The following is a 60,948-nucleotide window of genomic DNA, read 5'->3' on the forward strand; positions in this document are numbered from 1 at the left end:
TCATTTTATTTATCACAACAGCTCTGTGACATAATTATTCTAGGTATTCATTTCCCCATTTTACAGATGAAAAAACAACTTCAAAGAAGTTAAGGGACTTGCACGTGGTCACACTGATAGTATGTATCAGAAATGAGAACCAAAGTCCTGTACTCTTTCCACACTTGACCACACCACCTTTGAAGACCTGCAGGGGAGAGGATGCAATTTTAATCATCGCCTTTCCAGATTAAAGGCTGAATTTGGGAATACACACACAAAAGAGGAGTTCCTAGAATCATAGGATGTTAGAGCTGGAAAGGACCTTAAAACACAGAACGTCTTAGAGATCATATTCCTTAGAATTCATAATCCAACCCCCTAAGTTTTAGCCAGTGGAAACCTGATGCTCAGAGAGGAAAAGCACCTGCCCAAGGTCACAGCAACCAGGCCAGTGTTGTTAGGGACCACTGAAGACACCATTGCTCAGGAAGCCATGTGATTTACTGCACACAGAAGTAAAGTCTCCAGTTACCACAGTATTATGGGTATTATCCATTCCCACCTTCTTCTCCTGGCCTATATCCTGTTTTGTTTGTTTGTTTGTTTTGTTTTGTTTTGTTTTTTAGTGAGGCAATTGGGGTTAAGGGACTTGCCCAGGGTCACACAGCTAGTTAGTGTTAAGTGCCTGAGGCCGGATTTGAACTCAGGTACTCCTGAATCCAGAGCCGGTGCTCTATCCACTGCGCCATCTAGCTGCCCCTATAGTTTTGTTTTTTGGTTTTTTTTTTAAAGTTGTTTGTTTTTAGTGAGGCAATTGGGGTTAAGTGACTTGCCTAAGGTCACACAGCTAGTAAGTGTTAAGTGTCTGATGTCAGATTTGAACTCAGGTCCTCCTGACTCCAGAGCCGCTGCTCTATCCACTGTGCCACCTAGCTGCCCCTATATCCTGCTACCCAGAGCAGTTTTTCCCAGGTGGAAGCCGGTTGCCTCCAATAAGACATCTCCAGAGCAATGTCCATCACCAATCCATTAGGGGAAACTATATCTGGGGAATATTCCACCTATAGGGTGACTGCCCCTTCCCTGACCTCTGAGTCAGAGCTAAAGAGGTCATCCTAAGAACAGCACAATTTCACTGGAGTCAGCCTTTCAAGAGCCTGGCTTTTGGAAACATGTCAGGAACAGATACAGTCTAATGCAAGAGGCACATCTCTGAGAAAATGCTGCATTTGGAGCTGATTTCCCAGCTGATCCTACTGAAGATGGCAGCCCATGATGCCAAATACCACAGAAGAAACAGATGACAAAGCTGGGTTACTCTCCCTAGTTTGGGCATGGAGGGGTTTGGTGTGTTAGAACATGGGCAGGGACTCAAAGCAGCAACAAAGGGATGGTGAAGGAGATGGTTTCAGCTACCTCCAACAAAATCGTGAGGCACATGAAGCATCCCATGATCACTAAGGCAAAGTGGGTTGAACTGGTTCTTGCCCTTTTCTCAGGTTGTTTTTCATTGTTTCCTTTTTTCCCTTTACGGATGCTCTTAATATTGGTTTTTACCTGATTTTACCTGAGTATAAGATGTGGGAAGGCAAGGGCCACACCTTGTGAATTTCTCTAGGTTCAGTGTGATTAGGTTCACCACAGACCCTACTCTCCCTAAGTGTGATGTCCCTGGGCCCTTTATCCCCATGAAGAGACACTTTGGATTTTTCCATCCACTCAAGACAGCCTGGCTTGTTTCAAGGTTTCAATACAACAAAGGAAATCCATGGTTTTGCAGCAGGTAGAGAGAACTATAGGAAGAGAGACAAAGTAAACTGGATTAAGAAGGAGAAAATTCCTAAAACTGGTACATTCCCTTCTTGTGCTATAAATTGCCACAGAGATGGCTTGGATAGCACCATTTTAAAATGATGCACTTTTCTTTTCTTTTCTTTTTTAACATCATTTTCATTTCCCAATGATTCTTCTCTCCAGTAGAACAGTCAAGCAAAGCAAATGAACATATTAACTCTGTATGAAAATATGGTTCATTCTATACCTATTATCAACTAACTTTTCGCCAATAGGTGGGAGGTATGCTTCACCATCAAGTCCTCTGAAGTCACTGAAGTTTTCCAATGTTTATTTCTTTTATATCTTTGTGATCACTATTTCTCCTGGTTCTGTTTCCATTTCTCTGTATCAGTTCATATAAATCTTCCCAAGTTTCTCTGAATTCTTCATATTTGGAATGTTTATAGTGGGATAACATTTCATTACATTCGTATTCAACAGTTTATTTTTTCTATTTCCTAGCTGATAGGCATTCCACTTTCTTTTTTTATATCCTTTGTTTTTATATCACCTTCATTTCCTTCTACTACCCAGCAAGAAATCTCTTATAGCAAAAAATAAAAAAGAAAGAAAGCCATTGTGTCAAAGTCTGACAGAATATAAGATGTTCCTCATCTGTAACCTCTACAAAGAAGAGAAGGAAATACTTTTTTTCAACTCCTCTCTGAGAATAAGTTTGGTCATTATTATTATGCTGTATTCGGTTGCTTTTTTTGTTTTTTGTTTTTTTCCATTTACATTGTTGTTGCTGTTGTTCAGTTGTTTAAGTTGTGTCCAACTCCTCATGACCCCATTTGGGGTTTTCTTGGCAAAGATATTGGAGTGGTTTGCCATTTCTTTCTTCAGCTCATTTTATGGATGAGGATGCTCAGGCAAACAGGGTTAAATGATTTGCCACACAGCTAGTAAGTGTCTGAGACCAAATTTGAATTCAGGTTTTCCTGACTCTAGGCCTGGCACACTTTCCATTGTACTACCTAGCTGGCCTTACATTGTTGTAGTCATCTGTATTGTTTTCCTGTTTTATTTCTTTTATACTTCAATTCAATGAAGTCCTCCCATGTTTCTCTGAAGTCTTCACATTCCTCATTTATTACAATGTAATAATATTGTATTATATTTGTGTGCCATGGTTTGTTTAGCTATTTGCCCACAAAGGGACAGATGCTTTGTTTCTAGTTCATTGCTATTACAAAAGTGCTATTATGAATTATTTTTATCTACTTGAGACTTTTCCTTATGACAGTGACAGACTTGGGATATATTCCTTAGTAACAAGATCTCTGGATCAAAGGATATACACATTTTAGCCACTTTTTTGAAAGCATAATTTCTTTCTTTCTTTTTTTTTGGGAGGGGCAGGGCAATGAGGGTTAAGTGGCTTGCCCAGGGTCATACAGCTAGAAAGTGTCAAGTGACTGAGGCCAGATTTGAATTCAGATCCTCCTGAATCGAGGGCCAGTGCTTTATCCACTGCACCACCTAGCTGCTACCTAAAGCATAGTTTCAAATTGCTTTCAAGAATGGTTAGGGCAGATTTCTGGGGCAGAGCCAAGATGGTGGAGGAAAGGCAGTAAGCTCTGGAAACTCACGACACAATTGCCCCCCAAAATCTCCAAATAATGCCATAGGACAATTCCTGGAGTAGCAAAACCCACAAAAGAATAGGTTGAGATCATTTCCAGCCAAAGATGGCTTAGGAGGTCAGCAGGAGGGGGCTTCTGTGCCAGGGCAGGAGTAGAGCCCAACCCCACAGTCTGCTGACAGTTCCAGTCCCAGGAAGGATCAGCCAGGGAAAGAGACCCCTGGAGCCTCTGGATCAGCCACAGTGCCAATGTCGTCTGGAACTATGCTCACGGTCTGGTGAGAGGGCTGAGCAGTTGGCCAGGGGAAGATTATAGGGGTGTCTGCTGGGGCTGAGGTGGAAATTGGGTTTTTTACCCCTGTTGGGAACCAGGAAGTAGGCTTTAGTGGCAGTAGCCCAGGTGGGGGAGGAGCACAGGCTCATTGGAGCTAACAACCACAGCACACAAAGTTTTGTTGACTGGTTAATCAGCAAGTTGTCCTGGAGTTAGCTACAACCAGGGAACAGGCCAGGTGAGTAAAGAACCTGCCCCTCCTTAAATCAGACCATCTGGGACCCCCTGAAGCTTGGGACAGTACATCTTGGAAGCAGTGCCCCACTTTAAGGAGCTAAAAGTCAAGTAAAAGATAGGCAAGAGGAGCAGACATTGAAAGGTGAGGACCACAGCAAGTTTCTTTAGTGACAAGGAAGATTGAGGTGCACCCTCAGGATAGCAACGTCAGGACTCCTACATCTATAGCTTCCAAGAAAAATATGAATTGGTCTTAGGTCATAGAGGCACTCAAAAAGAACTTTGAAGATAAAGTAAGAGAGGTAGAGGAAAAAATGGAAAGAGAAATGAGAATGATGCAGGAGGATCATAGGGAAAAAAGTCAACAGCTTGAAAAGCCAAATTGGCCAAATGGAAAAGGAGGTACAAGAATAGTTAGGGCAGGGGGCAGCTAGGTGGCTCAGTGGATAAAGCACTGGCCCTGGATTCAGGAGGAACTGAATTCAAATCTGACCTCAGACACTTGACACTTACTACTTGTGTGACCCTGGGCAAGTCACTTAACCCTCATTGCCCCACAAAAAAATGGTTAGGGCAATGCATAGCTCTGCCAACAACATGTTGGTGTTCTTGTCTTCTTGCAGCCCCTTCGACATTAAATAATTTCCATCTTTGTCATGTTAGGCACTCACTTTCCTCCCAGTTCTATACTATTATAAAAAATGCTGCTAAAATATTTTTGTATACATGAGACCTTTCCCCTTGTTTTTTACTTCCTCAGGGTATATGATTGTTGTCCTTCCTTCTTGAAGAGGACCAAAATGATATCACTCTGTTAGATTCAAGGTAGTGTGTCTGACTGTAGCTGATCAGACCAATATGAACTCAGAAGTTTTGATCGCAGGTCAGGCACAAATAGTTCTCAGGGTATATACCAAGTAGTAGTGGGTAGCATAATTTTTCATACTATTCCCTTCAAGGGAATTAGTGAACATCACTTCCACTTTATAGACTGGGGCATTCCCAGGTCCATTTGGACCTTGGGCCTTTGACCAGGGTCAGATCTGACTGATGAATTATTTCTCATAACCCTATTTCTTCCTCACTCTCCAGACTTCCTAATGAAAGCTTGAAACCATGAACTTCCTTCCTGTAGGAGCCCTTGTTATTCTGAGACAAGTTCTTTCCCATTGCAGTTTATAAGGACCTTTAGGGCTGTTCTGAAACTCAGATACAGATCTTCTGATCAGGAAACTTCTTTCATATCACTTGAAAAAGAAACTGAACAGCTAACTCTTCCCCTAGGAACTGGTCACCTATGTGTCATTTGTCTAACAAAAGCTGACTGATTGTGCAAAAGATCAACAAAATAATTCTAGTGCAGAATCCACTGCTGATTAGTTGATGTTAATTAGTTAATGAATTCAGATCAGTTCTCTATTTCTCAACTTAATTTGAAATAGGTCTGCAAAATTCGATGAGTAAAGTTAGCAGGAATGGTGTCCTCATCTAAGGTGATGAGAAATTAAGCAATCATTGATGATCAACTTCCTTTGATATACCCTATACTCCCAGAAAATCAAACTACTCTCTATTCCCCTAAAATATTCTAATTTTCTGGCCTCTAAACCTTTGTCCACACTGTTCTCTTTGTCTAAAATGTCATTCTTCTCCCTCTAGACCATTTTCAAGAAAGTTCTATCAGATGGATTCCTTGCTATTCGCCCCAAACATGCTATTTTTTCCTGCCTCTGTGTGTGTTTGTTCATGATGTTATCTATGTTTATAATGCCCTCCCTGTTATCTTTGTCAACATCCTATCCACACTTCAAAGCCTAACTCAAATGACACCATCTCAATAAAGCTTTCTCTCCTAGAAGGGAAAGGACCTATGTGTACAAAAAATGTTTATAGCAGCTTTTTTTGTGGTAACAAATAATGGGAAATTGAGGGGATGCCCATCAATTGGGGAATGGCAGAACAAGTTGTGGTATATGATTGTGATGGAATACTATTGTGCTATAAGAAATGATGACCATGTTAGGTTCAGAAAAACCTAGGAAGACTTATATGAACTGATACAAAGTGAAATGAACAGAACCTAGAGAACAATAATATTATAGTGGTGATCAACTCTAAAAGATTTAGCTTCTCTGTTTAATTCAAAAATCCAGGACAATTCCAGAGGACTTATGGCAAAAAATGCTTTCCACCTCTGGAAAGAGATAAATTCTGAGTCTAGATTGAAGCATATTTTTTTTAATTTTTAAATTTTTTTCTTACAATATGGCAGATATGGAAATATGTTTTACATGACTTTACATGTATAATAGGTATCATATTATTTGATTTCTCAATGAGTGGGAGAAAGGCTGGATGGAGGGAGATTATTTGAACTCAAAATTTAAAAATAAATGTTAAAATAAATAAATAAAGTTTTTTCTTCAACCCTGACCACCCTTTACCACCACCACCACCCCTGGCTCACACACTTCTAACCAACAATGCAAAGCAGCATACACTAAGTGCTTTGTTAAATAGTATAGGCAGTAATTGCCACTGGACCTCAGAGGAAAGAAAGAGCCCTGTAAGCTAGGCTAGGAAAATATTCATGGAAGAGCTGAACCTAGCTAACTGGAAAAGAGTGGAGGGAGCATTGTGGAAAGGGAAACAGCTTGAGCAAAGGCAGAAATGAGCAAGATATGTTTTTTCATAAGTAGACCAGTTTGGCTGAAGCAGTTTCTTTAAGTGAGTTGTTCAGTCATTCAGTCGTGTCCAACTCTTTGTAACCCCATGGACTTGTCCATGAGATTTTCTTGGCAGAGATACTCAAGTACCTTTCCAGTTCCTTCTCCAGAGTGTCGCCATTTTACAGTTGAGGAACTGAGGCAAATAGGAGTTAAGTGACTTGCCCAGGGTCACACAGCTAGTAAGTATCTGAGGCCAGATTTGAACTCAGGTCTTCCCAAATCCAGGCCCACCACTCTATCCAACTCACCACCTAGCTACCCATCTTTAAGGGAGTAGCAGAATATAAAAGGTAGAAAGCTTAGCCTAGCATTCAAGGCTGTCTACTGCCTGGTCTTTTCTTGATCCTTCACTAGTCCCCCTCACATATGTTCCTGTCTACTTTACTGCTGAACTGGGCCACTTGCTATGTCCTGAGCATGCGCCATGCTTTTCTTCATTCATGCCTTTGCTCAATATTCTCTGCACCTACAATGCTGCTCTCTCCGTTCTCACTTGTTAACAACATTCTGCCCATCTGTGAAACCCTGCTGTGCCACGTGGTCCCCTGTAGCTTCTCCTGATCCCACCCAGCTGGAAGTGATTTCTCCTTCATTTGACCTCATAGAGCCTAATATTCCTTTTATGCACTTAACAGGTTCTCATTTGGATTACATTTATTTTCATCTAAAGGTGCTTTCAGTGCTTCATCATATCAGGAAGATGAGCCTGTGCTCTCAGAGGATAGACCTGTGGAATGCAAGCTCTGGCAGATCCTACCACGCTGGAAAGGCTTTGCATGTGGGTGTGGTGAGAGGGCAAAACATAGACCAAGCATAGGCTTATTGGCACCTGTGATTGGTCAACAGATAATTAGAGAGAATGCTGTATAATTATAATAACCAAACTTGGCCATGGACAAGAGGAAAAATATACCTCCCTCCCTTCTTTATACTAGTGGGGGACTATGAATATGGAATGTTGTGCATACTCTCAGGCACAGTCAATGTGTTAGTTAATTTTGCTAAAATTTTCCCCATTTAAAAAAAAACTTTATTATAAGGGAAATCTCTCTAGATAAGGGATTGTATTCAGAAATTAATTTGATATTAAAAAGGCATCAATAAAAATAAGAAATATTTTTGATTAAAAGAAGTGATCAGTAAAGCTTTGGAGTGACTAATATTTATTCTCTTTTCTTTTTCTTATTTTGTTGCAACGTGTAGTTTCCATATGTTCTTATGTAGATCATATCCCATTCCATAATTCATTCTTAGATTCCATCATATTTCTGTTACATTATATAAAATAAATATGTATATAAAATATCTTTTATATAGTTGAATATTTCATGTAGTTAGCTCCCATGAATGAATTTAAAAGTATTTATTAAGTACTTACCATATGCAAAGTATAGAAATACATTCTGGGGATATAAGTAAAAAAAAAACAAGACATATATGGTTCTGAGAATGAAGCGGCAAAGCAAATTAATGCGTCTTCTTTAATGTTATCTCATATTTTATTCATGTTTTTATTCCATGCTACATTGTGTGTATACATATTTATGTGTGTATGCGTATGTATGTATGTATATCCTCTTATTCAGTACCAGTAAAAAATATTGATTTATACATATTCCTTCCTGACCTTCTAGAGAAAAGACTGGAAGTAGTCCACTCTTCTTCATTGGCTATGGGATCATTGCACGTACCTAAGAATCACAGTGGGCAGCTAGGTGGTGCAGTGGATAGAGTGCCTGGCTGGAGTCAGGAAAACCAGAGTTCAAATTCTGCCTCAGACATTTACTAGCTGTGTGACCCTGGGCCAGTCACTTAACCCTATTTGCCTCAGTTTCCTCATCTGTAAAATGAACTGGAGATGGAAATAGCAAACCAGTTACTCCAGTATCTTTTGCAAAACGACAACAACAATAACAACAACAAAAACCTAAATGGGGTCACGAAGAGTCAGACACAACTGAAACAAGAAGAATCCTGGCACGGGCCTATTATGGTGCTGTCATGGGAACATGTAGCTCACAATGGGTCATCCCATAGAAAATGACCAATAACCACTGCAACTAGTGATCTGGACATTAGCATTGCCCTCGTGGATAGTTCTTCCTTCAGTAAAGCTGAAACAGGGCTACATACCACAGTGGGCAAGCCAAACCACTCAATCCTGACCCAGTTTGGCCAAATGGTGCAGGGATCCCCCTGGTTAGACAAACCTGCATTAAGCAAAGTGGATAAATTAACGGGGCCCAAATAACTTTGTTTCTTTTCTCTATTTTCTCCATTAAATCATTTATCCCTTCTGGTGTTTGTACCAAGTAGCACCTTTCCTGAACCTTGAAAGAACAATGTTTCTTGGACTAATACAATAGATTCAGTGATAAATGTTTGTTGTCTGAGGGTTAAACTAGCTAATTTTGGAAAAATTTGTTACCAGATTGACTGCAGAGTGATGAATTTGGGGACCAAAACAATTCTCAAAGTCCATTTACTTTGTTGTTGTTTTTTTTTTTTTAGTGAGGCAATTGGGGTTAAGTGACTTGCCCAGGGTCACACAGCTAGTGAGTGTTAAGTGTCTGAGGCCAGATTTGAACTCAGGTACTCCTGACTCCAGGGCCAGTACTCTATCCACTGCGCCATCTAGCTGCCCCTCAAAGTCCATTTACTGATAGCAAGTTCACAATCTGCATCTTTAGACTGAAAGCTCCTTTCGGGCAGGGACTGTTTTTGCTTTGTCTTTGCACAATACTTGGCACATAGTAAGTTCTTATTAATGCTTATTTACTGATTGATCATTGGTGGGAGTATTCATACTTAATAAATCATAGATTCTTGAAGCATTCAAATATTGTATTTGTGTTTGCATACCTCTGTTTATATGTGTGCATGCTTTTCTTTTTTATCTTAATAGTATTTTTTCCAATTACATGTAAAAATAGTTTTCAATATTCATTTTTTAAAAAGATTTTGAGTTCTAAATTTTTCTCCCTCCCTCCCTCCCTTCCTTCCCCCCTCCCCAATATAGCAACCAATCTGATATAGGTTATACATGTACAATCATGTTAAATATATTTCCACATTAGTCATGTTGTGGAAAAAAGAATCAAAAGAGAAAGCCCCAAGAAAGAAAAAAAATTTTAAAAAACAAAGAAAATGAAAACAATATGCTTCAATCTTCATTCGGATCCCACAGTTCTTTTTCTGGATGTGGAGAGCATTTTCCATCATGAGTCCTTTGAAATTGTCTTGGATCATTGTATTGCTGAGAAGAGCTAAGTCGATCACAGTTGATCATCACACAGTGTTGCTGCTATTGTGTACAATGTTCTCCTGGTTCTGCTCACTTCACTTAGCATCAGTTCATCTAAGTCTTTCCAGGTTTTCCTGAAATCTGCCTGCTCATCATTTCTTATAGCCCAATAATATTCCATTACATTAATATACCACAACTTGTTCAGCCATTCCCCACTTGATGAGTATCCCCTCAATTTCCATTTCTTTGCCGCCACAAAAAGAGCTGCTATGAATATTTTCGTACATGTAGGGCCTTTTCTCTTTTTTTTTTTTATGATCTCTTTGGGATACAGACCTAGTAGTGGTATTGTTGGGTCAGAGCGTATTGTGTGCACGATTTCCTACCATACTATAAGCTCCTTGAAGTCAGAAATTATGTATTACACATAGATGCTTAGTAAATGTTTGGTGAATGAATGGACAGTTGTTAGATTTGGAACCTATTGTGGAGGGCTTTGAATGCCCAGTTAAGGTTTATGTACTTCTATAATTAACAGGAAGCAACCGAAAGTGTTTTAGGAGAAGAGTAATATCTATCAGATGAGATAAGCCTTCACCAAGGCAACCTAATAAAGTACAAAGACTTGGATTTGGATTTAGTAAACTGGGTTAGAATTGTGACCAGGAAGCCTGCTAGCTGAACAATCACAGGCAAATCAGCTTCAGTTTCCTCATCTGTAAAATGGGAAATAATACTTGTACAACCTCCCTCATTGGGTGGTTGTGACAAACCTTATAAATCTTAATATCCTATATAAATATGAACTGTTGTTATTATTATTATTATTTTAGTGAGGCAATTGGGGTTAAGTGACTTGCCCAGGGTCACACAGCTAGTAAGTGTCAAGTGTCTGAGACCGGATTTAAAGTCAGGTACTCCTGAATCCAGGGCCTGTGCTTTATCCACTGCGCCACCTAGCCGCCCCTATGAACTGTTATTATTATCAGGGATAAATAACTACGCAGCTGCTGTTCCTTCCTGTTGTAGCCCAAGCCTTACCTTCATCTTGGACTCAGCTCAGCAAAAAGATAAATGGAAAAAGATCTCTAGCTGAATAGTTCCCCTTTTCAGGTAATTATACCTGCTGAGAAAGCCACTGCAAAGGCTCAATTCCTCAATTAGAGAGAGAAAAGTATAAGTGATTAATTGGCCTCACCTTGAAAAAGACCACATTAGCCTCCATCTATCTGGTTTTTCTAATGTCTCTGTTATATAAAGTGTGGCCAAGCAGGAAATTCATCAGGCTTACAGACAGATGACTCCACCTATGAATTTAAAATCATTTACTCTGAAATTGTGACACAACTCTGTGCAAATTACAGTGCTCAACCTTCAGGCCTGCGCCCTGGCTCCCTATGGTGGGGCAATCCTCAGTTAGAGACATTAAAGGGACTCATGGTCCTGGAGCCCAGGAGATATGTACCCTCATTGTGGCCCAGAAATCTCTGCACGCTCGATAATTACCCAGAGGCCAAGTGCACAGGGAGAACAGAGAATCAGAGCTGTGTTCTAATCCGGGAGGAGTGAAGGAAGCTCATTCTCAGGTTAGAGGGTTCAATTACAAACCCTCCCCGATAAAGGCAGCTCTCCAGAAGGCCCAGTTGGGCATGTTGTCCCACATGTTGGGTCCCTCAGTGGAGTAGTGGGAAGAACTCTGGACCTAGTTTTGAGTCCTGGCTCTGCCACTAAGTCATCCTGTGACTCCAGGGAATCCACTTGGCCTCTCTGGGCTACATCTTGCTCTTTCAAAAGAGAGAGTCTGAGAGTCTATGAGTAACACCTGGGAAACACTTCATAATCATATTGCTGTATGCACTACTTGTATGAAGGCATTTCTTCCTGAGCACCTGCGGTTTCTCAGGAAAATTCAGAGGTACAGTAAGCATGGGTTTCCTGAGGGAACCACAGCTTCCCCGGCATCTTTTTCTCAAGATGCTGAGCCTCCATAGGGCACCCCAGTGAACTGCTCTCCATGGGGCCCAGACACACTGTGCTTCCAGGCCAAACCATAATATCTCCCTGGCCATCTGCCTGGGCAAACACAGGGCCATGTTCTGCCTTGTGTGTGCGTGCAGAGCTTTCCTTTTGTAACAGGACCAAGTCACCAGCCAGAAGCTGGATCTGAGAACTAGGAAAAGAAGACCTGAGCTTAATTCTCAGCCTTTACTGACCAGAGCAAGCCTCCTCGATTTCCTCCTCTGTCCATTGAAGTTCATCAGATTATTTCTAAGACCTGTCCAGGTCTGACATTCCATATTCTATATTAGAAAATCGCTTTCCTCTCTGTCATCCTGAATTCTGAGGTCCCATCCAGCTCTGACATTCTGTGTCGTAAGATTTCTCTTAGCTTGTTATAACATTCATGTTTTAAGGACCCTTCCAGTTATATAACATGATATGATTTTTTAAAAATGTAACTTCTGGGGGCAGCTAGGTGGCGAAGTGGATAGAGCACCAGACCTGGAGTCAGAGTTCAAATCTGGCCTCAGACACTTAACACTTACTAGCTGTGTGACCCTGGGAAAGTCACTTAACCCCAATTGCCTCACCAAAGGAAAAAAAAAATGTAACTTCTGACCTGGCAAGGTACAGTTTCTCCACATGAAGGAGGGGAAATCTCAATGCCAGTTCCAATCTTCCTGCCCTCTGATAGGGGCTGATGAGCAGGAGTGTTTACCACTAGACTGCAACGAAAGGACATCCAACATCCTGAAAGAATTAACTTTTTTTAAAAAATTATCTGATTTTAAAACAATCTGATAGTTCTGCAACTTAGTTTTTTGTTTTTGTTTTGTTTTTGGTAAGGCAATTGGGGTTAAGTGACTTGCCCAGGGTTACACAGCTAGTAAGTGTTAAGTGTCTGAGGCCGGATTTGAACTCAGGTACTCCTGACTCCAGGGCCGGTGCTTTATCCACTGCGCCACCTAGCTGCCCCTCTGCAACTTAGTTTTAGAGGGTTGTCTGGGGACACTGAGAGGTTAAAGGACCCATCCAAGGTCATACAGCTTGTTCAGAAGTAGTCCTTGAACTCAGGTCTTCCTGACTTTGAATTTTTTCTCTAATTGGCCATCCTGCTTTTCAAAAGAATGAGTGGTGTAGAATTATGGCCCTTTTACCAATAAAAACCAAATTTGATTCAGTGGAAAGAGCCCTTGGCCCTGGAGACCTAGGATTTGACTGGTCCTGGTCCCTTCCACCCACCTACTATCTGACTAGGCACATCCACTTCCCTTCCTTGAACTGATTTCCCTATTCAGTGAGAGAATTGAATGAGCTAATTAATTTCTAAGTGCCTTTCCCATTCTTAGGAGCTTCTGTTCCTGTGCATTGAGTGTACAGCAAAGGGAGAAAAAGTCTTTGCTTTTTCTGGTTTTCAGGGTTTAAACTTATACAATGCCTGGCCCCTTGCAGCAGTGGATAGACCCTTGGGCCTAGAGTCAGGAATACCTGAGTTCAAATCCAGCCTCAGAATCCCTGTGACCCTGGACAAGTCAATTAACCTCTGTCTGCCTCAGTTTCCTCATCTGTAAAAATGGGAATAGTAATAGCACCTACCTCCCAGGGTTCTTGTGAGGATCAATTGAGATCATAATTGTAAAGCACTTAGCACAGTGATGGGCACATAGAAAGCATTATCTAGTGTTAGTTATTATCAGTTTTTATTATGCTCAAAAAGGCCCAGTGGCTCCCTGCATTAAATCCCAGGATTCAGACCCTGAAATCACTTGTCTTTCTTTAAAAAAAAAAATCCAGCTACCTGACCCCTCTTCTCTTTCTCCCAGTTATTTTTTGCATCTTTCTGAAGCATAGTGACCTTCCTGTGGGTGATAGGTATGTCGTAAGTGAAGGCTACAGGCACTACAGGAATGACCTGGTGCCTCACCCACCTGGTTATAATTCTAATTGGTGTGTGTAGGAGCGGCTTCTATAAATGGTAAGGCAGTCAGGAGCAACCTTGTCTTCTGGCACAGTACCTCAGCCATTCCAAGCAGAGCACAGAGAAGGAGCAGGGCTGGAGAGACATGGCTGGTAAGTGGGATGGAAACTTCTGCAGGGGGTACCTCCTAGGGAGCCAACCACCTCTTCCAATCTGACTCAGCAGGATTTCTCTGGGGGCTCTAATCCAGTCATTCATCTTGGAAAGGCAGTGGGCTATAGTGGGGGAAACCCTTGAACTTGGCTCTCAAGATCTGACCTCTCCACTTAACCTTTCTGAGCTTCAGTTTCCTACTATAAAATGAAGACAGTAATAATGGTACTGTCTACCTCAAGGCAATTGCTAAGAATTATGTGGAAACTGTAGAGAGCCATAGAAACGTGAGTTTATTGTTTGGGATTCATGGATATGGTCAGTTTTTTGAAAGGGTCCATCAAGGCTCACTATCACATGGGCTGCAAGGCATCCTCTGAGGTTCTGATCTCCAGGGCAGCAAATGTGTGTTTGGGATGGATCTGAGGATGACAGGCATTTGTCAAGCAGATACTGGTCCTGTCCATTTATAAAGAACAGTTTTGCCTCATGGGAATATCTTAGACTCGGATCATCTTTCCTAAATAGTACCTGCTTCCTGGCATTTTCCAACAGTGATGACATTGTTGACATGTCAGCGAAATGGTCACTAAAAACAACCATGTAGAATTCAGCATGGTGTGGAAGGACTGACAGGCAGAGGACCTGGGTTCTGACACTCACTGAATGACCTTGGGCAAGTCAGTCCCTCCTCTGGCCGTCAGGTTCTTCATCTGTAAGATAGGGTTTTAGACTATAGCTGGTTTGTATAGCCCTTCTCCACTTGAACATTCTGAGGTCCCTTCCTTCTTTAGCGTGGTTTCTCAATGTTGTAAGTGCCATCCTAGCTCTGACATTCCTTGTTTCTAAGAGCACAGCTATCGTAACTAAGTTGATTGAAAAGAAAACATCTGTGCTGTAGGAATGTGTACTTAAGTAAGCTAGCATCCGGAAGCATTCCGCAGCCTCGTTTGAAAGTGATTTGGTGATATCAAAACTCTCAGTAGCAGGATGAGCAGGTGGTAGTGCAAGATTATCATTTTTTATAAATAGCTCCTGGGACTTTAGAGGGAAAGGGCCGGGGGGAGAGAGAAACAGAGACAGACAGAGACAGAGAGAAGGAGAGAGGAAGGAAGGAAGGAAGGAAGGAAGGAAGGAAGGAAGGAAGGAAGGAAGGAAGGAAGGAAGGAAGGAAGGAAGGAAGGAAGGAAGGAAGGAAGGAAGGAAGGAAGGAAGGAAGGAAGGAAGGAAGGAAGGAAGGAAGGAAGGAAGGATCGAAGCAATAGAGTCAGAAAGAGAGAAGAAATAAAGAATGAGAAAGGAAGAAAGAGAAAGAAATTAAGAAAAGGAGAGGAAGGCAGTGTCATCAGCATGACAATGGCTGTCGAGGATTTGGGTACTTGTTAGACAGCTCTCCTGCTCTCCAGCAGGCTAATTATTGTGTGCTGCAGCTAAGCCAGGGTGGGCGATGGCCAAGCCAAACCCAAACAAGGCATGAGTCAAACTCTTAAAAATCTCATCAATGGTGGTGAAACCTACAAGAAAGCTTGCCAAGGGAAATTGTTAAGCCAGATGTGGGAGCCAAACCCCAGTCACTCCATAGTTTGTGAACATAGGGCTGGAGGACTACAAATTACACAGATCTCATGATGTCCCATGCAAGGAGTACAATTGCCTTTGCCAGAGCAACCTTTGCAGGGGAGGGACTTGTAATCACATAGATTTATAGAAATGAACCTAGTGAAAGAGACCTTAGCATAAGTCTGGCCATGTTACTCTCATACCCAGGGGGCAGCTAAATGGTTCAGTGGATAGACCCCCTGGGCCTGGAGTCAGGAACCTGAGTTCAAATCCAGCCTCAGAATCCCTGTGACCCTGGACAAGTCAGTTAACCTCTGTCTGCCTCAGTTTCCTCATCTGTAAAAATGGGGATAATAATAGCACCTACCTCCCAGGGTTCTTGTGAGGATCAATTGAGATCATAATTGTAAAGTGCTTAGCATGGTGCCTGGCACATAAAAAGCACTATCTAGTGTTAATTATTATCAGTTATTATTATGCTCAAAACGCCCCAGTGGCTCCCCCTTGCTTTAAAAATAAAATTAAAACTCCTCTATTTGGCTTTTAAAACCCATCACAGTATGCCTCTAGACTACATTTCTATTACTCAATTTTGTGTACTGTACAAAGCTGCCAGACTTACCCATTTGCCATTCCCCACACATGACATTACATCTCCTTTCTTGGTACCTTGACATAGGCTGGCTTCCATGTGTAATGGGGGAAATGGGGTACGGGTTGGGTTAGGGGAGAGGAATTCCTAAGAACCCAAACCCATATCCCATTTCCCCCATTACACATGCCTGGAATGTACTGGCTCCTGGTCTTGGCCTCCTGGAACCCCTAGATTCCTTCAAAATGCAGCACAAGGGCCACCTCCTAGGAGGCCCATCTCATCCCCTCTTCCCCCAGATAACTTTGTGTATGTTTTGTGTTTACTTTGCTGTGTCTACTCTGTTCCCACTTCCCTCCCCCCACCCACCCCAGAATGTATGTTCCTTGAGGACAGGGACTAATTCACTTTTGTCTTTGTATCCCCAATACCTACAATGCTTGGCAAATAGCAGTCTCTTAATGCTTGTTTAGTGAACATTTGGATCAAATGAATGAACAAATAAGCATAGAATATCAGAACTCTGAGTGTAAGGAAACATTTCTTTAAAATTAGAGCAATAGGAAACTAGAGCCACCTCAAGAGTAAGTGGAGTGGGGCAGCTAGGTGGCGCAGTGGATAGACCACTGGCCCTGGATTCAGGAGGACCTGAGTTCAAATCAGTCCTCAGACACTTGACACTTACTAGCTGTGTTACCCTGGGCAAGTCACTTACCCACCATTGCCTCACAAAAAAAAAAAAAAAAGAGTAAGTGGGTTCTTTCCTCCTCGCCCAAAGGCTTCAAAGGCTAGACAGCTACTTGTTTGGAATGTTAGAGAAGGATCCCTGCTCAGGTTGAAGTTGGACTGAGCAGCCTGCTTCTGATGTCCCTTTCCGCTCTCTAATTTTGTAATGCCAGGGAATGGGAATCTCTCTGGCTTATGTGAAACAAAATGCCTATGCTTTCCATCTTGACACACAGAAACATAATCACCAAAACATCACCACAGACAAACCTACGGTTGCACACAGACCAGATAAGTCCTAATGATGCCCTTTGTCAAGAACAGGTATCACCAATCAAACTCCTGCTTGGGACCTGGGGGGTGAGTGTTTGGGGGGCATAGCTGCATTGACTCATCACAACATTTTGGTGTCCCATCTGTCATATGATTTTCATATTAGGGCTGGGGTTGTCGTATATTGCCCAAATGCCAATTATAGATACTGTCTGAGGTGCATACAGCCTGCCTAGGGAGAAAAGGAGTTGGGAGTCAGTGGCAAGGGAGTGGGATTTTTGTTGTTTGTTTTTCGTGTTTGGGATTTTTAAATGTCACTGTTAGAAACTCCCCTAAGGTGAAAATCTGAAAATACTGCAACCCTGAGATTGAGCCATGTGTCCCAAAAGTCTTAGGGCAGTTTGGTGTTGTTTTTTTTTGGGGGGGTGGGGGTGGGAATTGATCTCCTCTAATTGACCCCTTATTTAGAGCTCAGGACTTCATCACTACCTGTTTTCCCTTCACTTTGCCCAGGAATTCAGACAGAAACTTAGGCTTTGTGTAAGGAAAATCTTCTAATAATTAGAATGATCCAAATGATCTAAAAATGGAATAGACTGCCCCAGGAGGTAGTGGGTTCCCCATCACTGGAAGTCATTAAGTAAGAGCTGAACCACCACTCGGGGAAGCAATAGAGGAGCTTCTTGTTCAGCTGCTATTTGTGCCTAATGGTCCCCGAGGTCCCAGACAACTCTGATCCTCTGGGATTCTGGGAGAGGCATTTAGTTAAGCTCTCAGGTCATTTTCATCCAGCTTTCAACAAGTTTTCTAACCTTTTGGACATAGAATGTTAACTCATTTTACAGAGCAGCAAAATGATTTGCATAGAGTGACAATTTGGGGCCTGGGTGGGGAAGGAATTTATCCACAGTCACACCACATTCTTCGGGACCAAGAGGATGTTTCAGAAGTAATTGCTTGCACCAGAATTATGGGGGGGAGGGAGAGAAGGTGGGGATATCACTGGCCTAGAAATCTCAGTAATTTTCCTGTAAGAGAAAAATTCAGAATAGATTCTTGGAAATTGTGATACGGTTAAAGGTAATTTCTGCATGAGACTAAAGGATGAAATCTAACTGTTCAGTTAAAAGCTGGCTGAAAATCTCATTAGAAAAGGTTCTTCTATCTTCTGGATGACCTAACTAACATCTGGGCCCATCTAAATCTTCAGAGGCCAAGTGCCCAGACGTTTCTCTGGCTCTGTCCATGGTTAGTGCTGAGAGCTAATTGAGCACATGGATGTTAGGCAGCATTGAGCAGTCAAAAGAACACTAGACACCAAAAAAAAAAAAAAAAAAGGAACACTGGATTTGAAGTCCTAGCCCTACTGGTGACTAGGACAAGTCAATCTCTTCCAGCCTTAGTTTCCTTATTTGTAAAATGGGAATAGTAATACTTCTGTGACTTACCTCATAGGGTTGTTATGAAAAAAGTGTTTCATAAAATGCCAAATGCTATAGACATGTGGACTAGTATCAATCAATATTCTAAGGGTCTGGGGGCACCTAGGTGGTGCAGTAGATAAAGCACCAGCCTTAGATTCAGGAGGACCTGGGTTCAAATCCAGCCTTAGACACTTGACATTTACTAGCTATGTGACCCATGTCAAGTCACTTAACCCTCATTTCCCCACCAAAAAAAAATTTTCTAAGGGTCTGATATGTCTTAAGTCCTCAACGATAAGAGAGAAGTTTCTCTGACTGACCTCTGGATTGCTCCAGTAATCAGGAGTGAGGGATGAAGTTTGGGCAGATTGCTTCCTTGTAAAATAACTCTGGGATCCTGCCTTTCCTCCAGCCTACAGCCTCTATAAACCAGTCAGGAATTAGGCACACGACAGCCTTTGCCTCAGAAAAAAAGGACACAATCATTTATTTAAGCAATATTTGCTGTCCCCCAAGCTACCTGAAAGAACAGTGATTGATTAGGGGTCTGTCCCGACCTGTCTGACTAACCTTTGCCCAGGGGAGACTGAGGGTCATCCAGTCCCCCTACTTGATAGTTGACAGCTTCTGCATACAGCTGGGGATCCCAGCCTTCATCTTTTTTTTTTTTTTTTTAGTGAGGCAATTGGGGTTAAGTGACTTGCCCAGGGTCACACAGCTAGTAAGTGTTAAGTGTCTGAGGCCAGATTTGAACTCAGGTACTCCTGACTTCAGGGCTGGTGCTCTATCCACTGTGCCACCTAGCTGCCCCTTATTTTTTTTCCAGCCTTCATCTTAATAGCATGTTTCCTACAGACAGGGAATCAAGAAAACTGGGTTTATGCCCTAATTCTGCCATTAACTTGCTTTATGAACCTGAGTTTTTCCCTGGACCTATTTTCTCTTTTGCAAAATGAAGTTAAACTAAGATGAGACACCTCTAATACCCCTCTCAGCTCTATGTTCTGTCTTCACTGACATTCTATATAAAACGTAGTTGATCCCCAAAGGTAGAAGTAGGAACTATGGGTGGAAATTTCAAAGAGCTAAATTTATCCCTGATGTAAACTTCCTGACATTTATAGCTAATCAAAATTGGAATGGTCTGCTGTGGGAGTTGAGGGTCTTCAAACAAAGGCTGGCTGACCATTTGTTTGGGTATATTGTAGAGAGCACTCCAGTTCATGTGGGAATCAGACCAGATGTGCCAGAAGTGCCTTTTACCTCTGACGTTCTATGTTCTAAGATCCCTTCCACTTCTGGCCTTGTGTGTTCTAGGGCCCCTTCCAACTCCGACATTCCATGTTCTAAGGCCCTTTTCTATCACTGGCTTTCTGTGAGAAGGGGAAGTTTGACATTTCCTTCTATGTAAAGAACAGGAAGACACTGGATCTCACTCTAAACCTTTAGGAAAGAAAGTTTCTTTGTCAGGCTTTACCTCAACATACAGGAACAACCACCCAGGCTAGAATTAGGCCCACTCAATCAAGCATATCTGAGAAACAGTCGCAGGTGGCCAATGTCTTATGGATCTAGTTGCTCTCTTCTTAGTCCAAGAGGAGCCACCTCCTCCACTCCCCTCACCCCTAAGGCCTTTCACCTGAGACAGAAACCACTCCCTCTATCTGGGGCAGGATTCACCTCATATGACCTGAAATGGGAACCATTGCCACTCTACTAGGTGCTGATGGATCTTTTGTGGGCCTGCCTTTCAGCCTTGGCTTATGAAAAGCTTTCCTCACTGGATCAAATCTTACACTCCAAACCAAGGGAAATTCCTGAAGAAGTCTCCTTTCATTAGTAAGGATCTATCTGCCTACCCACACTATCTTTACAAGTCTCCTGGTCTCTTGCTTCTCTGGATTTGTCTCAGAGATTTTCTATCCTATCCTCCCTGCCCAAAACCCTGCTGGCATAACCCTCTACACCTGGGGAAATGGAGCTCCCATAGAACTGAAATGAGAACTGGGGTACCCTCTTCCCCCACAGAAAGAGGGGAACAGAGCCCCTAAGTTGATTGCTGGGAGGGACGGAGGAAAGAGGTATAGATGTCAATCCATGCCCTTTGCCTCCTTCTCTCTCTTTCCATATATATCGCCAGTGCACTCTGGAGGCTACTAGGAAAAAAAGGCTTTTCTCTCCATGCATTCATTCCTGGTGACAGCTGGTATGGAACTGATCAGGAGACCTTGGTTCTAGTACCTCTTCCTTCCTAGCTGTGTGACTGGGACCAAGTCAATCCCCTCTCTGGATCTCATGCTATAAAATGAAGGAGTTGGACCCACTACTTAGTAGGTACTTAGTAAATAGGTATTTAAATGGAGCTCTGACATTCTATGTTCTAACGGCAGTTTCAGTTCTGACATTGTATGGTCTGTGAAGTGAAAACCCTTCTTTTTTGGCTGAAGAAGGAAAACTAAACGGGTTAGATGGGAGAACTCTGTCCACGAGGGGCCTGAGCTCACATAGGCTGCCACCCTTCCCTGGATATGTTTCATCCTGATGGGCAGCGAGCCAGAGTCATGGGTTCATGACTTAAACATGTAAAGCAACTTTAGATATAATCTGGGGCCTGTCAGCCCTGGACACCTAAAAATGACCTGGGGGGTGGACTGCTAATCCCTTTCCAAGGCCGTCTTGGATGTTTTCCACTTTAACCTGGTTTCACAAACATACAAATAATATTGAGAGAAGTGGTTCACAGCAAAATGTGTTCCTTTGTTCCCTGTGGGTGGCCCTGAGCACTATAATATGCAATATGGTTGAAAGGACATTAGGCTCATAGTTAGGAAACCTGGGTTTGAAGACCCCACCACAATACTCAGTACCTGTGTGACCTTGAACAAACATTGTTTCACCTGGCTTTTTTTTTTTTTTTTTGGTGAGGCAATTGGGGTTAAGTGACTTGCCCAGGGTCACACAGCTTAGTAAGTTTCAAGTGTCTGAGGCCGGATTTGAACTCAGGTACTCCTGACTCCAGGGCCAGTGCTCTATCCACTGTGCCACCTAGCTGCCCCTTCACCTAGCTTTTTTTAACCTCAGTTTTCTCATCTATAAAATGAGAATCATAATATATGTGACTACCTCAAAGGCTTATGGTGAGTAAAGCCTTTTGTGAATTTTCAAGGGTTCTGGCATCGTCATCATCATTATTAGAGATAGCCTTTCCTAGAACACGGAGCTTAGAGACCTGTAACCCTATAATCCTGGATTGAAATCAATTTAATTGATTGAACTAATAGACCTTGGGTAACAAGGGTCCTCCCCATACCTGGAGTCTTCTCCTCCCTGCTGACAGCAACACTGCCAGCCCGGGGCTGTAGGTCCTTCCTGGTGGGTGGAGTCAGGGAGGGGCTGGGGCTACATTAGACACCCTTTTTCTAATCCATGCTCCTTCATCAGAGGCACAAACAACTGGCCTGGGCTTTCAGAATGAAAGAAAAAGAGACCAGAATAACCTGAGATTTAATCATAAAATAGAATACCCCACAGGGCAGGGAAGGAGGCACACCTTTCATCAGGCAAAGTCTTTTGTTGCTTCGTTGCCCAATCAGGGCGTGAATGAGCAAAATTGCTGCTGTTCAGCTCAGTTCAGCAAATATTTATTGATTAAGTGAATGAAAGAATGAAGCACTTCTACCCATGTGCAAAGCATCGTGCTAAGCACTGGGGATACAAAGAGCAACATCATGTAGACCTGCTGTCAAGGAACTCCAACTCTCGTGGAGGCCTCCACACCTCAGGAAGGTTCCAGCTGCAAGTCAGTGAATGGAGAGTCCCCGGTCCTTAGGGTGCAGCAGCACACATCTTTAGTGTCACGCCACATCCATTCCCATGGTGCACAGTCCTGTGCTTGGTGCTTGGGGGACACATAGAAGAATAGGCCACAGTCCCCACCCTCACAGGACTCAAAGGCTCTACTACAGCCCTGGAAAGATGGCCAGAAATATCTAATTTGACCAGAGGGGAACCATGTGCAGCTAGGTGGCTTGATGGGTAGAGCTCTGGGCCTGGAGTTAGGAAGACCCAGTTCAAATCTGGCCTCAGACACTTCCTAGCTCTTTGACCCTGGGCAAGTCACTTAACCTCTGCTTCAGTTTCCTCATCTGAAAAAATGGGATAATAATAGCACCCACCTCCCAGGGTTGTTGTGTGACTATCAAATGGGGTAATATTTGTAAAGCAGGTAGCACAGTGTGTGGCATACAGTAAGTACCATATAAATGTTAGAGGATATTATTATTTGCAGCTAAGTGGTGCAGTGGATAGAGTACCAGGCCTGGAGTCAGGAACACCTCAGTCCAAATCCAGCTTCAAACATAAGCTCTGTGAGCCAGTGTAAGTCACTTAAGCCTGGATTGCCTCAGTTTCCTATCTGGAAAATGTGGATAACAAGAGCACCCACCTCCCAGGGTTGTTGTGAGGACCAAATGAGATAATAATTGTAAAGCTCTTAGCACAGTGCCTGGAACATAGTAAACTATATACATGTTAGCAGTTATTATTAATTCATGCTATCATTATTTGGATTTCTGTGTCATCTCACCTCACCTCGCCTCTTAGTTGCAAGCCCTAGAAAGGCAAGGAGCCCAGGCTTCTTTATCTTTGAGAGACAACAGAGAATCATAGTATCATGGCACTGCACTTGAACTCAGAACCCCTAAGTTTGAGGCTTCGCTCTGCTGCTACTACTAAGGAATTAAGTCTGCTCAGGCTAGGCTCTTCCTGGCCCAGTGAGGAGGGAGATTTGTACATGGAAGCAGAACTGATGACATGATCATTTAGAAGACTCTAAGTGGAGTCGATCCCTGTGCTTATCTTTATCTCAGCAACTCTTAATTTGTCTATTCAGAGGTAGCTGGGGTCTCCTTAACCAGGAAGTTCTAGTGATTTTTGTTTGCCTGATTAGAAGGCCCTGCTGGTCTTCACTGTGTCCAGCTACTCTATATAGACCTGCAGATTTGGGCAGGGCTGGTTTCCTAGGGTGGGATTGGGTGTACAGCTTGACTCCTTAGTACCATAACTAGTGGGAAATGGCATGGACTTAGAGAAGGAAAGACCTGGGTTCAAATATCTCCTCAGGCACGTCACTTGCTCTGTGACCTGAGGCAGGTCACTTGACCCCTCTGTGCTTCCATTTCCTCATCTGTAAAATGAGGTGTTAGACTTCATGGCCTTCTAAGGCCCCATCCCAGCTCTATGATCCTGTGAAGCTTGAGACCTAGGGAGGCAGTAAAATGAAGTAAAGGACTCCTAATATCATTGTGGATCATGTGGCTGTGTCCCTTTTCCTTGAGATCTTGAACCAGACTGTGACCACAGAGAAGTCCATAAAATGAGAGTTAGACTAAATAGTTCCTAAGTCCGACACTCCCCATTTCTTTTTTTTTTTTTTTTTTTTTTTTTTAGTGAGGCAGTTGGGGTTAAGTGACTTGCCCAGGGTCACATAGCTAGTAAGTGTTAAGTGTCTGAGGCCAGATTTGAACTCAGGTACTCCTGACACCAGGGCTGGTGCTCTATCCACTGCGCCATCTAGCTGCCCCACCCCCCAGTTCTAATTCCTACCATCCTGGGGCAGCTAGGTGGTGCAGTGAATAAAGCACTGGCCCTGGATTCAGGAGGACCTGAGTCCAAATCAGTCTTCAGATACTTGACACTTACTAGCTGTGTGACCCTGGGCAAGTCACTTAACCCTCACTGCCCTGCAAAAAAAAAAATAATTCCTACCATCCTAAATCACTTCAGTTGTCTGGACCCAGGTTTTTTCATCTCTAAATGGGATCATAATGACAATACTACCTCAATGAACTCTTGTATGGACAGTGTTTTGTAAGCCAAAAAGTGCTAGAGAAGGGGAATTATTATTAGTGTGCCACCACTGTGGCCATTTGTTGTTGAGTCATTTTTCAGTCATGTCTGACTCTTCATGACCCTGTTTGAGATTCTCTTGGCAAAGATACTGGAGTGGTTTGCCATTTCCTTCTCCAGCTCATTTGATAGATGAGGAAACTGAGGCAAACAGAATTAAATTATTTACCATGGGTCACACAGCTAGTGTCTGAGGCTAGATTTGAACTCAAGAAGATGAGTCTTCCTGACTCCAGGCCCAGCACTCATAGTATATGCTTGGTAATGTCTGTTGAATGAATAAATGCATGCATGATCAAATGCCCCCAGTTCCATCTCCCCTCTGTCCTTCAGCCTATGGCTCCCAGCATGAGTGCCCCAAGTCCTTTGGCAGCTCTGTTTGGCATTCAAAGGCCTTTATCACTCAGCCCCCTCCTACCTTTCTGGTCTTCTTACACCCCATTCCCCATCACATACTCTTTGTCTCACTGGACCTCGCCTGTTGGCTGTTCCACAAATGAGACACTTAGCACAGCTCCAGGCACTTTCTCTGGTTGTTCCCCAAACCTGGAATATTCTCCCTCCTCTACTCTACCTACTGACTTTACTGGCTTCCTTTAAATCCCAACTAGAACCTCCCCTCCTACAAGAAGCCTCCTGCAACCTTTCTTAAACCTTCCCTCTGTTCATTATTTCCTATTTCTCCTGTATATTGCTTACTTTTTACATATTTGTTTGCATATTGTCTCCTTCATTAGATTGTAAGCTTCATGAGGGCAGGGCCCATCTTGCTTTCTTGTCTCCCAGGTGCTTAGCACAGTGCCTGTAGGCATTTCATCAATGTTGATTGCCTGATGGTTGTTCTGTAAAAGACCCCACAGTCTTCAGTTTCTCCTTTTTCCTCTCACAGATTTGCAACTCTCGGACTTCAGCTGGAAGAATGAAGCTAACAAATATGATCACCACACAGACAAGTACTACAGTAATGAGCTGATCACCAGGAGGGGCCAGCCCTTTAAACTCAGTGTTTCCTTCAACAGACCTATGTCCTCTGGGGATAAGGTGACCTTCATAGCCTCCACAGGTAACTGATTTTTTTTTCTCTCTCCCAGGGCCCAACATAATGCTCTACATACAGCGGGTGTTCAGTAAATCATGTTAAATTGACTGCTCCAGGATATTATGATTAACATGAACATGCATGATGTAGTAGAAAGAGTCCTGGACCAGGATGCAAGAGATCTAGACTCTGTTTGTGACTTCTCTAGGCCTCTGCTGGATAATGATTAAGATCACTTCAAGCTGGATTGTTGTTGAATCCTCTCAGTTGTATCCAACTCTTCATAAACCCATTTGGGGTTTTCTTGGCAAAGATACTGGAGTGGTTTGTCATTTCCTTCTCCAGCTCATTTGCTAGATGAGGAAACTGAGGCAAACAGAGTTAAGTGACTTGCCCAGACGGTCACACAGCTAGTAAGTGTCTGAGTCCAGATTTGAACTCAGGCCTTCCTGATTGCACTGTCACCTAGCTGTTCCTTCAAGCCCTTAAATTATCTAATTTGGTGACTTCTTTGGGCAGCAGCAGTTCAGAGAATTTTCCTGGGAATTATATGACCAAGGTTCTAATCTCTGGTTTAATAATCTCTAATCTACTACTCTAATAACCAAATACAAGTCTTTTCCCTTCTCTGTGCCTCAGTTTCCTCATTTAGAAAATGAGGGGTATTAGACATAACATCCCATGTTCCAAGATCCCTTCCAACTGTGATATTCTATGGTTTCTTCAGTGACCCAACCTGACTGGCTATGACAATGTCCAACTAATTTCACCTACTCTAGTCTAACTCCTTATTCAGATATGCTACATGGATTTCATTGTTCTCTATTGTTTTTGGAAAGGTCCAAACCCCTCTGAATCAGCCCGGACCAGAGCTGTGATTCCTTTGACCACTAGGCCAAGTGGCAACCCCTGGAATGCAATATTCTTGAGCAACGACGGCAGCTCAATAAGCCTCACCATCACCAGTCCACCCAATGCTCCTATTGGTCGATACACACTTACCCTTCAGATTGCTTCTCAAGGTGGATACACCACCACCAATCTGGGGACATGGGTTCAGCTGTTTAACCCCTGGCTAGAAGGTAGGAGTCAAGCCCCCTACCACGTCATTAGCCCACCACTGGGCTCCCATTCCAGGTGTATCTCACTGCTCACAGAAGAAAAAGGAGGCATAGGAAAGAGCTCTACCCCAGGAGGCAGGAAAGCTAGGTCTTAATGTTCGTTCTTCCACTAACTTGGGGTCTCCTTAGGCAATTCACCTCCCATCTCTGGGCCTCACTTTCCTCATGAGGGGGTTGGAGTAAGTCATTTCAAAGGCTTCTTCTGGTTATGATATTTTACATTCTAAGTGTTCTTTCAGCTGGAATATTGTGTGTTCTATATTTTTTCTAGTTCTGACATTATGTGTTTTGAGTTCATTTCCATCTCTAATGTTCTGCCTTCCATGCTTTAAGGTCCCTTCCTGCTCTGAAACTCTCTGTTCTACATTGTGATGTCTCTTGCAACTCTATACATCTCTGTTCTGTCGAAGGCTTGTTGTAGCTCTAGAGTTCAGTGATACTCACTGGAGTCAGGGCAGTGGGTCAGTGACTCTCAAGGGTGAGTTCTAGCACAAGGATTCTATGCATCAATAATATTTCTGTCCCAGTAAGTCAAGAAGCCCAGTGCTGTAACATTCAGTAATTCTATGACAGCATCAATGCCTTTCATTCAATGTTGACAGCATTGAAGTAAACTAGTAATCCTGGATGGCTTCCTGGTGGCGTGGTCAGCAACTACTCCACATTTTCCAAATCCTCTGCACTGCAGCAGTTACTTCATCTCTGCAGCCTGAACCCCTAATGTATCTCAGCTTATTTTAGTCATAGGGTTTAGAGCTGGACAGCAGCAGACCCTTTCTCCAACCTCACTTCCCACCTGAGTTCATTGTTTCCAGAACATAAGCAGGTAGTCAGAGGCATCAAGCCTAGACCTGTCATGCAAAGAAGGGATTAGCTCTGTGTGAATTGGCTGGAAAGGGCAGAGTCACAACAAAGGTTGGAAAATGCAGAGGGACAGATTTAAGCTTAATGTAAAGAAAAATTTGTCAGCAATTAGAGCTAGCCAAAATGAGCACATCCTACTTCACGGGAGGTCCTTAAGCAGATCCTGGATACTTGCTATAGAACCAATTATATGCTATAGAATGGTATAGAACCAATTCCTATTCAGATGTGAGTCTGACTAGAGCAAGCCTTCTTCATCTGCAAGGGGTCACAGACCCCTCTGGCCATCTAGTGAAGCCTATGAACCCCTGCATGGAATAATAGTTGTTTGGTGGTGGTGGTAGTGGTGGTTTTAAAATCACAATTGAGGGAAATGCTAAATGTCAGGAAAAGGTTAGTGAAAATAAAGATGTCATTTTTTCCCCATACAAGTTCATGGGCCCACTGGAATCTACCCACTAGACACCAGGTTAAGGATTCTTGCACTAGAGGGTACCTGGGGTCTCTTCCCACCTAGAGATTGTGTCACTGAGGCCAGAGAAGGGCTTCCCCAGAGATAGCTCATCCCCTAGCACAGAGGGTAGTTGGGAGGGGGTGGGTAGAAGAAGGAAAGGGGCCTTTCTAATTCTCTCCCACCTCAAACATTTCCTTTTGGGGGGTTTTCAGTGGATGCCGTGTTCATGATGAATAATGCAGAGAGAGAAGAATATGTGGAGGAAGATGCCGGGATCATATACGTAGGGAGCACAAATCGAATCAACATGGTTGGCTGGAATTTTGGACAGGTAAATTGATAATAAAGCAGCCAAGGGCTGCATACAGACTTCTTGAGCGATTGACTTCAAAGAATAAGTTGGATTCTCATTTGTATATAGCTTGTGTGTTAGGCCTTTGACTAAAAAGCACATCCAGATCTTTTTGGCTCCCAGTCTCATTTGAAGCTCAAAGCTCTTGCTCTGTTCTTCTCCCCTCTCTCTATCTCTAGCCTAAGTATACAGTGTGACCAGGTTTTCCCAGCTTAGAAAAATGTGCTTGTTCCATTTTTAGTTGGACTCACTAGTTATACAGCCATGATCAAGTTACTTTCTTCCCCCAAGCCTAAAGGTTCAAATGAGGAGGTTGGACTTTTGTTGTTGCTGAATCATTTTAATCATATCTGACTCTTCATGACCCCATTTGGAGTTTTCTTTGAAAAGATACTGGAGTGGTTTGCCATTTCTTTCTCCAGTTCATTTTATAGACAAGGAAATTGAGGCAAACAGGGTTAAGTGAGTTGCCCAGGATCACATAGCTAGTAAGTACCTGAGGCCTAATTTGAACTCAGATCTTCCTTTTTGCAGGCCCACTGCTCTATCCATTGCACTACCTCCCTGCCCCTGGAGATTGGACTAGATAATCTCCAAGACCCTTTCTAGCTCTAGCATCCTTTGTTTTAAGGTCTCTTCCAACTTTAATATTCTACAGGAGGTCCCAAAAGTCTTTTTTGTTTTTTTTGGTGAGGCAATTGGGGTTAAGTGACTTGCCCAGGGTCACACAGCTAGTAAGTGTTAAATGTCTGAGGACTGATTTGAACTCAGATCCTCCTGAATCCAGGGCCAGTGGTCTATCCACTGCGCCACCTAGCTGCCCCGCAAAAGTCTTAATGTGGTTTTAAGCTCTTAAAGAGTATTAATAAAAGCTAATAGGTATTTATTAAAAGCTCAGAAGTGCACTAAGATTTTGGGGATGCCTGTTCTTTTCTAAGGACCTTTCCAGCTCTGACATTCTGCAGTATTAGGACCTAACACACTGTTCTCTGTAAAATGAAAGGCTTGGCCCAGATGACCCTGAAGGGGTCTAAATTGATGCTCTCTTTTCTAAGGTCCTTTTAACTTTGCCTTCTGTGGCCTCCATTCAGAGCCATGACTAGGAATGTTTTGTTTGGGTGGAACCAGTGGACAGCATCACTGCAGAAGACAGTCTGACCATGGATACCGGTTCTGTGGGAGAGGAGTCAGGCTGGCTCTCCTCTCCTCAGGGTCTGGATGGAAAGGCACTGGGAAAGAGAGAGTTGTGAAGACAGCAGGACGGGGGGGGGGGGGAAGGGGGGAAGGGGGGAGGGAACAATTAACTAATTGTCCCATGTGGTGACACAGGCTGACAGAGGACTGTGAGGCAGGTTGTGGGGATGGCCCCTCTCTCTGGGTCTCAGATTCCTAATCAATGAAAAATGAGGGCTTTGGATCAGCTAGCCCTTGGTCACTTTTAGCTCTCGAGCTGCGAGTGATCTGAGGGTCCTTCCAAGTCTGTTATTTTACGCTTTCCGTTCTAAGGCTACTTCTTGCTCTAACATTCCATGATTCTCTGACAGCCTCAGTGACTGTAGGTTTGATTACAGCATGGCAATATATAAGTATACTGGCCAGCTTTAGGGCTCTGTGGATAGCTACTGCTCCACGTCTTCTCCATTCTCACGTAGCAGCCTGAATCCCTAAATTGTCTCAGCTTTTTAAAAATAGAGTCATAGGACTTAGAGCTGGAAGGAGCCTTGGCTATTATCTGGTCTAACCAAGGGATCAAGTGACTTCTCTAAAGCCACACAAGTTGGTAGCAGATCTGGAACTCAGGCCTCGGGTGTGCTGTCCCAGCACACGTTTCTCCTACAGTCTGGGTGAGCCAGCTCGAGGAGGAAGCAAGAACAGCATCGGTTGGCTGCTTCTGCAGGGCTGCCAGAAACCCTTGAGTAAAGAAAGCCTGGAGTTGGCTTGTGGCCCTCCCTTAGGTGCCCCTCTCCTTCCCTCATTACAGATTACATATTGAATATTAACCCCAGCTTTCTCTTTCTGAACAGTTTGAAGAAGACATTCTGAACATTTCCCTCCAGATCCTAGACAGGAGCCTCAACTTTCGCCGTGACCCTGTCACTGATGTGGCCCGAAGAAATGACCCTAAATACATTGGCCGAGTGCTGAGCGGCATGGTAAGAAAAGCCCATACATGAGGTCCCGGACAATTCTAACTCTGACCCTGGCCCATAGCTCTTCTTCTCCTGGCTTTATGGTCAGTGTCACAGCTACAGTCCAGGGCCCCTCACTTTCAGAGAGGCCCCTTCTGTTACACCACACTTGGCTCCCTCCAAACATTTAAAAGTTCAAAGTCAAAGGGATGGCTTTAACTTGTTACCTGTCACCTGGTTAATTAACTAGAAATCTCTTTACCTTTCAACTTGTTAATTAGCTCAGTTGCTGGTGAATTGACTTAGCTAAAAGGTTAAAAAGGTAAAGCAATCTCTCTGCCTTTGAACTTTTAAACTTTTAACATTTTAACCAGTTAATTGTAGTGACTTGTTAGATCCAGGCCAGAAACCCTGCCTGTCTGGTCTAGGATGCCAGCATCTCTACCCATGAGCCTGTGGAACATCACACCACAAAATCCCCACTTTGTCTTGCCATTTTCTGGAGATTACTTTCTCTTCAAAATGCTTAGCCAGAAGTCCTGTATTCTAAGTCCATCTTTGTCACTAGTCTCTTCTTATAATTTATAGACAACCTTTTTTTTTTCCTTTTTGGAAGCAATCAGGGTTAAGTGACTTGTCCAGGATCACACAGCTAGTAAGTGTTTGAGGCCTGGTTTGAACTCTGGTCTTCCTAACTCCAAGGGCAGTGCTCTATCCACCACCTAGCTGTACCTAATTCATAAATTATTCTAAAGTCATAGGAACCCTAGAGATCAGCTGACCCACCCTCTACATTTTACAAGAGGACACAACGAGGCCTGTAACAGAGAAGGGGCTTACCTAGCATAAAACTTAGGCAATGGCAGGGGTAGGTCTAGAAAGGGCATCATGATGAGATAGAAAGATCTCTGGATTTGGAATGAGAAACTTGGGTTTGAATCACAGTTGTGTGACATTGTCCAAGTCACTCAACTGCCTTGGGTCTCAGATTTCTCACCTGTGAAAGGAGGGGATTGGACTAGATGATTTCTGAGGTCACCTACCACTTGAAGGCTCAGTAAGAAGCAACAGCACTTACTAAGTGCCTTCCTTTGTTGTGTGGAACACTTTGTTTTCCTTGGTATGCCCCAACTGCCCCTTTATAATTCAGATATTCTACAAATTAATAAACATTCGGGGTGGTCAAAGAAGGCTGCAAAGGGCAAGTGAGCCTTGAAAGCTGAGGTTTCAGAAAAATCGAGAGCATTGAATGCCAAGCCAAAGACCAGGGCAGATCTGTGCAGAGAAGCTGAAGCCTGTAGCCTGGTGAGCCAGCCAGGGAGGTCCTCTATAGGGCCCAGCCCCACCTCAAGTCTACATTCTCCAAGTTTGGCCTCAGTTGCTGCTGACTCATTCCTAGCCCCTCAGGCAAACCGCTTTATCTCCTTAGAGTTTCCTCAGCTACACCTCCCAAACTCACAGCTAGGATGGGCTGGGTGAACTACACTAATTACCACCTGCACAGCCCTTTGAAAGGATCCGAGCTCCCAGGTCACCCAGCTGATTACTACTTTCCATGTTGGTGATTCAGGAGATGAGGACAGATGGTGAGATCTTTCATCTTGGCCTGTCTGTAACATATCTTATGATCTCAAACAAGGGCCCCATCAAAATGGGAGGAGGGAAGAAAGATTTGTGGGTCCTTGGCCCAATGGCAGACAGGGAAGTACTGGTCTCTCTGCTGCTTGTTCTAAATAGAATCATGGACAGCAACTGCTGGAAGAAGCCCTGGAACATTAAATGTCAGAGCTGGAAGGAACCTTCCCCCCTTAGTGTATCCCTGCCATTTTGTAAAAGAGAAAACATTCCGGAGTAAGTCTCTTCTTTGATAAAAGAGAAGCAAAGAATTTTTTTTAAAATCTATATCATTAATAGGATAGCAATAACAAAATCCAGAGGAAATAATAAAAAGAGAAAGTATGGAAGTCAGTCTACCAGGAAACATTCAAGATCTATAGATACAGAACAGATACACATATGCAATCACACACAATACACATGCAGATACACACAATCACAAAGCATTCTTTAAAAGAATAAACATTTGCTTAACTGCTTATTTGTTACAGTGGAGGGGTAAATTGGGGTGGAGAAGGGGTTACTGAAAAGTGACAGCAATTTTTAAAAAGCAATAAAACATCTATTTAAAAAGCAATATGACAATATTACTTAATTTAAAAATTAGTGCTCTGTTAATCAGACTAAGGAGTAGTCTATAAAGCCAGACAAAATAACAGTTCATTTGGAGACAGAAGTTATAGAATCTTAAGGGAAATAAAATTTCAAAAGAAGAATGAAATGTAAAGCAGTAATTACCAAAACTATTTGGTACTAATTAAAAAAAAAAGAAAAAAAGTATAGCAGTGACACATAACATATAAACAAAAATCAGTAACAGTCTAATTCAATAACCCAGTAAACCCAAGTAAACCCAAGAATATAAGCTACTAATAGGAGAACTTTCTATCTGACAAGCACTGCTGGGAAAGCTGGAAAGCAGTTTGGCAAAAATTAGGTTTGTTTTTGTTCAGTTGTGTCTGACCTTTCATGACCCTATTTGAGGTTGTCTTGATGAAGATACTGGAGTGATTTGACATTTCCTCTCCAACTTATTTCATAGATGAGGAAACTGAGGCAAACGGGGTTAAGTGACTTGCCCAGGGTCACACAGCAATTAAGTGTTTGAGGCTAGATTTCAACTCAGAAAGATGAGTTCTCCTGCCTTCAGGCCCAGCTCTATGCACTGTGCTACCCAGTTGCCCTAGATTTTAGGTTTAGACCATTATCTTATAACATATATCATACATAAGCTCAAAATAGAAATATGACCTAAATATAAAAGTTTACACTATAAAGAAATTAGAATAAAATTAATTAAGGTATATTTTATAACTATGGCTAAGGAGATAATTCTCAACCAAACTAGGAAATGGATCACAAAAAATATACATAATCTTGATTATGTGAAATTAAAAGGCTTTGCACAAATATAATTAGTAGTATAAGAAAGAGGAAATTTGTTTTGATGGTTTTGGTTAATAAGGGTAATAACAAGAATATTCTCTTCCAGCAGATCTAAAAATAATTTAATAAAGAATGAGAGGGAAGAAATAGATTTAACAATTATAGTGCTAAATATAAATGAACTGAACTGCCTGGGAGAAAAAAATGGTTACAAAACGTGTTAAAAATCCAGCAATAGGTTGTTTATAGGAAATACATTTAGTACAGAAAGATTTTAATAGATTTAAATTGAAAGATAGATCTAAAATTTTCCATGCTAATTCATGAAGAGTCAGGGTAAGGGCAGCTAGGTGGCACAGTGGATAGAGAACTGGCTCTGGAGTCAGGAGTACCTGAGTTCAAATCCTGCCTCAGACACTTAACACTTACTAGCTGTGTGACCCTGGGCAAGTCACTTAACCCCAATTGCCTCACTAAAAAAAAAAAAAAAAGAGAGTCAGGGTAACACTGACTATGTCAAAGTCTACACAGGTAGAAGATGAGGCCCAAAAAGTCACCCTGTGAGTTAAGAGCACCCAGGTCTCTTGACTCCCAAGCCACTGCTTTCCTCTACACCATGGTGAGCTCTTCTCCTCCTCAACTGCAACTTCTTCCTCTTTTCATCCACTCTCCACACATTGCCTCCTTTCCTCCTCTCCACCTGTGGAGCTGACTAGACACAGGTGTTTTTCAGATCAATGGCAATGATGACAATGGTGTGCTATCTGGGAACTGGAGTGGTGATTACACTGGTGGCAAGGACCCTCGGAACTGGAATGGCAGTGTGGAGATCCTGAAGGAATGGAAGAAAAATCGTTTCCAGCCTGTCCGCTTTGGCCAGTGTTGGGTCTTTGCTGGGACCCTGAATACAGGTACACTGGGGGAAATGCATCCTGCATGGGTCATCCCAAAATAGTGAACTCACTCCTGAAAGCTTGTCCCAGACTCCCATCCCCTAATTAAGGGTCAGGAGTCTAGGGTTCCAGTTCTGACTTTGCTCTCTCTGTGAACTTAACATCACTGAGACTCAGTAGAATGGGCATAATCATATTGTACCATCTGCCCACCAGGGTTGTGAGTTCAATGCTCTAAGAGCCTTAAACTGCTACATAAATGTAAGTTATTATTATCATCCTCTTATTACCTGTGGAAAGGGTGAAAATAACAGACTTATCCAAGGAATGATATAACTAAATGTGGAGAGAATCACCTGGTTGGCCACACCAAGGCAACACTCAATAATCCTCTGCTAGGGTATAGAGAGGTTGTGACCTCCCTATAACAGTGAAAATGCAGATCCTTGAAGCATAGAGGTTAGAAGTAAATGGTTCTTTAAGGCTTACAAAGTGCCTTCCCCACAGCATCCCTATGCCCCATTTTAGAGATGAGGGAGCTCTGGTTCAGAGAACTGAGCCTAGCTGCCAATGGCTACATAGCCAATAAGTATCAGTCAGGCCCTGTATTCAAACCCAGATCTCCTGACTCCAGGTGAGTACATCAATCTCTGCCCTACCCCACAAACCCACCCCATAAGTTCATTGTGAGGAAATGCTTCCGTACATGGTAAAATGCTATATAAATGGAGGTTGTCACCACCACCACCACCACCACCACCACCACCATCCTCCTCCTCCTCCTTCTCCTCCTCCTCCTCTAAGCTGTCTCCCTGGTTTTTGACTTCCAGTGCTTCGGTGTTTGGGGATTCCTGCCCGGGTGATCACCAACTTTAATTCAGCCCATGACACAGACCGTAACCTGACCATCGATGTCTACTATGACTCTCTAGGAAACCCGTTAGACAAAGGCAGTGACAGCATCTGGTAAGCACCTGTCCTTCCCTCTCATCTCCTTGTTTGTATTGTTCCTCAGAGACTCAGCTCTAAACATGGGAGGGAGGGGGAAGCCTTAGAGAAGTGCAAGGAGGAGAAATGTAGACCTTTGACGATAGACAGACTGATGGATGGCACATCGAAAATAGAACCATTCTGACATATTTCAGTGTATGATCTGATAGAATGGAGCACATAATGTAGTGTTTTCTTAATAGGTTACCTGGGGGCAGCTAGGTGGTACAGTGGATAAAGCACTGGCCCTGGATTCAGGAGAACCTGAGTTCAAATCCAGCCTCAGACACTTGACACTTACTAGCTGTGTGACCCTGGGCAAGTCACCTAACCCTCATTGCCCCACAAAAAAAAATTAAATTAAAAAAACAAACAGGTTACCCAGAAAACTCACTACCACAATGATTGCCCACTCATTGGAATCAAGCCTAATAAAAAGAAAAATATATTTTGGAAATCTTTCTTTGTGCAGTTTTAAAATCATAAAGACTTTGGGCTAGAAGAGTTCTTAGAACTTAGAAGTGGAAGCCACCTTAGAAAATAAAATCTCAGAGTTGAAAGGGACCTCAGAGCCAAGAATTTTTAAATTGGTAGGACCTTGGAACACTTCTAACTTATGAGGAACACAGAATAGAGGGGGTTAAAGCTGGAAGATTTCTTAGAGATATTGAACCTAGACCTCTCAGTCTACTCAGGAAAAACTTGAGGCCCACAGATCTTGTCATTCACTCAAGATTCAGCTAGCAATGTGGCAGAACCAAACCTAGAACCCAGACCGCCTGGGTTCCAGTGCTCTGCAGAATTTTGCACTGATTTGCACCGGATTCATTTTAAGTGCCTTGAGAGGTCTTTGGGGAATGCAATGGAAAGATCTGTGCAGAATTCCCCATCACTCCCCCAACCACCACACCTGACTAGCCAGCCCACTTAGACAGGCCAGCAAAGCAGATGTGGCCCCTGACTTTGCATCAGCCTTGTAGGAGGCCAGAGCTCATGTCCTGGTGTTCTTTCAGAAGCCACCTGAATGTCCCTGAGTGCCCTTGTCAGAATCCGTGTGAATGCTACACAGAAAGCTGTGGAATCTTTTCCCTACCCCCATTCTCTTATTTGGCAAGGGGTAGTAGTAGGAAAGATCAGAACACACGGGTCCATCCTAATTGTGCCCTTAACTGGCTCTGTGCCCCTGGCAAGTCATTTCCCCTCTGGAGTTCAGTTTCCTCCTTGTAACTTGGGAGGAACAGATCAAATGATCATCTTAAAGTCACCTTAAAATTCTGATTCTCTGGATGTCTCTCTCCACCTTTTTTACCTATAGCTGCCTCTCCCTAGGAAGCCACACCCTCTTTTACTTAATCCCCACACTAACTGGGGAAATAAAGCCTGGAGCCATTTAGGTTGGGTATATAACAACCTGTCTTTGCAAGAATTTATAGCACAATAATGTGCTATTCGTGTTTAGATGGAATCCTGTGAAGAACAGGCAATAAATAATCTTGATTGTATCCTAAACTATATTAAAGCAACTCTGGTTTTGGTCAGAATCCATCTGGCATCACATTTTAGAAAGTTCATCAACCAGCTGGAACAGGTCTAGAGGAAAGTAGCCAGGATGAGGAGGGGCCTCAGAATCATGACATGGACTAATGCCTACTGTTTATATAGTACTTACTATGAAGCAGGCACTGTGCTAAGTGCTTTACAGTCATCATCTCATTTGATCCTCAGGGAGGTAGGTGCTATTATTATCATCCCCATTTTATAGATGAGGAAACTGAGGCAGATGGGTTAGGTGACTTGTGTAGGATCATATGAAGGCAGTTTTTAACTCAGCTCTTCCCAAATCCAGGCCCAGGTGCTCTATCCACTGTGCCACCTGGCTGCCCCTAAATGTGAGAATCAGTTGAAGGAATCTGGGGTATTTAGCCTAGAGAAGAGAAGTCTTGGGTGGGGACATAATTGTTGTCTTCGGCTGTCTGACACTGTCATGGGAATGAGGAAGCCGGCTGATTTCTCAGGTGACTCTAAAAGGCAGAATTAGAACTAATGAGGAGATGTTTCTGGGTTTCAGATTTTGGCTCAGTATAATAAGAATTCACTATTCCAAAAACAAACAGAACTGTCTAACAAGGGAATAAGCTGATTTGTTAGGTAAGCTAATAATACTTAAGTAAGCTATAATACCTTTTGGTATTTTGGATTCGTGATCAGGTAGGAGTTAGATACCCCAAATTCCCATTCACCTCTTAAGATGCTGTGATTCAATAAAACCCAAAGATCATGTAATTTTCTGATCCATTGTTGTACAAGATTCCCCCCTTCCTCCATTAGTAGATATTACCTCAAGAACCTACAGACCCATGCCCAATAAGTTGTAGTCACAGGCTGTCACTGGCCCTCTCCCAGTTTTCCCCGGTTGGCACTGGTGGCATCTGATCATAGTGCTGATAGGGAAGGAGTATCACCCCCTCTTTAGCCAAATTCACTGATACAGTTTGCTGAACTGTATTCCAAGCAAGGTGACCAGCATAGGACAGACTGGTCCACATCATGTGATGCCAAAATGGTCAGAATACCCCATTCTGGCCTCCCTTTGGGAGGGTACCCTATTGTGTCCATCCTGCTGGTCAGGTCAGAAGGAAGAAATACTGAGCAAAGACAAGTGTCATTGCTTCAAATGAAACTTTAGTATTCCTCAAAAGACTTTTCTTAAGTTTGAACCTTCCTTCTTCCCCACCCAACAGCCAAGTCAGAAAATACAACAACCTCAACATACCCAAACAAATCAGAGCCAATTTTTGTTTTGTTTTGTTTTGTTTTTTGGCGGGGCGATGGGGGTTAAGTTACTTGCCCAGGGTCACACAGCTAGTAAGTGTCAAGTGTCTGAGGCCGGATTTGAACTCAGGTACTCCTGAATCCAGGGCCAGCGCTTTAACCACTGCGCCATCTAGCTGCCCCCGCCAATTTTTTTTTTTTAATTGTGAGGGAACTAGGAAATATGTTTGTCCAAGGTGGGGGAATCCTAGTAGTGGAAAAATACTTGGCTGAGTGAGGAGCCCACTTATCCCTGTATGACCTTGAGCAACTTTGCCTTTCTCTATTTGTAAAATGAGCTGCAGTTAGACTAAATGATCCCTTAGGGACCTTCCAGCCTTAAGAGTCCTCAAATATGGGGCAGCAGCTCCCGGGTTAAATTTCATTTTCAGCCCACCAGGTTCATCCCATAGCTTGACACCAGATGGCAGAGAGAGTCTTCAGCACTGTGTCTCCTTCCCCAGAGCTAGAGGGCTTTTCTGTGGCTCCTTTATCTGCTGAAGTAAATGAAGCCTCAGGCCCAGCCCAGTCCATGAGCACAACCAATGCATCTGAAACAGCCAGGTAGTGGCTGCGGTTAATTTTAAACTTGACATTTCCGTTATAGGCATGTGTCTTTGCTTACATTTCATTTGTCTCTGAGTAATCTTGGTTTTCTAAATCCACAAACTGGATGACATATTTCCTGTGTTGAAGGAGCCCTTTGGAAGCCTAGACCTGTGCTCATTGGGGCAGGGTTGGGGCCCATTCAGAGGATCATAGATTCAGAGCTGAAAGGGGTCTCAGAGGTCATCTGTCTAACCCCCTCATCTGAGGTGAAGTGACTTTCTCAAGGTCACCCCAGTCATTTATAAGAGAGCATGGACTTGAACCCAGGTCTGCTGACTCTGAACCCCGTATTGTTTCTCTTTTGTCCTGTACCCCTTAAATGTTTCCCCTGGTACTGAGCACCTGAGGAAAAAATCCTTTTTTCTTAGACTTATAGGATCATAGAGCATCAAACTCAGAAGGCAACTGAAAGGCTATTTATCCTAACTCTCATCTTTCTCCCCCATCTCCTCCTGATCTAATAGTAAAATATTCCCAAGGTTTATGTTATTCCTGATAATCCCAAGGCTTATGTTATTCCAGATAACACCAACATAATCATAAACAACAAGCCTTTTTTTTTTTTAACACCTACCGTATGTATTGGGTGATGGAAAGTTGGAGGACATTGGGTATGTTGAAGTTAGAAAGAAAACCAATACACACCCTGCCCTTAAGGCACTTACAGGCCAATTATAAAAATGCAGCTTATGAGGACTGGTAGAAGTAGTGAGTGCACCAGATCACACCATGCTGCACCACCTGATGCCTGAGAAGAGAGAAGGGGCAGGAATGGCCTACTTGAGGCAGACTGGGCAAGTATCTCACACCTTTGACCCCTCATCAGCCAGTCACCTCGGCTATCTTCTGTGCCCAGCTTTATACTTTAAAGGATGAATACTTACCTCCCCTGGACTTTCTCAAAGCCCTACTTCCCAGAGAACATGTTCCTATGCGTCTGTCAGTCCAACGGAGGCTACCGACCTGGAAGAGATTCCCCTCCCCCAAGACAGAATGCTGTCTGGCACCTTTCGGGAAAGAGAAATTTAGGAAATTGGTTCATGACCTAAGAGACCATTAGTTCAATCATTAGGTCATCAACCATAAAATATTGACCGTTGGACCCTTAGAACATTGACTGTCATATCTGGAAAGGACCTTGGATTATGTAGTCTTTCCCTATCATTCATTGTACAGAAGAGGAAACTGAGGCCCAGAGAAATAAAATGACTTGCTTATTGTACTATAGAGAAATGGTTTTATATCTTCGGGTTTGGAATGATCAAAATTTGCTTGCTATGACTTTCCCGTAAACTTTCCCCACAAATGTTCCCCACCCTGACTTCTTACTATTTCCGTAGTCACAGAACTTGTGAAACAGGAATTGCTTTCTGTTACTGCTCCCTGAGATAAGAATTTACTTATTGGAGCCAGTCTGGGATAGTAATGGAATATGTAACTGAGAAACAGAACCCTAACTAGTTGTATGACCTTAGACAAGTCACTTCACCCCTCTAGGTCTTGACTGGATTAGATCACCTCTGAGCTCACTTCCAGTCCTAGCATTTTATGTTCCTCGATTCATACCTGTTCTGCTTTTTTGTTTTCTATATTCTAATATTTTGTATTCTTAGGTCCTTCCAACTCTAGTTTCTGTGAGTTCTATGAGCCCAAAGGAGGAAGGCATATGCCAAGAACAGTCTGAGTTCTCCCAGCATATTACTTTATTTCTTCTCATGGATAACAGAGAAGGAATTGCTACCTGTTAACTCAATCTCAACATTTTCTTTTCAGGTCAAGACGCTTAATAGCTAAAGCCAATGGCTTCTTCTCAGTCCTCATCTTTCTTGACCTCTTAGCAGCATTAGACACTGTTGACCATCCCCTGGGTGGTCCCTGGGTTTTTGTGACACTGTTTTCTTCTGATTCTCTTCCTATCTATCTGAATATTCCTTCTGGGTCTCCTTTGATGGTTCCTCATTCAAGTTCAGCCCCTAATTGTGAGTGGCCCTCTAGGGTCTGATCTGGGGCCTCTTCTTTCCCTATATTCTGCTCTTTGGGTGATCTCATTGGTTTCCATTGGTTCAATGATCATCCCCAACTCACATGGCCAGCCTACCTCCCAGGAATGTTGTGAGGATAAAGTTAGATACTATTTGCAAAGCCCCTTAAAACTACATAAAGTATTATGATGTCTAAAATGCACTCTCTCCTCATTTCTGCCTCTTAGAATGCCTGACTTCTTTTAAGGCTTAGCTCAAATGTTGCCACCTACACCAGACCTTTCCTGGCCCCCACACCCATCATTAAGGGCCCCTCATCCTCCTTTATATTTCCTTACTTGTATACATGTTGTATTCCCCCAGTAGAATGTAAACTCCCAGAGGGCAAAGACTAGCTTCACTTGTATGGCTGTATTCTTTTGACATCCTAGCAAAGCAGCTGACACATGGTAAATGTTGAACAAACGTTTGTTGAATGAAGATCCTTATGGATAAATACCCATTTGGAAAAGCAGCTTGTCCCAAGGGCTTGATCCCAACTACCAGGCTGGAGACGGGTCTCTAAGTCAATTCAATGAATGTTTATGAGTGTTTGCTATGTGCACAACACTGCTCTAGGTCATAGGTATACAAAAGCAAAAAGAAAAAAAAATGCCTATATGCACAGACCTTGCATCACACTAGGAAGCTGCAGCACCTACACAGGTAAATACAAAATAATTCCGGAAGGAGAGTGTTCTAATGGGGGTGGGGAGAGAATTTGGGGAAGCTCTAAGAACAGTCCCTTGTCCCTCCAGTATAAAACAGTTCTCTTGTGAATATTCAAATTGCAGAATTTGTAACAGAGGGTCTCCTGGCCCTAGCTAAACCCACAGGGAGGAGGAATTTGTAATGTCAGATTCTGATAGAATGCAGTGACTGAGTTCTGATTGTGGATAGAAACATTACCTGCTTGACTCTAGGGAAATCATTTAACTTGACTGGGCCTCAGTTTCTTCATCTGTAAAATGAGGGAGTTGGCCTCTGAGGTCCCTTTCAGATCTGTGATCCTGTGATCAAGCCTAATCTCCAAGAAGCCTTTTCCCTGAACATCCCAAACCATAAGGGCTCTCTCCCTTCCCTGAACCCCTGTGATGTTTATTGTCTTGGGGAGAGTTGACATATAGTCTCTTGAACTGTATGGCTATTTTTGTACATGTCTATTCTATTAAAAGTCTTCATTGGGGGCAGCTAGGTGGCGCAGTGGATAGAGCACCGGCCCTGGATTCAAGAGTACCTGAGTTCAAATCCGGCCTCAGACACTTGACACTTACTAGCTGTGTGACCCTGGGCAAGTCACTTAACCCCCACTGCCCCGCAAAAAAAAAAAAAAAAAAAGTCTTCATCAACTCTGCTAATAAGAGTAGTCACTTAACATTTGTGTGGTACTTTTCAAAAGTGATTTCACATCCATTAACTCATTCAGTCCTCACAACATTCCTGTAAGGAAAGCTGGGCAGATATCATTATCCCCATTTTACAGATGAGGAACCTGAGACTCAGAAAAGGGAATCAAACTTGCCCAAGGTTATGCAGATAATAAGTGAAGGAGGAAGAAATTGAACCTTCCTGCTACATCCAGTGCTCTAGATCACACTCCCTGGGGGCAGAAACTATATATCTTTGTCTTCCCTTCTGACTATGCAGAGCCTAGAACTTTGTGTCAAGCTCTCTGAATGTTGCTTGGCTGAATGAAATTATTCTGCATTGTAGATCTGGGAATTGAGCAGAAATGGATAGAGCTACTGTGAGGTTCCAGATCAGCTCACGCTCTTTCTAGCTTTGGATCCCACTGTAGTGGAATCACAGGATCTCAGGGGGACTTCAGAGGCCATCTAGGTTAAGGAAAAGGCCCTCAAGTGATCAGACTTGCTTTGTGTCATGGGAGAAATACCTCCTTTTCAAGTTCATGTGGTAAATAACTGCTGCTTAAATAACTCTTCTACAACACCTTTTTTCTCTATCTGTAAAACAAGAGAATTGGACCAGCTCACCTAACCCTAATGATCTAAGTTAACTATGATTCGGTTATTCAGGAACTTCCATGTCTGGAATGAAGCCTGGTTTGTTCGAACTGACTTGAACCAAGCATATAATGGATGGCAAGTGTTGGATGCAACTCCACAGGAGAGGAGTCAAGGTAACCTAGTAAAACTAAGTTGGGGGGCAGCTAGGTGGCGCAGTGGATAGAGCACCGGCCCTGGAGTCAGGAGGACCTGAGTTCAAATCCGGCCTCAGACACTTAATACTTACTAGCTGTGTGACCCTGGGCAAGTCACTTAACCCCAATTGCCTCACTAAAAAAAAAAAAAAAAAAAACTAAGTTGGTCTGACTTTCTCTTGGTTCTTGGTTTGGCTGTGGTTCACCTAAATCATTATTTCTTCAACTAAAGAAGAAAAATGGGGAGGATGGTACAGATAATACCAAAGTTATTTTAATTTGTCTTTGAGATTATATTTTCCCTAACAAATTTAGCCCCCTTATTCTGTTTGGTTTTGACTGATAATCAAATGGATTTATATTCTCTGACTCCATACCATTTAAAGGAGGGAAGGTAGCTGCCCAGAGGCATACTACAGGTATCAGGAAGCCATCCTGGTATTTAATATCTGCCAGGGAGAAGCTTCCTAAAACACTGCTCTCAATATTTCATTCCCTGCCCAAAACCTTTCATTGGCTCCCTTCTTCCCTCAGGATCAAGTCTGAACTTCACAAACCAGCCTCAGGACCTGTATCCCAACTTCACCCCCCATTTCTGTCAAACTCAGATCCTCTGTCACAGGGTGACCATCATATCATCCCAAATACAAGCGTGTCTTCTGTTCTTCTGTTTCCATGTCTTTTCTCTGTGTCTGAAATGCCTCGACCCCTTCTCTCTGTAAATCTAGATTCTACCCATCTTTCAAGTTGCTGCTTAAGTCTCACCTGTGGCATGAAGCCTACACACACTGCCACTGCCCTCATTGATCTCTCCTTCCCATTTTTGAACTCAGAAGATCATCACATTTTTATCATTAGGAAAGAATTTGGGGGCAGCTAGGTGGTGCAGTGGATAAAGCACTGGCCTTGGATTCAGGAGTACCTGAGTTCAAATCCAGCCTCAGACACTTGACAGTTACTAGCTGTGTGACTCTGGGCAAGTCACTTAATGCTCATTACCCCACCAAAAAACAAAACAAAACAAAAAACAAAAAAGAAAAGAATTCATTAGTTAACTAGTCCAACCCTGTCTATAACAGCCCTGATGACAAGTCATTCAGCCTTAACTTAAATACCTCCAGCAATGGAAAGTTCACTGCCTTCCAAAGCTGCCGGTTCTTTGGTCTTAAAAGATCTGATTATAAAGAAATTCCTCTTTACATAGATTCAAATGGGTTATTATTTTTTTTTAACTAGTCATTGGGCCCTGATCACACAGAGCTTGGTGTGACTCATCATTTCTTGTTGTTGTGAGGCTTGTGTCCCTACTAGACAATGAGCTCCAGGAGGTCAGGGCTCATGCCTTCCCCTTTCATATTCTCCACAGGGCTAAGGCACTCAGCAATTCCACAAAATAGAGATCATTTGCTTTTCATAAGATCCTAAGACTTTAAATTGGAAGGGACTTTGCGGGGCAGCTAGGTGGCACAGTGGATAAAACACTGGCTCTGGATTCAAGAGGACCTAAGTTCAAATTCAGCCTCAGACACTTGACACTTACTAGCTGTGTGACCCTAGGCAAGTCACTTACTGGCCAGAAAAAAAAGGGAAGGAACTTTGGACATCATGTCATCCAAGCCCCTCATTTGGCATTTAAGGAAACAGAGGCTCAGAAAGGTGACATGAGTTAGCCAAACTTACACAAGTAGTAAGTAAGAGATCTAGGATCTGAACTCAAGTCTTCGACAGCAAGTCTGTTGCTGTTTCAGTTACAGACTTACCTGGCCCAGAAACAAATGCTTTGTCTCAGCTTTGACCTTTCCTGATATTAAAGGATTCCACTGAAAAAATATTTCCTAAGAAATGGCAAGTTGGGGCAGAAGAAGATACAAAATTCAGATGGGATGTATTCCCTGCCCTCAATCTCCTGATCCCTTGGTGCTTTAACAACAAGATTTCTAGCTTTAGATTATAATCTGTCTGTCCCGTGCATCATTCTTTGATACAGCCCTGAAGGCCCACCCAAATTAATGATCCTTCTGCTAGCTCTGGTACATCTTAACTAAGAATTGGGGCATGTGCTCATCAAAGGGAAGAGGCCTTGAGGAGCAGGGCCTGCCGGGCCTTACTTTGAGTGCCGCAGCACCGTGGCAAATCTAAGAACAGAGAGCATCATCCTTGTCCCCGAGGAGCTTCCCAGTCTTGATCTAACAATCCTGGGAAGCTGATGACAAGAACTCAGTGAGTGGTACAGACAGTATAATCTATGGGAGGTGAGATGAGGTGTTCAAGGAAGACTTCATGGAGGAGGAAGACTTGATCTGGTTCTTGAGGGACAAATGGGATTTGGAGAGGCAGAGGAGAAAAAGGAAGGACATAGATGTGATCAGAGGCCCTTCTTGGGGTGGAGGGAATGGCGCCGGGCTGGGGGTGTCTGGGCTGCATCTTTATGTTCTGATTCCTTTCGCCCTAGGAGTGTTCCAGTGTGGTCCTGCTTCTGTCATTGCTGTCCGGGAAGGTGATGTGAACCTGGATTTTGATATGCCCTTTGTGTTTTCGGAAGTGAACGCTGACCAGGTCACCTGGATTATGGGCCCTGGTGACAACAAGAGGCAAACTTCCTCTAAAACCAGTTCTGTGGGCAGATTCATCAGTACAAAGGCCGTGGGCAGCAATTCCCGCATGGATGTCACAGACAGATACAAATATGCTGAAGGTGAGGGCCCTGGGCCAGAGATGATGACTGTCATACCTGGGAAGAGGGCCATCCACCTCATGCCCTATGATTCTGAATGTACAGGATTTGCTCTCTCTCTTCTTCACTCATTTAACAAATATGTATAGGCATCTGCTCTGAGTGACTTCCATGTTTGATGAGTATGACACGATCTCTGTCCTCATCACGCTTGCTGGCGAGCGGAGATAGAAGCCATGTCTGTAAGTGATTCTCTTAGGGACAGTGAAGTAAGTGTCAGCAAGGTATAAAGTATCATGAAAGCAGCAATCAGGGAGATCAGGAAGAGGTGGTCTTGAAGAGCAAAGATGAGGCATTCTGGCTTATGGATCAATGAAAGCAAAAGCATCCATAAGAAGGTGAGAACAAGGGGCAGCTAGGTGGCGCAGTGGATAGAGCACCAGCCCTGGATTCAGGAGGACCTGAGTTTAAATCTGGCCTCAGACACTTGATACTTACTAGCTGTGTGACCCTGGGCAAGTCACTTAACCCCAATTGCCTCACCAAAAAAAAAAAATTTAAAGGTGAGAACAAGTTGTCAGTTTGGAAGGTAACAATGGGGCAGAAAGGGCGACTGAAGCCAGGAGGCAGATGCCCTCAAGTGCCAGGATTGTGTTTAGGTTGTGTCTTGTAGGCAGTAGGGAGCCGTTTACTTTTCAGCAGTGAAGTGACAAGATCTGAACAACCTCCCCAAAAGGGGGGACTCGTCTCTAAAGAAGGCTGCAGTGTCTACAAACACCAGTTACTGAGAAGTAAGCAAGGAAAGTAAGGAAGAAAAATAATGCCCATTTAGGCCCTGGCTGTCTCCTTGAGATAACAGTGACCATGTTTGGTCATCTTTGTCATCATACCTAGCAGAGAGCTCAGTCCCCAGCAGACCTGAGGAATGGTCTCCAAAGTGGGTAAGTTATAGCACTGGCATCGCAGAACGGTGCCTGAACTAATCTGTGTTGAATCCTAGACTACAGTCTGTGTCAGAGCAGGAAGGAATCTTAAAGCAAAGGATGGGGAAGAGCCCTTAGGACACAGAACATCAAAAGGACCTCAGAGGTGGATAGAGCACCAGCCCTGGAGTCAGGAGTACCTGAGTTCAAACCCAGCCTCAGACACTTAACACTTACTAGCTATCTGACCCTGGGCAAGTCACTTAACCCCAATTGCCTCACTAAAAAAAAAAAAAAGAAAAGAAAAAGGAACAAAGAATATTCTTGCTGGGAGATACCTTAGACTGTAGAATATAAAAATGTAACTGAAGACATAGAACACAGAATGTCAGAACTTGAGGGAATGCAGAATATACCTTAGAACATTCGACTAAAAGGAACCTTAGAGATGTAAGAGTCCAACTTTTGAATTTCACAGATGCGAAAACTGAGACCCAGGGAGGTGGTGACTTGCCTAAGGTCACCCAAAGCTAGGTCTCTCGCTTGCTAGGTATCTGCTCTTTATTAACCCCTTTTGTCTTTCTTTCCCTCCTTTCTCTTCTCTTTCTAAGACTGCTTTGGGCCTATCCGCACTCCCTGCCAGCCTAGCTTATCTTTACAGGTCACACCCAAAGTGTCTGAGGATTAAACACAGTGGTTTTTATTCTGCCTCTCTCCTGCCCAGCTCCAGATAACCCCAGCCTTGTACAGTTGCTCCCACCCCTAACACACACTGATTCAAAATGTAGACAAGAGCATGCAGTGAAAAAACAGTGGACTAGCAGTCAGGTGGCCTGGGGTCTAGTCCTGGCTCTGCCATCAGCTCCCTGCATCACTTTAGATCATCTCTTCTCACCAGACCTCAGTTTCTTCATCTATAAAATGGGAGGGTAGGAGTCGACAACCGGTCAGGTCCCTTTCAGAGCTAACATCATCTATTCGAAGGTCCCTTCCAGCTCTGGCATTCTCTGTGTGTTATGGTTCTTCTGTAGGAAATAGTTATGGGCAGGATCAGTGCCAGGAAGAAGATTCCTTTGCATACAGATACTGCCTACTCCATCCCCACCAACAATCCTGACCACATCAGCTTTATGTCACCAAGGATAGAGACTGTCACCAGCCCAAAGTCACCAAGAGATTCCCTCTGAAAGTGTCTAAGAGTACAGAATGAAAACAGTTCTCAGAGAATAAATGTCCCATGCATCCTGAAGTGGTAGACTTGAGGGTGTGACCCATTGCAAGCTAATGTCATGTTAATGCAAAAGGCCTAGAATATAAAGTCAGACTAGAAGAGATGAATTATTTAACAAATATATGACAACTTATTGTAACAGGCACTTTATAAAGTGTAGTTACAAAGGGAAGCAATTGTATGTACATTCTCCTATACAATATCTTATTTTTGTCTCACAAGAGCCCTATGATGTAGGCAAGTATTATTAACCCCATTTAACAGATGGGAACACTGAAAGTCAAAAATGTGAAATGACTTACCCAGGGTCACACAAATCATTGACAGATCCAGAACCTGGCTGTTGGTCCACCGTTTTTACCCCCTCTGCATCTTTGATTGGCTACTTCCATCCCCTTATTGGACCCTTTAAGGGGGAGAATGACCCAGTGGCATCTAGGTGACCTAACCTGGGTTCTAGGCTCTGCCCCAGCCCCTGCGTGACATGAAGCCGAGTCATTTGACCAGGCAGCCTCAATTTCCTCACCTAATGACGCTAACTTCGCCCTAAGGAGTAGCTCATAAAAGTAGTTGCTAAGCATTTTGCATAACAGAAATGCTAAAGACTGAAAACAGGAGTGGGAAGTCCAGATCCTTGGGCAAACCCCAGCAACTGACCTTCTTAGCCTCAGCCCCAGCGGGGGCCCCTTCTGCAGACAGCTTGGGCACAAAAGTAGTTACCAGCTTAGTTCTTGGCCCCAGGTACTCAGCCTGAAGCTCAACTAAAGAATGAGAAGAAGCCAAGAGGAGCCAAGACTGCAAGGACCTGGCTGCTCTGGTAATCTGATTGACTGTTCTTCTCCCTTGAGAGAGGGAGCTAAACCCTCCTGGGGCCAACATGGATTGGAGGCAGGGACAAGAATTCCATCTCCCTTCTTTCCATTGAGATGTCTTATTTTGTATAGCAATGAAAGGGGGTTTTACATTAGCTCACAGTCACAGTTACAACCTAAAATATAGACTGTGAGAACTGGAATGGCCCTTAGACCATAGAATGTCAAGCCTGGAATTGTCCTGAGACTGTAAGTTCCTTAAGAATAGCATATGTCTTGTATTGATGGTTATATTCCCAGTGCCTAGCCCAGTGCCTTCTAGTAGATAGTTCAGAAATATTTATGGAATTGAAACAAGTAAAATTTAAAATCTTAAAACTGAAGGGAACCTAAGCAGACATTGTCCAGGAGTCTAACTTCCCTGTTTTACCAGTGAGGATGCTGAGACCTAAGGAGGGGAAGCCACTTGCCCAAAGTCACCGAGCAAGTCAGTAGCCAAGGCGGGACTAGACTGCCAATCTCGCAAGCTTGGTGCTCTTGCCACTATTCTAACATCCCCGCCAAACCCCTAAGACTCCCTCCAACACTTTGTCCATCCCCCTTTGCCCAGGTTCCAAAGAGGAGAGGGAGGTGTTCAAGAAGGCTCTGGAAAAAATGAAGCCCAGTTCTGGGGCTTTCGGCCCCACAGCAGCTGGGGCAGGAAGCGGAGGAGGGAAGCCACCCAGCATCTCTGGGAAGTTCAGGGTCATCGGCGGTCTGGAAGTAGGGAAGGAGGTCAACCTGGGCCTGCAGCTCAAAAACCTGACTGAAGACTGGAAGACTGTCACGGTGAACATGACAGCCTGGACCATTGTGTACAACGGCACTCTGGTACATGAGGTGTGGAAGGACTCCATTACAGTTTCTCTGGACCCTCAAGAAGGTAATTTGTGAGCTCTTTCCTTAATGATTCCCTCTTATACCCTAACTTACAGTTGACAGAATGCTCCCGTGCACATTATCTCAGGGTGTATTATGTACAGCCTTACAAAGGAGGTAGGCCCTGCAGAGATGGCCACCCCACTGCACAAGTACCAAGCCTGAGGCTCAGAGGAAGCAAGGGACTTGCTCAAAGTCACTGAGTTAATATTGTTATAAAGAACATAGGAGTGGTGTCCCTCTGAATGGAATGGAAGGTCCCTGACAGCAGGGACTGTTTCACTTTTGTCTTTACATCCCCTAGACCTAGAACAATATCTAGCACTTAGTAGGCGCTTAATAAAGGTTTATTGAATGTTTATGGATTCCACGCCGCTGTGTAGAAAATAATTAGAGCTGGCCCAAGTAGTGCATAATACAAGTCAAGAAGAGACCCCAAAGGGTCCAGAATAGTCAGATGAGTACAGATGGAGAGAGGGGACAATCACTGAAGGGCAAGATCATGAGAGAGACAGAGAGAGACAGAGGCAGAGAGACAGAGACATGCAGAGAGAGACAGACACAGAGACAGAGAAAGAGACAGAGAGAAACATAGACAGAGAGCCAGAGAAAGAGACAGAGAGACACAGAGAGACATAGAGACACAGAGACAGAGAGACAGAGAAAGACAGAAAGAGAGACAGAGAAAGAAACAGAGAGAGACATAGACAGACAGACAGAGACATAGAGCCAGAGAAGGAGACAGAGACAGAGACAAAGAGACAGAGACATAGAAAGAGAGGCAGAGACAGAGAGAGACAGAGACAAAGAGAGACAGAGGGAGAGACATAGAGACAGAGAGAAACACAGAGAGACACAGAGAGAGACACACACACAGAGAAACAGAGAGAGACAAAAAGAGAGATATATTGTCTTCTGTTAGAGTTTGAGCATCTTAAAAATCAGACTGTCTTACTTTTCTCTTGATGCTCCCAGCATATAACAGAGCACTTTGCACATAGTAATCACTTAATAGATGTTTTATACATTCATAGATAGAACATTTATTATGCACTTACTATGTGCTAGGCACTGTGCTAAGCTCTAGGGATACAACCACAAACAAGCAGAACAATGCCTGCCCTCCATGTGGGCCAGCTCTCAAGAGCCATTTGTTCAGTTTTCCATGTGATCATTCATGGCAAGTGTTACAAAGCAGGACTTGGGTTATTTTCTTTTTTTGTCTAGATTTAACAAAGTGATGGTGTAAGTGTTAAAAATTCAGATTAAACCGCTGGTTGTTAAACTATTAGCAGCTTGCCCTTATCTGGGCCCAGCAAAGTCAGGCAAAAACCAACCTATCAGCGCTGAGATACCATGGGCAGAATCCAGGTCCCTGGTGGGAAGAGGTCATGGTGGTTCAAGAAGCGACTGGGGCAGGCCGGGAAGTGGGCATAAGTGCTTTGAGGTTCTCAGATGAAAGGTTTTCTCAAAGTTGGGGTGTATCTTGCAGGGCAATCCCAGAGCTCCAGGGGCCTCTGCCAAACTGGAACTACAACTTTTCCTCTTCCCTGGGTTCTGGTTGGGAAGAAACCCTAACAGCAGCCCTTCCCTTATACCTTCTCCCAGGGGCAGAACATCATAATAATAACAAAAACATAGTGTTTTAAGGTTTTAAAAAATGACATTTTCCCGACAACAACTCTGTGAGGTAGAGAGTACATTTTACAAGCTGGGAAACTGAAGTTCAGAGCTCTCATCTCATCCTCACAACAACCCAGGGACATGGGTGTTTTTATTATCCCCAATTTACAAATGAGGAAGTACTTGGAGTAAGGGTCATGGGCCAGACTGCTCCCCACAAAAGTCTGACCCTGGCAGAGACTCAGCAGCATCTTTACCACCTGGCTGGGGAGGGGAAAAGGAGAAAGAGGAAAGGAAGACACCTGAGCTTTCTCCTGTGGGAGGGAAGGAAACAAAGTATAAAGCCAAGAGGACTGGACTGTGACCCAGTACACTTGGGTTTGAGGTTGGTCTCTGCCATTGAATTACTATGTAACCACAAGCATTTTTTCTCTCTCTGAGGCTGTTTCCTCATCAGTAAAATGGAAATAACAACTCCAGCACTGCCTACCTCACAGGGTTGTTGTGACAATCAAATGCAGTAATGTATGTGAAGCATCTTGGGACCATAAAGCGATACCTACAACTGTGCCCCTGGCATTATCCAGGCGGATTGAACGCCCCAGAGTCCCCCCTGTAAAGGAGGAGGGTGAAGAGCACAGACCCACATCCATCCTAAGGCCAGTAGGCAGGTGTGAGGCTCTGAAACCAATGCAGAAACTGCTGGTTTAGGCTCCCCATGTCCCCTTAACCTGGCACCCTCAGAGTTTGCTTTGAGTGTGAGCTATGCCATCCTGGCTCATGTGAGTTTTCCTGTTTAACTCAAACGTAGCCTGTGGCTCCAGCCACTCTCTGTGATTCTGGGGAGTGAAGGTAGGAAAGAGAGCATGACTCACAAGTTAGGCAACCCTCCAGGTCCAGACATGCCTGGGCCCTTGGGACTTAAATGCCCTTCATTCTTCTCTAGGAAAGAGAGGGAACAGCAGTGCCAGAGTTCTTGAAAACTCTCCCTTATGTGAGTCTGGTCTCCTAGGAGTTTGCTCAACATTTTTATTGTGGATGTTCCATCCAAATAACAGGGCAGCCATTAGCACCAGGTGTGTGGCTATCCCAACATCCACAGGAAAGAAGGTATTTTTTTTTGTCAGTGATTAACTAAGAGGGAAGTCACCCAAGTATTGACTAGAGAACATTTGCCTGGAGTAGGCCAGCTTCACATTCACCTCATAAGAAAACCCACACTGGCCCACACTCAGTCTTGAAATTCTCCTTCCAGAGATGGAGTATCCACTGAGGCTCACATACGCTCAATACAAAAACTTCTTGACAGCAGACAACATGATCCGCATCACCGCTGTGTGTAAAGTTACAGATGAGGCCCAGGTCGTGGTAGAAAGAGATGTCATCTTGGACAACCCTGCCATCACTCTGGAGGTAGAAAGATGCACTATGGGCTAGGGATGTGGGGGTGGAAAGGGCAGAGACCCTGTGAATAAGGGTTAAGGGTGAGGGGACCCTCACCAACACATATACACTCATTACTTTGGAATTAGGACAGCCGCATCTTGAGGATGCTGAAAGGATTGCCTTATCCACAATCCCTCAGTTCTTTCAAAGAAGATCCTTCCTAAATACACAGAGCCAGGGAGCTTGGTGCAGATATGACTCCTACCTAGAACCTGCTAATGTCTCTGCCCAGGGCCTTGTACCAGACTATACTCATCCTCCTGCACAAGGCCTGCTGGCATCCCCTCCCCCTCAGGGGCTGGCCATGTGGAGGCTTGCTGGCCCACTAGAGGCTCTGAGATTGTCTCCTTTCCAAGTTCAGTCTAAAGGAGTCCTCATTCTGATGGAGGATCCTCTGGCTTGAACTGGAGTTTCCTCTCCGAGGACCTTACCTATTCTCCCCAACCCATCTATCTCACCAACTACTTCTAGTATAAAAGAGCTATTAAAATGGTAGCACTGAGCAGAGTCCCAGGGCCTGGGTTTGAAATCCAGTTCTGCTCCACACTACCTGTGTGACCTTGGAGAAGTCACAACCCCCCAGGGCTCCCGTTTCCTCCCCTGGAAAATGAGGGGGTTTAGTCAGAGGGCAGCTGAGGCCCCTTCCGGCCCCAGATCTGTGGTACCCTGAGCCGCTTCCTTAGCTGTCAAATGAAAAGATTGGATTAGATGGGCCCTAAGCTCCTTCCAGTTCTAAATCGCCTATGTTCTTATTCTGTAAGTTCTTCACCCCTATGTGAGGCTCTGCACTCATTGTGCATGGCTATTAAAATACATCATTAAGTATGGATTAACGACATCCGTTATCTTCTTGGATCCTCGGTCTTATAAGGTAGCAAGGCATGTTCCCCCCCCCCCCCTTACAAATGAATCTGAAAATGAGGAAAGTGAGGAAGCCGCATCCTCTGGAGAGTCACCTTTTGGGCAGTGGCAGCACTGGGCCTTGAACCCAGTTTGCATGACTCCCAGAGGGCCCCTCCCTGTCCTCTCCAGAGAACAGGGAGGCATAGTTCTCAAGGCCCTGCCTCTGGAGTCTGACAGCGGCTGCAGAGGAGGGGCGTCTGGGGCCCATCTCTCCACTGCCACTATCTGCAATTGAGCCTGGCAGCCAGCAGGGACTGTAGATCAGGGCTCTGTCTGCGGCAGCCCCTGAAGGCCCACCTCCACCAGGAGGGACTCCAGCCTCAGAGGAAAGGAAGAGATGAGGCAGGAGCAGGGAGAACTGGAAACAAAGGAAGCTGGATTTCATGAGGCACAGAAGCCTGTGCGCAGCCTCAGGTCTGAGGCCAGCATCCTTCCCGCTGCCTCCTGAACCCCTGAGAACCCTTCCCCACATCTTAGCAGTCCGTGTGTGATGTCGTACAGAGGACTCCCCTCTAAGCACGGATGGCTTTAGGAGAAGAGCCTGATGGGGAACAAGCAGACTGCCTGTGGCCCACACTCATGAGCATGTCTGTTTCAGAGAAGTATTACCGGGATTAAAGTCATGCAGGGTGGCCCCTCCGCTTCACCAGTGAGGTTTAGTACCAGAGAAATGAAGTGTCTCACCCAGAGTCATCCAGGGAGCAAGTCAGTGAGATGGGATTTGAAGTCTGCTCCTCAGGCTCCACATACTGTTTTTCACTGTGCCACCCCCGATGTTCTCCAAAAGCAAACTGTTTGTCCCAAGAATGTTGTCATTGTATCGTTCCCCTTTGATTGGGATGGCCCTGCTCAGCCAACCCCCAGGGCTATGAGGAAGGTAGAGCCCTTCTCCTCCGCAGCCAGAGTCTCACTCCAGAACCCTGCACAGCTTCCTGGAAGAGATCTGTAAGCACTGCAGGCAGTTTGGCCTGACCGTCCACCCTGTAGGAACCAAGTGAAGAAAGAAGGCCTTTTGTCCAGATTAGGACGCGGAGCTGCATGGCTGACCGATAGCACTTGTCCTTTGGTGTGAATAGCTTAGATGGGCAGCGCAGCTGAACATTCAGGCAGGCCCCGTGTCGAACAAAATAGGAAAGTAGGAAATTGGGGGAAATTGCAAAGCTCTTTTAATGACTCCAAACTTCTCCCATAAACAAAGGCCCATCAGGGGCAACTAGGTGGCGCAGTGGATAAAGCACTGGCCTTGAATTCAGGAGTACCTGAGTTCAAATCCGGCCTCAGACACCTGACACTTACTAGCTGTGTGACCCTGGGCAAGTCACTTAACCCTCATTGCCCCACAAAAAAAAAAAAAAAAAGCCCATCTTTTTAATCCCAGCCATCTCTAGGGTGGTTGTCTGGTAGCGCAACAGGGACCGCCACAGTCTCTGAAGGATTTTTAAAATGACGATCCCGCAGTGAGCAGTAGAGGAGCACACAGAGGGTGGGAGGGGTGTGTAAGCTGGCTGTGACCCAGGATAAATAAGGAAACGTCACATAAAAGCCAGAGGGAAGGATGGGACTGAAAAAAGGTCCAATAAAAATGTATAGTTAGGTAGAGAGAGTGAGGAATAAGCCTCTGTACTCCATTATTAACAACCAGATGTCAGGAGAAATTGAGGGAGGCCCTGCATGTTGGGAGATCTCTCTGGAGAACTGAGAGGGCATGGACGTGAATGCCTGGCATACTCAGACACTGACGGCTTAGATTGGCAGCGGCATTGAGATCACTGGTCCATTCAAATAGTTTAAACTCACACATTATGCTCAGAGATCATCATTGTCACCATCATTATTGCAAAATAATATCAGCGGATTTCCAATTTTTTTGAGTCAACATTGAAATGTTTTTCCCAAAGTCAAATTGGGAAAGGAAGTGGAGCCCAGTGGAAGGAACCTTACCTAGGAACCAAGTATCCTGAGTTCTTTTCCTGGCTCTGTCACTGTCTCCAGGTGACCTTGGAGAAGTCAGTTCTCCTCTCTGGGCCTCAGTTTCCTCATCTATAAAAAAGAAGGGGTTGGTCTAACTCAGTAGTATCAAACTCAAATAGAAACAGGACCACTAAACCATTCATGAAGATCCCAGAGGCCTGCATATGACTCAGAAACCTCATATTAACATTATCAAGCTTGTGTTGTATTTTAAAATGTATTTGTTAGGGGCAGCTAGGTGGCACAGTGGATAGAGCAGTGGATAGATCGGCCCTGGAGTCAGGAGTACCTGAGTTCAAATCTGGCCTCAGACACTTAACACTTACTAGCTGTGTGACCCTGGGCAAGTCACTTAACCCCAATTGCCTCACTAAAAAAAAAAAAAATTTTTTTTAAATGTATTTGTTAAATATTACCCAATTGGGGGCAGCTAGGTGGCACAGTGGATAAAGCACCGGCCTTGGATTCAGGAGTACCTGAGTTCAAATCTGGCCTCAGACACTTGACACTTACTAGCTGTGTGACCTTAGACAAGTCACTTAATCCCCATTGCCCTGCCAAAAAAAAAAATCATATATATATATATAAAACCCAATTGTTATTAAATTATTCCCAGTCATATGTGCATCTGTTTTGGCAACACTCTAAGGTGTTGCCCCAGGGCCTCACTATTTGATGTCTCTGGTCTGGATGACCCCTAAGAGCCCTTCTTGCTCTAAATCCTGAGTTTCTAAATCTGTGAGTCAATATCAGAACTGCAATTGAAAGCCCGGGTTCCTGATTCCCAATCATTTCCCCAACACTCCAATGCATTTTACACCATCCACTCCCCACTGCCTTCTAGGTCAGGTACGGAGGAGCAGGGACTGCTGGGGCTAGGGAGACAATGTCATAATGTAATCTCCATCTTTTCTTCACAGTTGCTGGACCAGGCCAGAGTGAAGACGCCTGTAAATGTGAGGGTTCTGTTTGCCAACCCTCTGGATGAACCAGTGGATAATTGTGTGCTCACAGTGGAAGGCAGTGGTCTCATGCGGGGCAACCTCAAGATTAGGTGAGTTTGGGGGGCCTCAGCCCTAGGCTGGGACTAGTATGATTAGATCTAATGTAATTGGGGAGCCCTTGTAGTGCCCAAGGCTCAGATATAGTGCCATTCCTAGAGTGTGGCAAATTGGAGTCTGTTCTATACCCCTTCTCCCATCTCTACCCTATCCTTGCCAGTTGCTACATGGACTAAGAGGATACCTGTGGGGCAAAGGTGGGAGAGAGGACAAGAAAGTAACAGCGTCTGATGGGTACTCATGAAGGCCTGAGGTCCAAACACATAAATAAACACAGAAGGGGGCAGCTAGGTGGTGCAGTGGATAGAGCGCCGGCCCTGGATTCAGGAGTACCTGAGTTCAAGTCTGGCCTCAGACACTTAACACTTACTAGCTGTGTGACCCTGGGCAAGTCACTTAACCCCAATTGCCTCACTAAAAAAAAAAAATAAAAAATAATATATATATATATATATATATATATATATATATATATATATATATATATATATATAAATAAATAAATAAACACAGAAAGTTCTCCAGAGGACAGGGTCCCATGAAATCCAAAGCTATGTTGCAATTTGACCTATGACCTTAGACAAATTACTTATTTTTTCTGGTACTCAGTTTCTGCCTCTAAAGAATGTGGGCCTGGGGGCAGCTAGATGGCGCAGTGGATAAAGCACTGGCCCTGGATTCAGGAGTACCTGAGTTCAAAGCTGGCCTCAGACACTTGACGCTTACTAGCTGTGTGACCCTAGGCAAGTCACTTAACCCCCATTGCCCTGCCAAAAAAAAAATAATAATAATGTGGGCCTATATGATATCATATCTATTTATCTATAGATATAGATAGATATAGATATAGATATATAGTGATATGATAATCTCCATGTTACCTTTAAGTTCTAAAATGGTATGACTAAATAGAAACTTTGATGCCATTAGTCCCCTCATAGGACTAGGTATTTTGGCTTCAGGGATGACTGGAAGAAGAGGGCCCTGTAATGGGTCACAGGCTAATTCTTAGTGTGGGACTTCTGTGCAGAGCAGTTAGATTTCTTCTGCCTCACCCCAATGGGCACACACAGCACCAGAGGGGAGGGAGGCTTCAGCTCAGTACATGAAAGATTTCCAAACATTCTTAGCAATGAAATGGATGGTCCCAAAAAGCAGCAAGTTCCTCATCTCTGGAGGGTTTTTTGTTTGTTTTCCCAAAAGCGGAAGAAATTCATGTAATTAGTGAGGGTTTGGACCAGGTGACTTCTGAGATCCTTCCAGCTCTAAATAAGTGACGCGGGAGGCTCTCTGCAGGGGTGTCCCCCCGGGTATCACCAACTCTCAAGCCACAGGAACTTAAATCATAGAATATAAAACATCAGAATTGGAAGGAACCTCAGAGACCACATACTCGAGTTAGGAAGAAAAATGAGGCTCATAGAGATGAAGTGACTTGTCCAAGGTCACATGGCTACAATGGCAGAGTTAAGACCAGAATCCAAGTCTCCTGATTTTTTAGCTGTGCTCTCTCTTCATACAGCACTGTTTGGGGGACATGAGATTGGGGTGGCTAGTTCCCTTTTCTCCTGATCTCTCATCATGCTTTTTGCTTCTCTCTTCCCTTCAGGGTGCCATCCCTACGTCCTAAGGAACGCTCCAACTTCAAGTTTGAGATCACCCCCCTCAGAAGTGGCACCAAACAGCTACTCATTGATTTCTCCTGCAGCAAGTTCCCAGCAATCAAGGCCTTCCTGTCTGTCGATGTGACCGAATGAGGAGGTTGGAGCTATCTGTGGTCCACCTCCCCTCCTGCCTGGATAGATTAGGGTCAAGGGCTTCTTGAAGTAGCCATGTCACTCAGCCAGGGCTGTTCTGCCTGGGAAGCCCACCCAAGACCCAGGCTACTCAAACACCTTTGTCAAGTCCCCTTCTCAATGCCTCTCTCTCTCTCTCTCTCTCTCTCTCTCTCTCTCTCTCTCTCTCTCTCTCTCTCTCTCTCTCATGCATACTCATAAATACAATTGCACATTCTTTCTCCAATATACACCCTTTCTCATTCACACACACACACACACACACACACACACACACACACACACACACCTCAAGTGGTGTCTGCAATGGATGCACCTACTTTACTTTTGCACATTCCCCAGCAGGTAATTCCTCTTCAGGCCACTGCTGCCTCCTCTGCTTCTCCTCTAAGCCCCTCCTGTCTTGCATTTGCACTCTACTTGACCGTTGAACTTTCAGAGTAGAAATAATAATAGTCCCCCCTAGTTTTGATACTGTGCCTTACAACTTCCCAAGCTGCTTACAAGTCTTACAGTTTACAAAGGGCTTTCACATCCATTGTGTCTCATTGGATGCTTTCAGCAACCCCATGAGGGTAACAAGGTAGGGATTTTTATCCCCTTTTTACAGATAGAGAAATTGAGAATCAGAAAGATTAAGCACTTGCCTGGGATCACACGGCTAGTTGGTGGCAGAAGCAGGATCCAAGCCCAAATCTGTACATCTGAAGTCGAGGGCTCATTCCCCTGTATCTTTCCCCTCCCTGTCTTGGAAGAAGAGGATGTTTGGACTGTTTGCCAGCTTGAGATGAGTGTTTATGCCATCCCTGCTTCTACCTCCGGCTTGAGGGTGTGGAGGCTATGACCCGCCATGAGATACAGCTCCATCCATTGAACAATGGTAATAATAAAAATGTTATAGAACAGAGATGTTAAAGGACTCCCCGTTCTCATGCCTTCTGAGGAAGCAGCTTCTCATAACCTCCTCCGTTACCGAGCTTGGGCAGAGTCAAAGAAGCCCAGAGATCCATCCCCACTGGCTGCCCCCACACTCCAGGTGTCTCAGATTTCTGTGAATCTGCTTGGTGGGTTGTAGCCTCCTGCCTGAAGAAGGCCTTAGAACATGGGAAGTAAGAGCTGGAAGAGACCTTAGAACATAGAGTGTCATTGCTTGGAGACCTTAGAGATGATCTAGCACAACCTCCCCATTTTGGGAAATAGGTCTAGGGAGTAGAAGTGTCTTTTGTGGCAGAGTCAAGAATAGATCCCGAATCTCTAGTCTCTTGACACAGTGTTCTTTCCACTGAAGGAAGGAATCAACGGGGAGCTCTCCCCATATAGAAGGAGGGGAGGAAAGGAGATTTTGTTTCCATCCATGGAAGGAAGCCATGGGTTGTCTCCAATCCTAGGGTGTTTAGGTGGGGGGGTGACATTATAGTAGACATTCCCTTTCTGTTTTTCCCAACTCATGGGGCTATGGGAATGATAGAAAGAATTACTGCCTCTGCCTAACTGAACCATCAGCCCATGGCTCAGTGTGGGAGAAACAGACATTTAAGCCAACCAGAAAAGGACAAGAAATACACACACAGGTGGAGAGAGACCTTCACTCAGACCAGTATCTAATTAGTTCAGATTAGTCCAGAAGCCATCACCACTTCCTAGGATCGCTTTCTCTGCTATCCCACTCAGGAGATGCCCCCTCCCCTATTCCAGAGCATGCACATACACATTCACTCATCTCAGTCCAGTATTTAAGAAGAAGGATCCTGCAACTGTAGACATTGGAGTGTAGACCGTGAAGAAACTTTCAGACATATATTGTTAAAGCCTGAAGGAACCTCAGAAGATGCCAGGTCAGAACTGGAGTTCACATACTCTCGAGAGCTGCAAGGAACCTAGAAGTCCAGCTGGTTCAAGCCATCCCTCTCTGGATGGACCTCTCTATAGAAATCTCCTCTGCAACATCCTCCCCCCCCCCCACCGCGCTGCCAAATGCTCATACAGCCTTTTCTTTTTTGTTTGTTTGTTTGGTGTTTTTTTAGTGAGGCAATTGGGGTTAAGTGACTTGCCCAGGGTCTCACAGCTAGTAAGTGTTAAGTATCTGAGGCCGGATTTGAACTCAGGTACTCCTGACTCCAGGGCCAGTGCTCTATCCACTGCGCCACCTAGCTGCCCCGCATGCAGCCTTTTCTAGAGGACCTTCACTAAGGGAGAAATCTGCTGTTCCCAAGGCAGCCCATTCGATTTTGGCACAGTGATAATTGTCCTGAAGTTCTCCCTTACATTGAGCTGAAATTATACCCCTCACAATGTCTACCTGTTACTTCTAGTTCTGCCCAACAGAGCCATAGAGAACAGGTCCAATTCCTCTTCCACATGACAGTCCTTCAAATACTCTGGGAAAGAGACAGTTTTTATGTCCTCCCTAAGTCTTCTTCAGGTTAAATACCCCCATTCTTTCCACTGATCCCCATGTGGCACAGTTTTCATTTCCTTGCCCACCCCAGTCATCCTCCTTTGGAAAACCTCCAGCTTACCAATGTCTTTCTTAAAATGTGGAATCTAGAACTTCACACAATGTGATATGACGAGGACAGAGAGAAGCAGGACTCTCACCTCCCCGATGCCTCTATAAAAACAACTTCAGATCAGCATTCTTGGCTGCTATTTTGCACTGTTGACTAAAACTGAGCTTGTGGCCCAATAACCCTCCCCCC

The 60,948-nt window shown here is 44.0% G+C and overlaps 1 protein-coding gene across 1 annotated transcript; it reads left to right on the forward strand.

Moving 5' to 3' along the window:
* Positions 1 to 13,765: 13,765 nt before the first annotated feature.
* TGM3 (transglutaminase 3) lies at positions 13,766 to 58,210 on the forward strand. Its single transcript, XM_043980843.1, has 13 exons — positions 13,766 to 13,770; positions 25,296 to 25,507; positions 26,323 to 26,565; positions 28,135 to 28,253; positions 30,299 to 30,427; positions 34,140 to 34,317; positions 35,130 to 35,265; positions 42,767 to 42,870; positions 45,344 to 45,586; positions 49,142 to 49,453; positions 52,328 to 52,485; positions 56,313 to 56,446; positions 58,063 to 58,210. The coding sequence occupies exons 1-13, from the start codon at positions 13,766 to 13,768 to the stop codon at positions 58,208 to 58,210; spliced, it is 2,121 nt and encodes a 706-aa protein (XP_043836778.1).
* Positions 58,211 to 60,948: the final 2,738 nt, after the last annotated feature.

The sequence above is a fragment of the Dromiciops gliroides genome, chromosome 2 (genome assembly GCF_019393635.1).
Source record: "Dromiciops gliroides isolate mDroGli1 chromosome 2, mDroGli1.pri, whole genome shotgun sequence".
In the NCBI taxonomy this organism is placed as follows: domain Eukaryota; kingdom Metazoa; phylum Chordata; class Mammalia; order Microbiotheria; family Microbiotheriidae; genus Dromiciops; species Dromiciops gliroides.

What these genes read in the sequence shown, in the direction of transcription:
- TGM3 (XM_043980843.1), top strand. An exon ending in GCCGAGTGCTGAGCGGCATG is followed by an intron (nt 30,428 to 34,139) that starts GTAAGAAAAGCC and finishes GGTGTTTTTCAG; the next exon opens with ATCAATGGCAATGATGACAA. An exon ending in CAGATACAAATATGCTGAAG is followed by an intron (nt 45,587 to 49,141) that starts GTGAGGGCCCTG and finishes CCCTTTGCCCAG; the next exon opens with GTTCCAAAGAGGAGAGGGAG.